This window comes from Anastrepha ludens, chromosome 3 (assembly GCF_028408465.1).
Source record: "Anastrepha ludens isolate Willacy chromosome 3, idAnaLude1.1, whole genome shotgun sequence".
In the NCBI taxonomy this organism is placed as follows: Eukaryota; Metazoa; Arthropoda; class Insecta; order Diptera; family Tephritidae; genus Anastrepha; species Anastrepha ludens.
Window position 1 is genome coordinate 114,798,175 of NC_071499.1, and position 72,089 is coordinate 114,870,263.

The window sequence follows — 72,089 nt, forward strand, 5'->3', positions numbered from 1 at the left end:
GAAAGTTAACGATGGGCGGTAAATACCAACAGTAAACACGCACAAATTCAAACGCATATATCTATGTATGTAAGTATCTTTGCTATTAGCAAGTAACTGAAGTATCTATAAAGACAAAACTGTCTCTGATGCTACTATTCCCCTCCTTCGCTTTGGCAGTCACGCATTTGACAGTTTGTCAAAGTAAGCTTTCAAAGAAAGGGTTAAAAGAAGTAGCGCACATGCATACCAACAGCTTCACATATACATATATAGATGTGTACACCCACACAACTTAACAAAAAGTAAAAAGGCTGTATGTGTAAATAAAAAGCGAAAAATCGTAAACATTGAACATAAAATACGCAAACGAGAAGTTCGAGATGTGCCTTGGAATTTCTGAAAAGGCTTTAATTAATTGAATAAAAATCGCATATAGACACAGGAGTCACACACATCCATATGTATACGACGTATACAGCATAAAACATATTTGTTATTGTATATGTTTATGTACAAAGATAATGTGCGTCAATGTCGTAGAAATCCTTTCAAGGCACAAACACACGCGGGCATAGAGACAAATAAATAAACGAGAGCATAAAAATGAAGGCGGCGCATTGAGAAGATTTAAGCCTTTCAATTTTTCCAAAGCATCAAAAATTGGATGGAGCAACATGCGTGTACAATTAAAAATAAAAACAAAAAACAAGCAGAGCAAAAGCAAAAAAAAAAAAAACAAAAAAGCAGAAAGAGTTGTGACAGCTTTGGAAAATGCGGAAATTGTAGCGCCATATGTGGGCAGCACTGATGCTGTAAGTGTGTGTGTATGTCTATCGTTAAGATGATTTAAGAAGTTTGCAAACAAAATTAAATAATTTCACTAAGGGAGGCAGCAGAGCGGTTGGCGAGAGAAAATGTAGGCGGCGTAGAGCTGTAGTTCAATTGCATTCGGCATATATGGAAATTTAAGAACTTGAAAGTACGAACGCCCTCTTTTTACACTAACAAACGTGTTTACACCAACAAATGTGTAATAGTATATGCAGCAAAAACAGATTTCTATGAAAAATATAAATTCTTTCCGATTTCGTCTCATTGGTGTATCGTTTCTATTTTATTATATGATTATTTACCTTTTAAAAGGCTTAAAAATCTTATTCGCACTAATTTTGTGGCATTTCTACACATTTGGCATGGCATTGGTGAAATGTTGGTGTACCTTAAAATATCATTTTATCCTCTAACATCTTTTAAAATACAATTCCTGCCGTTTTTGTAGTACTTTTTCACGCTTTACATGGTATTGGTGAAACGTTGGTGTAATTTAAAGTAGCAATTTACCCCCTCAAATGTAATAGAATATCACTCATATTATTTTTGTAATGTTTTGGCACTCTTGGCATGTCATTGGTGAAACGTTGGTGTATTTTAAAACAGTTGATTTTTCTTAGAAATCTTTAAATTATCATGCACACTATGTGTGTGGCGTTTTTGCTCGCTTTTTAAACCATTCGTTAAACATTGGTGTTTTTTCAAATAGATTTCCATCTTTTCAAGGCCCTGAAAATATTACTCGCGCTACTTTTGTCGCATTTTAGCGCACTTTATATGCCGTTGGTGAAACGTTGGGGTATTTTAGAATAGTATTTTGCTCTCCAAAATACATTAGAATATCATTCATATTAATTTTGTGGCATTTCTGTATATTTTGTACGCCATTGGGGAAACGTTGGTGTATTTTAAGAGTTTTTCGCATATTTTTATATCTGTTGTTTGATATTTTTAGTGCGATTTTTAAATATATCGGTGAAACACTGTATCCTAAATTTGCATAATTATACAACTTTCCCCCTTTTTTACAACAATATTTAACGCATCAAGCTGCATTGGTGAAGTAATAATGTACTCCAAAGTACCTAAAATGCCAAATTTTGAAATTTAAGGTTAAACCAGTATTGTTCCATCATTCACAAGCTCTAAAAGAACTACTGGTAAATCGTTGGTGTACTCTTAAGTACACTTAAATCTTAAATTTACGTAACCAACTTATTTAAATTACACTGTATCATTAGTCAGAGTTATAGGCAATGTTGGTGAACGATTGGTGGAACGTTGGTGTACATAATGTATACTAAAATGTAAAATTTACGTAATTAAACTTATTTCTTTTACTCTGTGTCATTATTGAACGTTTTAAGCACTGCTAGTGAAACGTTGGTGTGCTCCTAAATGTTAAATTTACGTAATTAGACTTTTTTGCATTACTCTGTATTGTTATTCAACAGTTCAAATACTGTTGGTGAAGCGTGGGTGAAACTTTGGTGCAAAGTACAATAACTACTCCATTTACAAACGCTAAACATCTTATTTTTAATTTTTCTTACTAGTTTCAAAACTCGTAGTATTCTTCATAAAATTTAAAAAATATAATAATTACCGCTTTTATCGGCAATCACAATTAGTTTGCAATCAGCATAAAATACCAAACGTCAATGCCAGTGATATGGTTAATAATAACAATAAAAAAACGTCTGCAAAGATATTTATAAATTGGGTTGTATCTGCCATAAATTCATGGATACGCACACAATCATAACAGGCCAAAAAAGTTTTAATTGAAAAATATTAAATTTCGACAAACTCTCAAACACACTCCCCCAACGAAATGCAAAATGCGCGTGCTTAAAACAACAAATGCCGCAGACAACCACACGTGCTACAAATACATACATACATGTACACATATCTATTTATATAGGTATATTAGGTAAGAATACGTAACAGCAAATAAGAGAAAAATAACCGCCAGGCATAATAAATTAATTGATTAGACATCCTCACATTTCACAAAAGGCGCAAAAGAAACGTCAGTGAGTTAATGCTATATAGCGAATTTATGATTGTGTATTTTCGGCAAAATTATTGTGGGTGTAACATTGATAGTGTACACAAGCACACAAGTGGCATACTTATACACTTTCGTATGGTATGCATATAAACATAAAATGAAACAATCACGGCAGCGTGTTCACGTGTATGGATAAAGGCTGCTGCAATAGAACACAAATCATCTTCGGCTATGAAGAGATTTTTATGCGCCAAAGCGAAAGGTAGAAATTTCACCACCTATATTATATGCATAAATGATATGTGTGTATGTGAGTGTGTGATTTTCTGTTACCGCACAATTTTCTTAACATACTTACAGGGTTGGCGGCATGCATATTCATACAATTCGGCAGGCGATTGTTGCAAAATGCAAAAGGCAACAATGTTATTAATTTGCCAGCTAAAGAGGTCGGTGGGGCAGTCAGAAGTAGCAAGAAAATGTGCACAGGATCTTACGCGAATGTGTAGGAAAAATTGCTCGAACAAGCAATAACCACTTGCGGTGTAATTCAATACGAAATTTACGAGTCTATAAATACGTAGCATGGTAGAGTGTGGGGTATAATGTTACATGTGGCGATGTGGCAAGGCTATGCGTGTAAGTAAAGTGTGTGTGTTGGGGATGGATAGGGTTTCTATAGCAAGTAAGCCATTTTTTTTATAGCTTTTGTTGCTTTTAATATTGCCTTCGTATTTGTTGCTATAATTTTTGCCCTGAAATCACAATATCGACAGCAAGGCAATGCACCAACTACGCGAATATTTCTTTTTTTTTTTTATTTCTTGCATTACCTTCAAGGACCTATGCCACCAAGAGGCATTGGAAAGTATGTTTTGTTATACTTGTGAGAAGCATAAGCAACAGATTTGCGCAGAAATTTAATTTTTCATTTGCGACAGCCTTATATTTCATACATGTTGACATTAGCAATTATTTTTTTTAATAATATTTTGTCGAAATTCCAACAAAAAATGTTTTATATTAAAACAAAACAAAAATAGATTTGCTCACCGGCAGCTCATTTCTCAAGAAAAACAATAGTTGGATAAAAAAATATAAAAAAACTGGTCTGAAATGGGCTTTCTTTCTAAAAGAAAGAATTGTTTTGAAATAAAAAAAATACTCTCTGCAGTAAAATTTAGGTAACCTGAGATATGCGTTTTTGCATTATCTTAATACGTAATTGTAGTAAATACCTCCGAATAGCCTTACTTGCCGCACAAGAAAACCCTCAAAATGTAAGAATTTTCCAATTTTCGCTCCATTGGAGAACCGTTGGTATATTTTAAAACATTCATTTAGCTTTTAAAAGTCTTAAAAATATAATTTTCACTCATCTTGTGACATTTCTACACTAGTTATAGGGCCTTGGTGAAATATTGGTGTATTTTTTAATAACATTTTATCCCCTATCATCTTTTAGAATATGCTTCCCTCCATTTTTGAAGTACTTTTTCACTTTTTGCATATCATTGGTGAAACGTTGGTGTATTTTGAAGAGGTATTTTACCTCGTAAACGTAATAGAATATCACTCATATCATTTTTGTAACATGTTCGTACATTTGACATGCCATTGGTGAAACATTGGTGTATTTTATAGTAGCATTTTACCCCTCAAATGTAAACAAATATCACTCATATTATTTTTGTAGCATTTTACTCGCTTTTCATGTCATTGGTGAAACATTGGTGTATTTTAAAATAGCATTTTACTCCCTAAAATGTAATAGATTATTTTATATATTTATTTATATTATTTAATATATTATTTTTGTTACATTTTCGTGCACTTTGGCGTACCATTGGTGAAACATTGGTGTATTTAAAAACAGTTTTTTCTCATTAGGTATTTTTGCTCACTTTTCATACCATTGGTGAAACATTGGTGTATTTTAAAGTAGACTTTTAATGTAAAAAAATATTCAATGAATAAAATCACCTCAAATATTTAGCTAATTTTGCGTCCAATTTCGCTACCACTTTAGTTAAATGTGAGCTAAAAAACTAAAAATCTCAGTCTTAGTGCACGTAGTTCTCAATAAAACAAAACTTTTTCACATAGAACTATTTTTATCAGATAAAAAATGTTTAAACTTTATATGGAATTCACAAAAATTTTACGAATTCCAAAAAATTTTCATCAAAATTTTCAATATTTTATCAGAATCTTTACACAACTTCTGGGTATGCAGATTTATAGCCCATTCAATTCTAGTATATTAAAATGTAAATTAAAGTCACTCGAAAATCGCATTGATTTTTGAAAAAAAATTTTTTGTATACTATGTTGCGCGTTTTCTTCCATATAAAAGGCTTTGAAGATTCGCTTAGCTTGAAAAGTATTGGAAGCATTGTAAAACATTGTGAAAAGATAAAGTCACTTAATTATGTGAGCACAAGTGTATGTGAATATGTGTTAAATATGTATTCAACTATCTTTACCAACCGTGATTGTTGCCAATAACAAATACTGCAAAGGTGCACTCACCTCAACACCGCAAGTAAGCCAACTCGCACCTCTGCCTCTGCCGCTACCTCAGCAACTCACCATGAAAATCTTTGCTCGATGCCTTTTTGTGCAATTTTCAAAAGTTTTCCACAGCAATACAAACACAAACACATACACACACACACCTCTATATATATACGCATATATTGTACTTTGGCATTAAATGAGATTGCCGGTGTTTTGTGTTGACGCAAATATGATAATTGGCAAATTTGACAAGGGAATTTTTCTTAAACTTGTAATAGCAACAACAACAGCAACTCAACCACTGTCAAATGAAGCAACCCCAAAGGCGCTCAAATATGTACTCGTGCATATGCGTTTGTATTATATGATCCACACATACATCGGCACATTTTCAAGCGGTGTAAGATTTTCATATGTGAAATTGTAAATATGTACATACATATATGCGCGCACTTTTCGAAAAAGATATTCACAAATATGTGTGCATAAATAATATAACATAAAAATATTCATCTACACATACATACATACATATGCGCTTACTGTCATATTGAAAATTTTCAAATAACGTCAAAGACAAGACAAAGTTTTCAACTGTTTCCACAAGAAATATTTATGCAAGTACATATACACACACACATGTACATATGCATGTGTTCTTCTTGTATATCCATATGTATGCATGTATGTGCTCACGATTTTATGACTTGCGGGAATGTGGCTACAAATGGTTGTTATTGCTTTTATTATGAGACTGCTTGCTCTTGATTTTTTGTTATTGTTGCTTTGTTGTTTTGGGCGTGCATGATTTTTTAATGACAGGCGCAGTCACACACACACATTCGCACGCAGCCATATGTACCTCTATATACATACCTTTATAAACAAATACAAGGGTATGTAATTGTTTCATGTGTGTTCGAAATTAATTTTATTTTACTTTGGGGCGGTTTTTAATTGATGAGCAAAAATTGGCGGTTACGGTGCTGTTGTTACTCCTGCTTGCTTATCAAGTCTGTGGCAGTAAGAATAATAGTGTATATTTTAATATTAAATTTTGCGTCTATTCATTTTCAAAGATGGAAAAATTATCCTTCCGTGGGTTAAAAGAAACAAATCACTTGCAAGTCCCTTTTGATATTTTATTTATATAGCAATAAAAAATTTGGTATTTAAAGTAGTTAAGCAAAGTTGTAATGATTACATGTAATGATTAGATGTAATGATTGGATGTATGGATTACACGTAATGAGTGCATGTAATGATTGGATGTAATGATTAGATGCACTGATTAAGTATAATGATTAAATGTAGTTATTAAGTGTAATGATTCCATGTAGTGATTAAATGTAATGATTACAAGTAATAAGTACATGTAATGAGTATATGTAGTGGTTACATGCACTGATTTCGTGTAATGATTACATATAATGATACATATAAATATACGTGCATTACTATAAGTAAATAAATGATTGCAATGGTGTGCGAAAAATTAGTGTCATTACATGTAATGATTACTTCATGAATGCACATTACATGTAATCATCTAATGATTCCTTTTCATAAAATAAAAGTCCAGCATTTACGTACACAGTTCAAGATATAATCACATATTATTATCGCTAATTTTGGAAGAAAAAAACTTCCCATCATTCACACTATTTGAAATTCCTAAAAATTTCACTCCAGCCCCCCATTGACCGCCTACTTCTAATATTTATGTACTTTCTTCGCCCGTCTTCTCCAGATTAAAGCACTCATCGAAGAGGTACAACGCCTGCGCACACTCGAACAAACACAATTCACACAAATACAACGACTTGAAGATCATTTGGAAGTGAAACGTCAGCACATTATGCGTCTGGAAGCGCGTCTTGACAAGCAACAAATCAATGCAGCGCACGCCGAAGCGGCCACAGCAACAGCCAACAGCGCAATAGCAATCACAACAACAGCCTCCTCAACTGTGCCAGTGACACATGTTGTCAACGATGACGATGATGATGATGATGATAATTGTGAGGATGACGAGGAAGATGCAGTAGCTGCCAGTGCTGATGTACCAGTTGCCAAAATTGATTTAACCACAACAACAGCAGCCACAGATCGCATCGAAGATGCTGCTACAGAGATTGTAGCTGATGTTGAACTAACGACCGATCGTGAATGTGAGAAGCTAACAACAGCGACGGAAAAGACAACGGCGGCGACCACGACGACAAATAATAGCAGCAGCATAACTACAGCAGCAATTGAAACAACAACACCAGTTGGCGAGATTAAAATCAAAAAGGAAAACCAGTGAGTCTTAAAGTTTGATATGCATACATTTTTCAATGGTTAAATAGTTTTGGGAAAAATAATAATAATTGAAAAACAAGTGGCAGCACAAAACACTTGAAAAATGCTGTTAATGTTAAATCGAATTTGATTTTTTTCTGTTTTAATATTTTTATCAAACAATAAGCAACAAATCGAACACTTGTCTAGAAATAGAGAAAATTTTAATTTTTTTTTAACATTAAATCTTATCTATAAACTTATATCTTATTTTTGTTTTTGTTATTTTTCTTGCGCTTCTTCACACATACACAGCGGCCCACTCGATTTGGATGTGATTAGTCAGCAATCAGCTATCGCTGCTGCTGCAGCAGCCGCTGCAGCCGCCGCATGCGCCAATGATCCGAACAAATTCCAGGAATTGCTGCTTGAAGGCACCAAAGCGTTGGCGGCTGCCGAGGCGCTCAAGAGTGCTGTCGCTGCAACCGGTGCAGAGGGTAAGTATGCATGTAATGAAGGTTTTTTTTTATCGCTTCCTCCAACGCGCTTCTTCTTCTTTCTCTACTTCAACTTATTGTTCTCCTTGGTTCACTTCACTTCACTTGTTTATCTGCTGTGATATCTGTTGCACATTTTATGTTTTTTTTTAAGAAACAACAATGATTTTACACAAATATTTATGGTGTTGTTAATAAATTTGATTGTTCCATTTTTTCTTATTTTACTATTGTCACCTTTGTTCTTTTATCTGTTGAGCACTACGCTTCACACTCACACATACAAATATGTAGAGACTTTTTCTACTGCTGCCGGTGCCTGTTTAACTTACTTTGACTCTTTCAATATTCAAAATTGATAACAGTGATGCAGATAATGATTGTAAATATAAATTTGAATGAGTAATAATTATAATTCTTATGTTGCAATGGAAGCCTTGAAGTTGATTAAATTTTTTGGTTTATAAAAATGTTAAGCTTAAATGAAAAAAATTTAATAATTGGAGTAGTGCAGCACAAAAATTTAGCACAACTAAGAAAGTATTTGTCTAATAATACGTACCTTAAGTAAAAAACAAAATATATTATATTTTTAATTTTTTACGCGATATAATATTTTTATATTTAATTTTTTATATAATATAATTTTTTATTTTCTTTTTAATTATATTTCTTACTCCCAGGTTTGTCTTAAGGGGGAAGTCTACTGTGACAAGGGAAAAAACAGGCTTATTTTCCGGATTTTATTTCTAACAAAATATTGCTCGTACATAAAATCTATTTAAACTCTTATCTTTATTATTTATTTAAGTTTTTGAAAAAAAAATTTTAGGTCAAAATATTCAAAATGGCCGCTGTGGCACTTCTGCAAGCGCAGGTCCGCTTTTCTTAGGTGCCTAAACGGTGTAAATGAAATCTTACGTTTCGGTGATCTAAAACAAAAAAACAAAATATTGTTATCATATACATAGTATTGACTCTCGTCTGACGTAGGATTATGTCGATAAAAAATTTTGGCGTTGAAAAAAAAATTCTTGAAATTTTTTTCTTTTTTTTTGCCTAAAATTGATGTTACTATTGTTTATAACAATTTAACAAATAACGATATCAAAAAAATCCTATGTCAGACGAGAGACACTATTACAGAGAATATATAATTAAATTTTTAAGCTGATTCATTTATCAGAACTCGAGATATCGTGTACACCGTATACAAAAACTTAGTTTCGAGAAAAATGCGTTTAAAGTTTCAGTATAGCAGGTACGCGCTTTGGAGCGCTTCGGGAAAAGGTCGAAATTTCAACGAAGAAAAATTTAGCCAGCTGTAACACATATTGTACCTTATTTAAGAGGGTTCAAAGTATTTTTTAAGCTAAAAAAAAAAAATCGATTTTTTGAAAAATTCACAGTAGACTTCCCCCTTAAACATTTTGTTATAGCAGAAAACACCCAATACAGATAGCAAAAATAATTGTCAAAAATCAACACCATTTTTTAACAACTTCGTACCGCCAGTTTATTATCCCAAATTCAATAGGCTATAAAAATACTTTTACTTTACGAAATTTTCGCGAAAAGTCCAATTAAAAAGTTTAAAATTTTGATAAAAATTTGCTGAGTTATTTTTTTTAATACGCACAAAGTTCGAAACTAGTACTTACAGTGTACTCTCTCTTAAGCGGACACCTAAGGGACTAAAAAATTTGAGAGCACAGTGTAAAAAAAGTTAATAATAAGTTATGGGAGGGTCAGCGGACAGCTCAAACGAAAAAAATGTTTAAAAATTCTTATGAATTTGTGGTACATACTGAAAACAGTGTCCGCTTATGTGTATGTATAAAAATTAAAAACAGGTAATAATAAGTAAGGGGGATCCCCCACCCCCTCTGGGATGTACAGAAAAATTTGTCCCAATATGATAAAAGTGTCAAAAAGTTATTAACAAGTTATGGGAAGGTTGTCCGCTCAAAAGAAAAATATTAAAAAAAAAATGATTAAGGATTAGTGGTAAAAAAGTGTCCGCTTCTGGAAGAAGTCCGTTAGGAGTGAGAACACTGTATATGGTTTTTGTAGGAAAACATATGGGAGAATATTTTTTTTAGCAAAAAATTAGTAATATTAAATAAATAGTCAAAACTTATCAATAAGTAACTAAGCTATTTTTTTAAGCAGTATATTTAATCATTTTCGTATAGACTAAACTTATGCATATAATTTTTTTTAGTTTTTTTTTGGTTTTTTTAATGGTTGCCATTGATGTTATATAATATTAATAATAATATTGTATAATATATGATTTCTTTTTTTTTTGCAATGTTTGATTTTTTTCGCGCAAAAAAAAAATTCGCTCTACATAAATTTTTGTTTTCCAAGAAATATAAAGTTCCTAAATTTCGTTCTTAAATTTATTATTTATATGTTATTTATTATTTAAATATTTCATGAGACACATTTTTTTATTCAATATATTGAATATAAAACAATTTGTAAACTTTTAATTTTTTTAACTTAAGAGTTTATTTCCTAGAAATTTGGTACAGAATTTTGTTTCACTATATTTATTAAATATTCGTTTAAATATTAAATAATGTTTACCACTGATCTTTAAATATTCGCTTCAATATTAAAAAAAAAATTTCACTGATCCTTAAATATGCGGTTAAATATTAAATCATTTTTTCCACTAATCCTTAAATATTCGTTTAAATATTAGTTAATAATGAAATAATTCTTTTCACTGATCCATTTTTTTACTTAAAACTTAATCATTTTTTCCCCTTTAAAAATTTTTGCGCTGCATTACTCCCATCAACTAACCGGCATACTTTTTTCACTTTCTTGCCTGCAACCGTAAAAATATCGCACTAATACCAAAATTAACAACTTATATATAAATGCATACATACAGCAAAGGCACACAGCTATTACATTAATACACACCGTAACTCGCTTCAACTAAATCGCTTAACTGTTCAAATTACCACACTTATCTGTCCTCACCTCAATCTACTTACAATTTTCATTCGCGCCAAATATGTACTTATGTGTGTGTAACAGAATAAATCACTGAAATAAAAACCAAATAAGACTTGCACATTTATGATTTTTCAATATTAATAAATCAACAATGTAATTGAGTGCCCACAAGCAACAAACACAAGAAGAAGAAGAAAAAAGTCAACAAACACAAATTTCAGACAACAAATAATAATAAAATCATTATTGCTATTTGCATGGAGGAAAACATTTTTTTTTTAATTTATGAAAATAAAAAAATTATTAAAGGTGTTGCGTGCGTGCACATGTGTTGTAGAAGTGTATGCGTGCTGGTGGCATGCGTTTGCAAAAACAAAATATATTGAACAAGACGAATTGGCGACCGCTGCCAATTGCTGCTGCCTTCGATTCGATGCAAACTGTTGTGGGGGCTGCAATGACAGTGGCGTGGACGACGACGACGACGCTTGCGACGACGGCGCGCTAGCGAGCGGCACAACTCATAAGAACTAAAAAGTGGCGCCAAGTATTTTATGACCCGGCGATGTGTGCTGTGTCAACACCAGCGTATTCACGGTTTCCCCACTGTGGCGCTGGCAACGACCGCAATAGCAGCAATAAAGCGCGACAGTTATTGGCAAATAAGAACAGCAAAAACAACAAAAACAGTTACTGACACATATACGTTTATCTACTCCTACTTTGCTCTTCTTTTCTCACTTCTTACAAGCATAAAAACTTACTTTTTCATTGAAAACAAAAACCAACAAAAAAGCAAAAAAAATTAAAAAAAAAATACAACAAAAGCAACAAAAGTTATTTTCTTACTTACATACTACATACATAAAAATAATATAATAAATACATTTATGGATGTTGGTGCATGCATGTTGCAAATACACATTTTTCTTAGCATAATTTTAAAAAAGGCGCAAGCGAAAAAATACAGTAAAAAAGTTTAAAAAAATACAAATATAAAAGCAAAAACTTAACAAACAAAAAACAACAAGGAACTGCAAGAAAAAATCTAAATCGATTGCATATTGCGTAGTCAATGAAAATGTTGCTGAAACATGTTGCTGCAACAAGGCAAAAAGAAAATTCATAAATTATCGATTTCTACTAATTGGCAAAATCTGGCGAAATTAAGTCTGAAACTGCAGAAATTGCTTGCAAATTTTGGAATTTGGCGTTCATTGTTGGCAAAAATGAAGAAAATGGATTCAGCTGAGCTTATCTGCTGGCGGCTATATTTCTTTGAAAGGAAACGAGAAAACAAAAAAAATTATATAGGTCAATTACTATTTTTTTAGAATATTGGTTACTAAAAACACTGCTATTTAAAACTTTTTCGCTGTAATGGCGCGCAATGGTTTGAAATATAAATAAATTGAACAGTTATATTTAAAAATTTAGCACATGAACTAAAAAAAAAATTATTAACAAGTTAAGAAATTTCTACAATATAATTTTAAAAGCTCATAACTTGAAATTCCCAAAATGTTTCCCTTAAAGCCACTGTTTCCTAAGAAGCGGTGGCGTCGTGTGAAAGCCGTCTTTTAGCGGTGCACAGAAATGTTAATTTATACGACTGTATTTTTGCAGTGATAGGTTCAAACAGTGGGTACTTACATAGTATTAAACTTCGCTTCTTTAATTAAATAAATAATAATAATAAATGATTTATGCTGCGGTGTGATGAGGAATGATCTAGACTAAGTATATTTAGAATTTACACAGGCCATGTTTCAGTGACGTCAGCCACTGCCATACTATGGCACTGCTTACTTTTAAAGCGTAGCTTAACTGTGTAAAAATGTAAGGCTTCAACTTTCAGAAATTTAAAGTTTTTGATTCATTTTAAAGCAATTTTCATATTCATTCAATTCCTTAAATGCATTTGTTGTTGGGTTGCCATGGTGATTTGCCACTGCCATTAAGCCATGTTGTTTGCACTTAATTGTGAACGGACCCATTATAAAATACAAAAACAAAAAAACAATTTAGAAATTACACAAAATTTACGTTCATTAAATTGTTAAAGTGTAGTTTTAAAAAATTTAAAAGTGAAAAAACCATTTTAAATCTTAAAAATATTTATAAAATTAAACTATTTTAAATTTCGAGAAATCTTATAAATTTCTACGAAAATAGTATCATTTCAATGCTTCAATTTCAGATACAAAAAAAATAACTTGCATTCAAAAATGTTCTCGAAAATAATTTGATCGAATTTTTTAATTTCGTAAATAAAAAATAAATTGCATTTGAAAATTTTAAATTCAGCAAATGAAAAAATTCAAATTCGAAATAAATTTTATATTTTAAAATAAATTTTTATACATTTTACAATAAGATCCATACAAATTTTCTCGTTCCACCTAAAACATATTTAGTGATATTTGGAAGTGCAATATTTGCTTGTATATGTCAAATAATCCAAAATAAAATATTTTAAAACTTTCAAAGCTTCTGTGCGCAACTCAGTATTAAATCTTAAAAATAATCTATTCATACTCCTCAATTTAGTAACCAATATTCAGAACAGCCCCATTAACCTCCAGTTTCTCCCACTGATCAAACCAACTTTCGATCAATCAAAATATGATTTTTATAAATATTTTCGAAAAGATAAAAGATGCCAAAAAATTCGCTTTCTTTTAACCACTACATTAACCATTTGTGATATGAATTTTGAAATTTGTTGTTGACAACAACATTTTTGTGTGCTGTGTCTGTTTGCTCTGTGTTCCACAGGAACAACAGTTGCTGCCAGCCAACAAATGGACAACGCTGACGACGGCGATGTCGCAGCCAGCAGCAACAATTGCAACAATAGCAACGTTAGTAAAGAGGACGACGATGGCAAACTGTCGTCTCCGACAAGAATGACACAATTGCCTATTATGCCAAAAATACCCAAAATCGAAATTGTCGACGACGACGACGACGACGATGATGATGCTGGCGAGCATAGCAACATACATGAGTCCGCCAACAATGAATTGCCTGAAAATGAAAATCTAGTTGCGGCTTGTGAAAGTGCAGCTGAGAATGTAGAAGAAACCGCACAGCTGCCCACAATCGATGTGGACGCCTTAGAGACTGCGGGTAGCGATGGCGCATCTGACAACGGCGCCTCGGAGAAGTCCGAATTGCAAGCTTTGCAGCAACATGTTGCCGACTCCACCGCAGCCGCCGCCGCTGCTGCTACAGTATTCGATGAGAATATGGATGCTTTTGGCTCATTACTCGGCGAAGAGCTTGTAAGTTCATATTGGCGTGGTTTTAAGATGCCCACGTCAACGAGTAACAATAGTGGCAGCGGCTCCTCGCTTGCCACGAAAACTCCAAACGCCAATAGCATATTTGCCAATCAATTGCAGCATCGTTTGCCGCCACCGCAGCCGCCACATCAGCAACAGCATCATCATCATCATCTTCAGCAGCAGCAGCAGCAGCATCACCATCCGATGCACCACCACCAACACTCTACACTAATGCCACACCACTTGCACCATCACCATCACCAGCAACAGCAGCAGCAGCAACAGCAAACTGCAGCCGCTGCGCAGCAACATGGACCTTCGTCCACAGCGCTGCTCAGCCAATTAGTTAATTCCACTTTCTCAACAGCACCACCTACTTCTTCTTCTTCTCTACGTACAGATGCGCTGCTGCCGTCCCACCATCATCACCACAGCCACCATGGGCAAGGGCCGTCAGCACCGCCGCCTCCACCACCTCCAATGCCGTCACATCATCACCTGCATCAGCCACATCTTAGCGCTGACGCGCACCAGAAATCAAGCATGGACGCGCAGCATAGCAACAACAATAGCAGCAACCATGAGTTATCAGCCAACGCAAGTACGCCGCACGCACTCGACCAGCGCGATGAGCATCACGCCGCGCTTAACGGCAGCGGCAAGTCAATGTTGGAAGACAACAATAACACTTTGTGCGGCACACCAAATGCGAATGCGCCCAGCGCCGCTGCCATGGCGGCAGCAATGGCTGCACAACCACATCCACACCTGCCGCCAGGCTATTTGCATGCGCTACCATTCCAATTCCAGGAGCGCGGTCATTTCCGCTTTGCCGACGATTTGCAGCTGCCACCAGGCGCTTCCATGGCTGGTCGCCTCGGCGAATCACTCATACCCAAGAGTGATCCGATGGAGGCGAAACTGCAAGAAATGCTGCGCTACAACATGGACAAGTATGCCAATCAACCGCTGGACACGTTGCATATCTCGCGACGCATACGTGAGCTGCTATCGGTGCACAACATCGGACAGCGACTGTTCGCCAAATACATACTGGGACTATCGCAGGGCACCGTGTCGGAGCTGCTGTCCAAGCCAAAGCCGTGGGATAAGCTGACCGAGAAGGGACGTGACAGCTACCGCAAAATGCATGCCTGGGGCTGTGATGATAACGCGGTAATGCTGCTCAAGTCGCTCATACCGAAGAAAGGTGAGTCCATTGAAACAAATTTCAAAATTTCAAAATTTAAAATTATGCTTACGGTGAAAAGTTTTGACAGCGCAACACACAGGTGACAGGTAGCAAAGCATAGAGTTGTTGGAAATTGTGAGGCGGCAATAGGGGATATATGTAACGCTTGGCATTTTCACGTGGTATTAGTAGTTGTTATGTGTTCTTTCCCGTGTCCTTGACAGCTGTCAACCACTGGTATTTTTTAAAGTATCTTGCAGTGTAAAATTTTTGATGAAACTTTTTTGGCTGAAACAAACGTATGAAAAATCACTGAAAAGCAGCAAAACTGGTCATTTTCTAAGGTTGCGAAAAATTGTATAGGAAAGTTCTGATTATGTACCGAAAAATTAATTTTTACAATAACAAAAATAAAAGTTCCACAAAGTATTGGTAGAACCTTTAGAATATTTTTTTTTTTTTTATATATATTATTTAATTTTTAGTTAGGAATTAAAAAATGCTAAGTATGTTTCTGGGTCAAAATACCACTATTTTTAATTTTTTTAAGAATTACTTATTTTTTTTTTTTGTAATAACAAAAGGAAAAATTCCACAAAGAGGTGACTAAACCTTCAGCATACATTTTTTTTAAATTTCCTGTTTAGTTAATTAAAAATACTAAGTATGTTTCTGGACTAAAATTACACAGTTTACAATTTTTTTTTAGAACAACAATTTATTTAGATAGTTTTTTTAGAACAACAAAAGTCAAGATTCCACAATGTGACTACTAAAGCTTTAGCATAAAAATTACTCTGTTACATTTTTTTAATTTCATTTCAAATTAGGAATCAAATAATTTTTACAGTTACAAAAATTAACCTTCCCTCATTTTTTTTTTTAATTTCAAATTTAATTTTTAGTTATTATATAATTTTAGTTAGCATAAAATTACAAATTTTTTACTTTAGTTTTCATTAATGAATTTAAAATTTACAAACAAAATATTCACATTTGGTTTAAACTTTTTGAACCAAAATCGATAGAAAAGAATTCACTTTCGATTGAAAATGTTAAAAAAAAATTATTTAACTTCTTTTTTTATAACTTTTTTTTTATTTTGTATTATTATTTATTTATATTTTTTTTAATTTATTTTTTTTATTTTATTATCAATAGAAAACGTTATTTTGAAGGTAAACACTAGCTACAAAGGCTTTCGTTTTTTTTTAAGTTCTATGTTGATTTATTCATTACAAATTTTTTTCCAAAAGTTCAAGCTCCACAATCGAAATTTTTTTAATTAAAGCCAAATTTCATTTCATTTTCTCTCGTACAAAATTGAAGGAGCACCTTTCTCTAAGCCCTGTAATCTTTCAAACGCCGCACCATATTTATTACTTTCTGCTATCTCACTCGCTCCAACGCACTGCTTACCTCGATCTGCGCTATTCATTTTCAAGCGAACTGACAATTTTTCTACTACCAACCTCCTTGTCACCTCACTAATCCAATCAAATCGTCGCATAAAAAGAAATAAAATTTCTCTAAAATATCTCAACCAAAACCTTATTTATTATACAACCGAAATTCAACTTAATTCATTTACCTACCAATGCAATCAAACGGAAAATAAAATAATATACACACCGAAGGCCGACAGCATGCAAATTTTAGCCAGCACAAAAACAAATACATACGAAAAGCGACATACGAATCAAACACGAAATTAGTAATGCATAATAAAATCAAATTAGAAAATTGAAAATAATAAAATTGCCAAACGAAAAATTTCACAAAAAATATTGTGCAATAAATTTTATTAAATTCGGCACATCGTAGCAATACTTTTAGATATTTATTTGCATACACACACACACACACACACACTTTCCAACCAATACACGGCCGCCACCAACAAAGCAAAGCGACGTGACGCCTTCAATTTGGTATTTGTGACCGCTGCGCTGCATTGAGTGCTGTTCGAAAATTTTCGACATAAATAATTACCCAAAATTTATGCAGTATTTAAAGTGGTTTTTCTAATGATCACGAAAATTCAAAACCTTAAAACAATAAAAAAAACATAAAAAAGGGCAAAACTCAAAACAAGTAAGAAATAAATTGGCAACAAAGGCCAGCGCACATTTCCACTTGGGAACCACCTCCAAATGATGCCTGACATCAATCAGAAGCAACAACAAAAGCATTAGTGACATAAATACTTGCAATATATTAACGTCAGTTTTATGTATGCACTTTTTTGTTTTTTGTTTTTTTTTCTGCAATTCCTCACGCTCACATCAACAAATTTGTTGTTAAACATTATTCGCTTGTTGTTATTAATTTTTTTTTTTGTTTTTTTGAGTTTTTTGCTAATTTTCGCTCATTCGCCGCTGTCGCTTTGATTAGCTTCTGCTGTATATTTGCATAGATTTTTACAGCAGCAACCTGCATACGCTTATTCGCTCACTCACTGCCTCGTCTTGCCTCTTTTAGCCTACTTGTGTGCTCGGCACTTTTGTTTTTGTGTTGCACCGATTGGCTGCTCTTTGGCGCATTGCCAGACCGCAAACATTCAATTGCAAAATTTTTAATTATCTTTGATTTTACATATAATTATTTAAATATACGAATGTATTAAATATTTCATTGACCAAATAACCTGTCATACAATAGCGAGTAGGGAAAAGTGCGAAAAAACTCAAGCAATGCATTAGTGATTTTTTGCGATATTCTCCTATTTATTTCAACACATACGCTTTTATTTCCATTTGTACATGCATATTTTGGACGTTCAAATTTTGTATATAGCCCGAACATTTCGCGACCCAAGCCATTACTCAGGCCAAAAATTAATTATTTAGTACTTGCTATTATAAGTTAAATATATAAAACTTCATGTTTTTCACTACTACTTTTAAACAAAAAAGCTCGCTACAGTAATGAAAGTTTCCAAAAAAAAAACAACTGCACACCTCCTATCGGCCCTCTGTGCCATTTGTGATCCCTCAAAAAATTCATATTATCTCCATTTAACATACGAAATTCTTAACTCTACGCCATTTTAATTACCTGAAAGATATGCAGTGCCAAACTAAAAAACGAATTGACTCAAAAAGGAGTAATTAAACTGGAAAATCTCTTTTATTTTTTGTTTACTCAAAATTTGCTTTACTTTGCCGATGCACGCAAAATGATAACAAATATTGCAGGTAGTCCGCTCCAACATGGGCTGTTATGTACTTACCAGCAATGCTGTTGCCTGCCTGAAGGCGCCAATGTTAACTCGCTATTACTGAAACAAAAACTACTGCGAAGGGCAAGTTGATTGCATAGTTTTTTGTTTTCTTTTGTGCGTAATTTTGACACAAGCAACAAGCGTTTTTGCGGTAGCTGCGTGGGATAGCTATTACAATTTAACATAATTTATTTTATACTCTGCTAAATGATTTTGAATTATTAAATCGTACGCTGTTGTTAAGGCTGGATTATGTAATTGTAGGCTCGTTCTGGCTATTATTGATATGTTTTTTTAATTTTCTCAAATGAAGCTTGTAGATGATCTGCTTTACAGAAAAAAGCATACAGCTCTGTAAGACATCTGTTGTCACCAAACCTCAAATGTAGGAAAATAGCAGCTGTTTGAGTTAACTCTATTGCGTTGAAAGCGCTTGAAATTTTTGAAATTTAACAAATTGGCGGAAATTGGTTATTAGTAAACATATTTTTGGTTTCATGTCACGCACCTACAGTAGGTCCTGAATTTTATTCCAACTGCGCATGTGAAAAACTAAAAAGTGCTTCCGCAGAAACTGGCAAACTCGCTAGTAAGTTTCTGCCATGAAAAAGCTGTGCATAGAAATCCTGTTTCTTTCGGAAGCTGTATAAAACCGAAAATCTTCATTTGTGTGAAGATATCAAAATGCACATTGCGAATTGGAGGAGAAATTACAAAGGAGATGTTCACAAAAAGCTGTCTGGCGCCTCTCTATTATTTACTAATTTCTGTTTTTTTTTTTTTTAAACTCAAGCAAAATTCCATAGATTTCTTGGTATATCTTGCATTTTTATCGGAAACCAAGCGCTTTTTTTTTTCTCTCTTCGAATAGCTTAAAAAATTATTTTCATATATTTTTGAAGAATAGAAATATATATATATACTTGAAATTTTTGAAATTTAACAAATTGGCGGAAATTGGTTATTAGTAAACATATTTTTGGTTTCATGTCACGCACCTACAGTAGGTCCTGAATTTTATTCCAACTGCGCATGTGAAAAACTAAAAAGTGCTTCCGCAGAAACTGGCAAACTCGCTAGTAAGTTTCTGCCATGAAAAAGCTGTGCATAGAAATCCTGTTTCTTTCGGAAGCTGTATAAAACCGAAAATCTTCATTTGTGTGAAGATATCAAAATGCACATTGCGAATTGGAGGAGAAATTACAAAGGAGATGTTCACAAAAAGCTGTCTGGCGCCTCTCTATTATTTACTAATTTCTGTTTTTTTTTTTTAAACTCAAGCAAAATTCCATAGATTTCTTGGTATATCTTGCATTTTTATCGGAAACCAAGCGCTTTTTTTTTTCTCTCTTCGAATAGCTTAAAAAATTATTTTCATATATTTTTGAAGAATAGAAATATATATATATACTCATAGCGAGCGGTTCATTCTTTCGTTTTGTGTGTTTTCTGACTTTTTCGCTATCTGCATAGCCCACGTGGCTTTCGATTTTGACATTCTTTTTCTATCAATTGATTTCGTTCATTTACATACAGTGCCAATATCTAATTAAACTACACCTTTGGTTAAGTGCTAAAACCATTGCCCCCGGGCCACCGCTAATTGGTGCTAATCGGTTCGCATTGCTAGCCGATAGCACAACAATAAAAAAGAAAAAAAGAGTGAAAAGCAATAACAAAAAAACATCTCTGAATACCCCTTTCATTAATTTCCCCGAGCTTCCATCTACCAATAAAGCAAATCCTAAATTTATAGTCTTGGAATCTGTTGACAAAAATAAGCCTTTATCTCACTACTCTTGCTTTGCGGTTCATAAATCTATTCGTGCAGTGAGTAAAGAATTCCAAACAGTCTCAGAACTCCGCGATGGTAACATTTTATTATTAGTGAACAACAAAAGCATTGCTGAAAGATTTATCTCCTTAAAAGAACTCCCCGGCATATGTCGTGTAAAAGTGAAATATCACGAAAATCTTAACTACAGTAAAGGAACAGTATATGCACCATTCCTAATCAATGTACCAGATAAAGAAATAGTGAGTGAACTTAGCCCCCAAGGAGTGGTCGCTGTTTATAAATTCCAAAGAAAAGGTAGCAATGAAAAAATATTTCCTACTGGCGTAATATTACTTACATTCGACCTCTTCCATACCCCCGAAAAGATGGACATTGCTTGGCGCAATGTTCGTGTTAGGCAATACATTCCTAACCCCATGCGCTGCAAGAGCTGTCAATTGCTCGGACATACAGCCAAATTCTGCAAACGTTCACCAGCATGTGAAAATTGTAACTTGCCCCCTCACTCGCCCGAAGCATGTAAGCGCACGCAATGTGCAAACTGCTCCTCTGATCACCCTGCTTCCTCCAACAAGTGCGAAAAGTTCATCCAAGCAAAAGAAATTTTAAAAATAAAGGTGACTCAAAAGTGCACTATGCGAGAAGCCATAAAAACACACAAAACAATCACTCCAAATCTCTCTGAAAATTCTCCTTCATTTGCTTCCATTGTTTCTAATCCAAATAATAATATTGAACTAAACAACACTCAACCACAAAATAAGACTATTGTCAGCGAACAATTTGACACTCCAACGCCACAAATGCAGGAGATCTGCATTCCACAATCCAATTCACAGCTTATTAAAAACACTCAATCTTTTATCCAATCTCTCACTTCACATTCGATACCCACCCAATCGCAAGTTCAAAACAACAACCAAGCTATTGACATTAATTTACAACATTCCTTTTTGAACACTAACACCAATATAGAAAATTATCTACATTTACCTTCAAACTACTCTCTTGACTTCTCTCATATCAGCAACCCAGATGAAATGAACGCTTACTCTCATATCAACTCTTTACCTCCTGCTGATGACTCCACAATGTTATCAGACAAAGAATAAAAATGCAAAGCATAAGATGTAAATTAACAATTATTGATCAACTAATTCACAAAGCAAAAACAAGACACTACCTACATATATGTATACCCTACAGATTAACTTTTTGTTTTTTTCGTTCATACACTCTTTCTATCCATTCTCTCTTTGCCACATTTTGTTTATTTAATTATGACTAAAGTACTACAATGGAATATCAAAGGCTATTGGAATAATTACCATGAATTGCAACTCTTGTTAAACGAATATAATCCGGCAATTATTGCATTACAAGAAACCCATTTACATTATGGGAACTCTCCTACACCACCCAAATCATTTTGTGGATATTATCACAATTTACCCATTAACACTAGTAATAAACAAGGAATATGCTTGTTAATTAAAGAGGATATCCCGCAGACAAAATTAGATGTCACATCGAACATTTCAACAATTCAATAGAAATAAACATTGGGTTTAAACTTACCATAATTTCAATGTATATACCACCCGATCAAAATTTTAATTCAAGCGAACTCCTTTCTGTCCTTACGAGCATATCAACACCAATTTTGTTATTAGGGGATTTTAACAGTTGGAGCCCTCTCTGGGGCTCTGATACTGTTAACCAAAGAGGAAAAAGTATTGAAGACGTAATTCTTGCCTCAAACCTAATCGTTCTAAATGACGGGTCTTCCACCCACTTCTCAACGCACAAAACTTTCACCAATATAGACATTTCTCTTTGTAGCCCTAATTTAGCTGCGAAATGCTCATGGAAAATTTTAAATAATCCCTATGGAAGTGATCACTTTCCAATTATTATAACAATAGAATCTAACCACAACAACGACAGAATAAGGAAACCACCTAGGTTCATTACCGACAAGGCCAACTGGCCAAAGTTCCAAAAGTCCTGCGATGATCAATGTTTAAAAATTCCTACTTCCGACAACATCAATAAAGAAGCAGCAAATATTAAAAAGATCCTACGTGGTGCATCCCACCTCCATATACCTCAAACCAAAAATAGACTACTCAAACCATCGGTTATGTGGTGGAATAACGAGTTAGCAAACTTAAGGCAAAATAAACAAAACGCCTGGGCTAAATATAAAAAGCAACAAAACGAATATAATTTAATAGTCTATAAAAAGGCAAATGCTACCTTCAGATACAACTCCAAATTGGCTAAAAGAAAGTGCTTTGCAAACCTAACTGATACAATCAATCCCAGCACTAGCCCAAAAGATGTCTGGCACAGTATTAGGCTGATTTCCGGCTCCCACAAACAAAACAAAGTTTCAGTTATAAATACAGAAAGGGGTACCATTACTGAAAGTAACGAAATTGCCAATCACTTCTCCTCAGTTTGGTCTGCATTTTCTAGCGACACCAACTTTGATCAAGAATTTATAACCGAAAAAAACATGGCTCTTAGTGGATCTGATTATCTCCCCCATTCTATTTCCAAAGAAGCTGTTCTCTTAGAAAAACCGATCACTTTTGTAGAACTTAAGGAAGCCCTACGGTCTGCTAAAGGAAAAACACCTGGACATGATAGAATATGTTACACTATATTGAAAAACGCTTCATTTGATCTAATAAGCAGACTGCTCAGGCTCTATAATAATATTTTCGTCCATGGGATATTTCCACAAAACTGGAAAAACGCCGACATTATGCCAGTTTTAAAGCCTAATAAAGCAAAAGCTGACGTCAATAGCTACCGACCAATTTCTCTTCTCTCTTGCCTCAGTAAAACGTTAGAAAAAATTGTTGCAAAACGCATTATGTGGTTTGCGCTAAGGAAAAAACTTTTATCGCCTAATCAAGTAGCATTTAAATCTGGGCAAAGTACCTCAGATGTACTATTATATTTTGATAATTTCTTGTCAACCGCTATTTCCAGCCGAAACCATGTCACTGTACTGGGTCTCGACTTTAAAAAAGCGTTTGATAGAATCGGCATACATGTTGTATTGAAACAACTTAAAAAATGGAACATTGGCCAAAAGATATTCAACTTCGTAAAAAGCTTTTTAACAAACCGCACTTTTCGAACTAAAGTTAACTATAAATACTCTGATAGAGTACCTCTGTACAATGGAATTCCACAGGGTTCTCCCCTATCAGTGATATTTTTTATTATTGCTTTTGATGAAATAAGTAACATTATTGAAAAATACGACGTCAAACACTCTATTTATGCTGATGATGTGTTAATATTTTCAAAGAGAAACAACTTAAACGAAATACATAACATATTCCATAATTTACTAGATGATATATCTCTCTGGGCACTTACTTCTGGAGCTAGCCTATCATATAATAAGTGCAAAACTCTGCATATATGTAAGAAAAAACCCTATTGTAATTTTAGCTTGACCTATAATAATCAGACAATAAAAAATGTTACTAACCTGAAAATATTAGGCATAATTTTTGATAAAAATCTTAGCTTTAAGGAACATTGTAAATACCTTAAATTTAAACTTAATAAGAGATTAAATCTCATTAAATACTTCGCTTCAAAATATAGTAATGTTACCCAAAATTCTTTAATAGATCTAACAAAATCATTAATAATATCTTGCATCGATTACGGTCTACCAATATATGGACAGTGTTCAAAAGGTACCCTCGCGAACATATCAGCAATTTACCATTCAGCCGTTCGTAAAAGTCTTCGAGCTTTTCCAACCTCCCCGACAAAAAATATTTTAGCCGAAGCTGGACTCCCCGAAATGAGTGATAGAGTAAGGTATAATACACTTCGTTTAATTCCAAGGATATATTGTTCCAGTAACCCAATTATAAACAATGACCTGAAAAATGTCATCAGAAGAACCACAAAATTGAAGCGTGAATCAGCTATATACAGAGCGGTGGATGAAACCGCGAAATTCGACTTTTCCCTAAAGCCCATGTTAACTTTTCAATCGAGATTCCCACCCTGGGAACTTCCTCCATCCATTTTCATCACTAGCCTACTGATGTATCCAAAACAAAACACCTCTAAACATGTTTATCAAATGCTATTCTTTCAAATCAAGAACTATTGGGATGCCAAAGGCTGGAAATTTATATACACTGACGGCTCTAAAGAAACCGACTCAACTGCATTTGCTGTGGTATCTGATAAGGGAAGCATACTTAGGACTGGTATTCTATTCCCACACAATTCGATATTTACTACCGAGGCGATTGCTATAAACTTCGCCATTGACTACGCCTCCTCAACTAAAGGAAAATATATAATCTGTACAGACAGTAAATCTGCCATTGTAGCTCTGTCGAGCGCAAACAGCAGAGAACCTTTAATTGACAATATTCGAAATAAATTGTCCCAGCAAAAGGCAAAAATAAAAGTTATGTGGATCCCTGGACATAGCGGAATTCTTGGCAACGAAAACGCTGATAAAGCAGCGAAAAATGTCAGCAATATCCCTACATTCTGTATCGAAACCTTCGTTAAATCCGACATTCTCAGGATAATCGATAGTATCTATCACTCAACCGTAAGGGAGCAATGGCTTACATACCAACACAGCTACAAATCCATAAATCCAGAACGACAAAAAGCAATTATTCCAACTGGAGCGACACTGCAGCAGACAAAAATCTTTACTCGACTCCGACTAGGACACACAAATATTACTCACCAACACCTTCTAAAAGGAATGCCTGCCCCGATTTGCTCAGCATGTAACTGTCCACTGTCCATTATTCATATAATAGACTACTGCACCAAGTATAACAATGGCAGAAACAATATCTTTAACGGCAGCAAACCTTCCGAGTTACTGAAAGAGATTTCTCTAGAAAATATGTCGAAAATTTATAATTTTATATATCAAATTGGACTAGTTTATCTTTTATAATTTTGTTTATTAATTCCCTACACATAATAATTTTTATTCTAATATTTTTTTTTATAAATAAGTAAAAAATCTATTAGTATTATTTCAGGCCGATAGTCCTAGTTACTAGTGCCTTTCGTAATGTAATATAGTTATTTATAATTATATTTCTAAGAAATAAATAAATAAATAAATAAAATAGAAATATATCACACATACGAGTTCATGGTTGATTTTTAACCATATTTACTTCACTAATTACTACTTATTTACTTCAATAATATTTTTTTTAATTCACTGATGCTGTTACATTTTTGAAGAATTGAGAAGCACAAAAATAGAACAAAAATATTAAAAAGACTTTTTAACGAAATTTTTACTATTTAATATTTATTTACTTCGAAATATTGTAATTTTTTTTTTTGTTTTAATTTACTGACGGTGATGCACTTTTGAAGAATTATGAAGCATAAAAATCTAGCAAAAGACTATTGAACACATTTTGAAAATAGTTTTTAACCATAATTTTATTATTTATTTATATTAAAAAACTTTTTAATTTATTAAAAAAAGCGCTTTAGCGTTTAGAAATTTGTATCGTTTTTTTTAATTGATTTCAATAAAAAACATTCGAAAATATCAAAAAAATAATATTTTTAAATTAAAATAAATTTGATTAATTGATATTTTTATATTATAAATACAAAATTTTTATAAATGTTTTATTTAATGTACCTCTTTTCCAATTTCTAATAAAGTGAATCTTCTCATCCCGAGAAAAAATATAGCATCTCAACATTATGAAAAGTTTCGACTATTTTTTTTCATGAAATATTTTTTTTTTTTTTAAATAATAGGACTATGAATAAGTTCGTGCGGTTTTTTTTTCGAAATTTGAAACTTTATTGACGTAAAATGGTTACAAATTTAATATTCAAAATATTGTCCATCGCTTACTACTACTTTTTCCCATCTTTCTGGCAATTCACGGATTCCCTTTGTGAAAAATTCGGTCGGTTTTGCCGCAATCCACGAATCGATCCATTTTTTGACTTCATCGTAATTACGGAAGTGCTGGTCAGCCAGGCCATGTTGCATCGATCGGAAGAGATAGTAATCGGATGGCGCAAGGTCTGGACTATACGGCGGGTGGGGTAGGACATCCCATTTGAGCGTTTCTAAGTATGTTTTGACCACTTGTGCAACATGTGGCCGAGCATTGTCATGTTGCAAAATAACTTTGTCGTGTCTATCGGCGTATTGCGGCCGTTTTTCTCGCAGTGCTCGGCTCAAACGCATCAATTGTCGTCGGTAGACATCCCCCGTAATCGTTTCATTCGGTTTCAGTAGCTCATAATACACAACACCCAGCTGGTCCCACCAGATACACAGCATAACCTTCAGGCCATGAATATTCTGCGCCGACGTCGATGTTGAAGCATGGCCAGGGTATCCATACGTTGCCCGACGTTTTGGATTGTCGTAATGGACCCACTTTTCATCGCCAGTCACAATTCGATGCAAAAACCCCTTTCTTTTGTGCCGTTGAAGCAGTTGTTCGCATGCCATAAAACGGCGTTCAACGTCTCTTGGCTTCAATTCATACGGCACCCAATGGCCTACCTTTCGGATCATTCCCATGGCTTTTAAACGTTTGGAAATGGTTGATTGATCAACTCCCAAAGTTTTTGCAACCTCTTCTTGCGTTTGAGCCGGATCTTGATCGAGCAATTCCTCCAATTCGGTATCCATGAACTTTGGCGGCGCACCCTCGCGTTCTTCGTCTTCCAAGCCAAAATCACCACTTTTAAAGCGTGCAAACCACTTCTGGCACGTTCGCTCAGATAGAGCATGCTCACCATAAACTTCCACCAAGATACGATGACTTTCGGCTGCTTTTTTCTTCATATTAAAATAATGAAGAAGAATTCCCCGCAAAAACACATTATTTGGCACTAAATTCGACATTTTCAAGTGTGGTAAAAATATTGTTGTTTACGCTTCAAATAAAAAACTTATACTGACGTTTGTGCCTTACGACAGTAGCTCTCCAATGAATGTTCGGAAATGTGGATCGATGGAATAATAATCAAGTTACGCCATCTGTTGTAAAACCGCACAAACTTATTCATAGTCCTATTATAAAAACCATATTAAACGAAGTTTCCTTTTTCTACAAGATTTATAAAAATTCGAAAATTTTTATTATAATTTAAAATTTTTTAAATATAATTAAAAAAAATGTGGGTACGCAGCTCTAAAGCCCATTCAATTCTAGTATAGCTTTTATATATATTAGTATAAGTATAGTTCATTGTCTAACAGAAACCACATAAATCCGAATTTAAAATTTTATACAAAAACTGGACAAATTTTTATCAAAATTTCAATCAGATGTTGAAAAAATTGGATACACAGTTTTATGGTCTATTAAATTTTAGTATAAAAAACCTGCATTTTAAGTGGCTAAAAATTCTCGTTGATTTTTGAACATTTGTTTCTTTGACGGTGTTGCGTAGTTTCTCCATATAAAATATGTTAAATCGTGAATTTTATGTGAAGTAACGGCGGCACGCCGTCAAGGAAAGAAAAAACAAAAAAACCACGGGATTTTCTAACAACTTCAAATTATCACTTTATTAGACTAAAATTTAATGGGCTATAAATATTCGTACCATTTTTTTAATTCTGATAAAAAGTTTGAAGATGAAAATTGTGAAATTTTTTTTTTTATATAAAATTTTAAATTTGGATTTTTATGGTTTTTGTTAGACAAAGAGGTATACTTTTATGAAAAAATTTGCTTTAAAAAATAAATCAAAATAGTCAAGCATTTTCTGAGCAGGCTGCCATATTTTAATAACACATACATATATTACATACATACATATATACCTCCATGTAAACACTAGTGTACATACATCCAAGTACGTAAATCTACACTCATTTATTTACTTTATTCTCGCCTTGATATTTAGACCCTTTCTGTCACATGCTTCATCAGCAAATTAAATTAATTACCAACACTTAACACCTTGTCGCTGATCTTTTGTGTCAAAGCGTACCAAAAACAACCACACAAACATACACACAATGCTATAAGTGCATATACACATACCCGTCCTATATTTATTTCCACCTAAAAGTATTGTACGCATAGCTGTAAAGGAATATAAGCTGTCATGTGAGTAAAAGGAGGAATTTTTTTCGCACGCTGACCCCAATAATTGGCGTTGAGCCAACGTTGACACGCTTGTAGGCACTCAGATGTACGCAGACGTATTTATTTTTTGTGTATATGAACAGATAAACAGGGAAGCGCACTCACAAACCTTACACTAGGCCATATACTACAAGAAGTGTTTTAAAAAATTATAAGAAGTAGGCAATTGTAAGGAAAAAACTTTAATAGTCAAACAGCGAGCAGGGAAGTTGAAGTGTACCTACATATTTTTTAATCGAATATTTGGCGGCCAGAATTAATCGTTATATGAAACAATAAAAGTAGCAAGCACTTATGCAAGTAAAAATGCAACTTATGTAGTACAAAGTGTATGCGAGTATTTCTACATCGCCTGCTCACTTGATTAGTTTGCCCTTCAAGCGTGCCGATACTTGGCGTGCCCATTATGTGTGCCAGCACCAAGGCGTAGTGCTGAAAATAAATAAGATTATGCTTGTCATTTTCCTAGAGTTGCCTTTTTCTTTCTTTCATTACTTTTTCCACTCGCGAAAATATGCTTTATTGCACAAATATTTTGGCGCCTAAAAGTAGATTTTTCGGAAGGGCTAATTTAATATTTTCACACTAATGACGTTGTCGTCAGTCGACTCAGCCAAAGAGTTATTGTGTGGACAAAAGTAAGAGTAGCCGGCGCTGCAAAAGAATTTTTTGCATTCTTCGGCATTTGCTCGCATAATCTTTTTGTAAAGCCACCTTTGCATTAATTTGCTGGTACGCTTGTTTTTGCCGCCTATGCCGCCAATTTTTTATTTGTTTTTTTTATTATTTGCCGTTATTTTCGTTCTGCTGTTAAACACATTCCTGTATACTTAGGCAAAAATAGTTTATGAGTAAGCGTCACCTATAAATTAGTTGTCAACATGACGTCGCACACAAAACTTGCCAATGATGAAAGAGGCGGCATGTGTGTACGTTTGTATGCTTGTGTGTGTGTGTGTACGTATGGGAGAAGAGTGAGAAAGAAAACTTTTTTGAAGTTAGAAATCAGAGCACGAATAGTTAAAAAAAAGGGATGAGCGGGTGAGAAAGAACAGTATTGAAAAAATGTTTTCAAAAAAGTGGCACAAATTAGAAAAAGAGATTAGTGAAAAGGTAGTAGAAAAGTTGGAAAGAACTGAAAACAAGCACGGGAGGTAAATTTTAAAATCTAGTGGAAATAGTAGCAGAAAAAATAGTAGGTGGAAATGCTAGTAGAAAATTTGACACAAATGATAGCAAAAAAGCAGCGTAATTCAGCAGTTCCAATACAAGTCAAAGGAAGTATAAAACTAATATTTAAATATGAGAAAAAATAAAATTTTCGAAACCTTTATTGAGGTAAATATTTTCTGTTTGCAAAAAAATATCGATAGATAGTGGAAAAATTAGTATAACAAATTCTTAGAAAAGCGTAAAAAGGTAGTAGAAAAGTATTGGAAAAATAACAGAAAATTAAGAGAATTAAAAAGGTAATACAAATATTATTAAAAAATATGATAGAAGAGTTAGGTCAAAAAGTAATATAAAAGTAGTATAAAGGGAGCAGAAAATTTTCAGGAATAGTAACACAAAATTTCAATATCATTACTTTGATAAAATTTAACGAAAAATTACTAAACCAAAGGAAGTTAGTAAAAAGGTATTAGGAGAGTATTGGACGAAGGTCAGAAAACAAAAAAAAGGTAAAATAAAAAAATAATAGAAGTGCTCTTAGACAAGGCAGTAAAACTAGTACAAAGTATCAGAAATTTTTCAAAAATAGTAACAAGAATCATTCTGATAAGTATCGCCTTGACTAAACCAGAAAAATAATACTAAAAAACGGAGTTAATACAAAAGTAGTAGAAAAGTATGTGAGAATTTCAGTAAATTAAAAACGAAATAGAAAAAGTATTAGTAAAGGTAGTACAAAAGCTTATCAAAGAATTGGCAGAAAAGGTTATATAAAATATAGTGGAAAACGTAGCAGACAATTTTCAGAAACAGTAACAGAAAATTTCAGCATCATTCTTTTAAGTATTAGTTTGATAAAACTACAAAAAAAATTACTAAAAAAGGAAGTTAGTAAAAAAGTAGTGGAAAAGTATTGAAAAAATGTCATAAAATTAAAAAAGTACAACAAATAGTAGTGTAAAAGGTAGTAGAAGAATTAGTACAAAAGTAATATAAAGTGTAGTAGAAAAAGTAGCAGAAATTTTCAGCATCATTTTGATATCAATTTGATAAAATTAGACAAAAATTTACTAAAAAAGCCGAACTTAGTAGAAAGGTAGTAGAAAAGTATTAAAGAAATTTTAGAAAATTAAAAGAGTAATAAAATTAGTATTAGAAGAGGGCGTAGAAAAGGTAGTAGAAAAATTAGTAGAAAAGGTTATATGAAATGTAGTAGAAAAAGTAGGAGAAAAATGTCAGCCAAAGAAAGTTTCAGTGTTACTCTGATTAGCAATACTTTAACTAAGCTTTGTTGCAATTTGACCGTCAAAGCAACATTATCAGTGATTTGCACATCTTTTCCTTCACATGCTTCATAAAATCAGTATTTAATTATGGGCTCCAAACCTTTCATGTGGTGACTATTGGCTTTTACTTATAACAACCCGCTTTCCCTTTGGTAAGTAAATACAAATAGGAATGCCTGTTTTTCTCTATCAAAGTAACACTGACGTTGAACTCTACGTATTTCAGTACTTTCCGCATACTCATACGCACCTATTCCCCTAAGCAAATTAAGTACTTTCTTACATTCCCACACTCTTGTTTGCCTCGCTTCTCTGTAACATTCCCATCAAATGTTGACATTTTCAAAGTGTTTCGTTTTGCGGTTTGCCATGTTACTCTATCACCTTTGCCCATATATGATTCGCGAAGTCTCAAGGCAGCTCCTGTTCCGTTAGAGCCGTTTGTTTGCCTTAACCTCTTGCATAGCTCTGCAAATTCACATTTCAAACGGAAATGTGCAATTTTTCAGAAGCTACCAAACGCCGCGCCAACTGCCAACCATCTTTAACTACCTTTTGTAGGCTTTGGCAAAGTCACAGCGTAATAATGCCCTGGCAAGCTCTTCGAAACGTCGTCAATTGTTACGACTATTTATTGTTATATTGCCTGTATTGCCTGTATTACAGTGGTGGTGCACGCATTTATAGAAAAATAATTTAAATTTGTTAATAGTTTGACAGTTGACAGTTGGCGGATTTATAGGTGCTTGGCAGTGAACGCACGAAAGGCAAGCCCGCTTATTGAGTGGGTAAAAGGTAATGTGAAGGCAGACAATACGACTGCTACGTGGAGTCACAAATCAAGACGAAGACATTCTGTGAGTTTTAAAAAGCGAGGCAAAATGAATCAGCGACTTTAATTAATTTCATTTTCGATCGTTATTTGTATATCGTTATCACATCACCAGGAGTTATTAGCACTTTAAAATCAAAACTTCCAATTAGCTGGAGTAATTATTTAAAATTTCAAAATCATTAACCATTTAAGAAGTGCATCTCACAAAACATGTTAATTATTGTGCAGAAAAAAACCTGCTCAACATTTGCCACACTCCAATCAATTAGAATAATTTTCGCACCTAAATATATGCAATGCATTTACTTTGAACTCAGCCAGCAGACGGCTACTTTGATCTATTGAAAAAAATTGAAAAAGTCATTACTTATGCGCACTTAAGCAAGAAAATGCAATCGAAATTGGAAATAAAATTGAAAAAAAAGCAACGAATGCTACTAAAAACCCTTTAGGTATGCCTTACATTAAGGCAATGCGCCTAAATGGCAGCAAATACTGGCTCGCAAGTAAATGCAGTGGGAGGAATAAAGAGAAAGAGAGGCATAATTGATGAAACAAGTGGAAGCAACATCGAAGCGAATGGCAAACTTCGGCGTTGGAAAATATGTTGCTGAAAGATTGAAGGCAGTTCAGCTGACGGCAATTATACATGCATCAGGGCATACGTCAACGTAAGCCACGCGCCTCTTCCCCCAACTCTTCCAGTTCTTTCTCAACTAAGCATAAAATTACTCCGCTTACCTGCCTAAAAACGGCAGCGCGAAACTCCAACCCTTCATCCCTTTTTCCTGCTTTAATTTCTAACAATTACAATTAAAAAATCATTGACGCCGAAAACATTCGGCACCGAGATGCTGACGACTTTTAGCTTTGCAATAATAAGTACGGCAAAAAAAATCACGCTTTCCTCACAATAACAACAATAACTTCAAAGGCTGCAATTGTTGATGTGCTGTTGTGCAAGGGTACAAAAATTCATAAAAAACAACAACAAAATAAAACGAAAGAGTTGAACAATTTGAAGTGGTACCATGCAGTCAGGCGGAAAGACTGAACGGTGTTGATAGGCTGAGAGAAGCAGTGGAGAAAGTATGTTACAAGTAGAGCTAGGCAAACATGCTGGAGCAAGTAAAGGCAATTGACTTTTTCCTTTGGTTTTAGTGAAATTAATTTTATACTTTTTGTTAATTTAAATATTTTAATTTATATATTCATGTTTAGCATTTTAAAACTGTGGTTAATAATTTTTTTACCTTTCTATATTACGACAAATGCAAGCATTTAAATTTACGCACTCGTTCACTTATTGAATTTACCCCAAGAAAATTGTTAGCAAAATAAAAAACGACATAAATAATTATAAAAATAACAATTTAAAAACGAATAGCGTGCATTTTTCGAGATATTGTGAATTCGCCGCAAATATTTTTTGAGCTGCCGAACACAAAAAGATTGAAGGACGTACTGGAAAATTAATGATTTACAGTAAAAGCTTTCCTAAGCCAAAATATGAATTCGCCGCGTAGGAATACTTTGCAAACTAATTTGTTTTTTAACATTTAATAATGCAATTGCAGCTATTTTGCCGAAATTTGTTATTGACATTTATATATGAATGCACCGTGTTGTAATATTATTTTAAAAACCTCTGTTTAAACAATTAGACGATTCACAAGTTATATAAATATTTCGTAAAGAAGAATTTTAATTAATATTTATATATGATTTTTTTTTTGTTGTTGTTTAGCAAAGTAGTATTTAATAAAAAAAATTTACAGCAACACCGCATAGATATTAAACTGAAGACTTATTGGTCAATTGCGCTTCTTAAAAATTTAATTTGAGAATTTAAATAATCTGCTCAAACCAAAAAGCTTGGCCTTGCATACTTTTGGGGCGCATGTGCTAACTTAATTAACAGTTTCGTCTGAAGGTCCCATGCATGTATAAATAAATACCCACTGCTTTTGCTGTAACCCTCCCCAGCCTCTGCTGCCTTTTAAGTAATTAAACCCTTTTGTGTCGCAAATCATTTTTCACATTTTTCTTACTTAATGCACAAAATGCCTAAACGTATGAGATCACCAATGCCCACATGTGCTGCTTAATGCCTATATCGGACAGTAATGTCGAAATTTTCAACATCCCGTACTCCACTGCTGGTGACAAAACATTAACAAATTATTAGAGTTTTCGCTTTCATCTTTGCGCTCTCAACAGAGAACGGGCAGTAGTAGGTTTGTGCTTCACAGCTGTTGGCTCTGTTAATCTACACCAAATTATAAGCTTCAACTTGACCGGGGCAGAAGCAAGAGTCTCGCTAGTTGGTCACTTAACTTCCGAACGCACACACGCCTGTCATTATTATCCCTGCATTCCCTCTCACACAGTTTGACTTGCATTTTTGTCAAAGTTCAAGTCCAATGGCCCACAGCATTCCATAGCCAAACAAAAGCAAAATGAGGGTAACTGCGCCCACAACGAAAAAGGTCAGAAAAATTACTAGCTGCTAAGCACACACTCGCCTGCTCAAACGTCTGCCACAATAGTCTGTCCTTTGTCTGCATACACATACAGACGCTTTCATTTAAGCTGTCACACTGCAGCGCCTGCATACATGCAATGATTTCTGCTGCCCCGGTGAGTCAACCGATCAACGGCTCACATGCATGCTGGCATGGGATACGCAATGCCTGGGGAAGAGAAAAAAACGGCAAAAAGGAAAAACTTTTACTCGTCTATACTCCTTCCCACGCTAACTGACCGCTTTCGGTCAACCGAGCTATTTTCGTTGTCCTTTCACTTACTTACTTCCGTTTGCTTGCCCAGCATTCTATTTTTTTTCTATTCTATAAATGCGTACTTTTACTTTCCCTTGCTCAAGTGCTTGTAATGAACCCTTTTTGCACCTTTTTATTTTCACTTCATTCTACTACTGCCACTTGTCGCATGCCGTATGCCACATGCTTTGCGCCCAACACAGTCACCGCCTACATAATTGCGTAAGTGTTGCCAACCATTGTTTGTCGTGGATTGATTCTCGCAGGCTGTGATATTTAGGGGTGACCAACTTTGTCCGAAAACTCCTTCAACTTCTACTAGCAAAATATTTCTTCGCCTTCATTGATTGAGTTTTTTTTCTTTTTGCAGAGCAAGGACCTTATTCGCATTGTTGTTTTATGTAAACTGAAAAATGTTTTTGTTGTCATGCTATTCTCCTTTTGTTTGCATTCCCGTTGCATTTTACTTTTTTTATACCCTGTTTTTTGTTTTTTTCTGTTATATTAAAACCAACATTTGCTAATAATATTGACACTTGCCTTAAGTTGTATGTAAAAATGTAATTTTCGACGTTCGAGATAAACCAAAATAAAAAGAAAAGGTTAGCCAATCATCTTTGCCACACACTTGCTCACCATCCTATGTGAAAATCAATCCTTTTGTCTTATTGCCCATTTGTGTCTATAAAGGATAATTGCAACATGTGTTTACTTTTGTATTTTCGCTTCACTTCGCTTACTTGGCAATTAAATACAAGTGTTTGCTTACAATTAGTAGCATCAATTCGGTAGACTGTACTTAGCAGTTTTTGGATTTCTCCCCCTTTTAATACATTAGAATCGCAAACTTAAAAAATGGTAGCTAAATGGGGAAGTGTACATTTAGTAAAGTGAAAAATAAATTCTACAAAGTTTTTTCTAATATACATTTTGGAGTTGAATGCAATTCGCTGCACAGAAAAAGTGGTTAAAAAAGTTAAAGAAACAAAAAATGCATTATATTTCAGTTTGAGGTGGATTGTTAAGATCCTCTACACCAGTTTTTGTAAAAAACTTAAATTCGCCGCAAAAATTTTGTCATAGAATTTAAAGATATATAATAAATTATGAATACACTGCTAGCTTAGTAAAAGGATTCAATGCAAATAACATAACGCGTCTCGTTTTTGCCCACGAGCTCTATTCGCCGTGCAGAAAAAGTTGAAAGTGACTTAGAGCAGAAAATAAATTTTTTAAACTGAGCTAGGAACGTTTTACGAAATTTTTTTTAAACACAAATAGCTGATTTAGAGTAGAAACAAAATGTCCAGTGACTTCCATATATACGTTACAGTCTTTTTGTATTTGTGGGTGCTTTTGCGCATTTGCCTTGCTTATATGTATCTCTCTTTGACAAACCTCGCTTTCTCTCCTTCAGTCTCAGGTTATAATACATTTTAGCGACGAATTTATTGGTGTGTGGCTACAATTGCGAAATACACTGGTTCAAAATCAACTGTGGCCAAAAGACGCCAAATACTAGAAAGAGTTTTTTCTAATAGCGCTCGCTTCAAACAGGCGGCATAAAAATATGAAGGCGGCATAGAAGAAGGAGCTCGGCCAAACCCATAATTATATATTTAACATATTTTTCATTCACGAATATGCTTGGTTGTGTGGTTAATGTTTCGATATCTAATTTTTTTTTTTACCACTGCTACTTTTTACAATTAATTTGGATTATGTAGTTGTTACGCCCCTAAAATTTAATGCAAACATGAAATATTTTAAGAACTGCAAAAACTTATATTGTGCAACGTAAATTGTATAAATTATGATTATTGCACCAGCACTAAATAGCCGCACATAAATTCTGTATTAAAGGCTGCTAATCGTGCAGTAACTCGCCATAATTCATGCAATAAAGGTGAGGTAAGCCTATAAAAGAGGCCAGATTAATTCGCCGTGAAGTTATATTAAAGCATTTGAAAAAGTAAATATTTTTTTGTCAAACCAACACAACTGCAAAATAATCCAAACTAATTCTAAAAAGTAGCGCTAGTAAAAACACAAATCCACACACTAACAACAGTGGTGTGAAAACAAAATAATAGCAACACAATAAAGGAGACTGAAAGACGACAAATAAATTAACAAACGCATTAGTGGCATGCACTATGCTGAGGGAATATGTCTACCAAAGCAAGCTAAAGCATAGCTAAGGCAGAACCGCGCGCGCACTTATACAAATAAAAAGAATATACGAATTCATAGACTGGCGGGTAGTGAAAGATAGAGGGCAGGTGTAAGCCATTGGACAGTGTGCTTCTTAATCAGGCTTTTTAATATGCTACTTTGGCTGCCTTTCATCTATAACGACGAGCAATAACAACAAAAAACCTAGCAATGATGGCTAATATAGAAATTAGCAATTTAACATGTGTCAGTGTGCGCCTAAAATATACAGCTACTCAAAGCAACTAAAGTGCACACACACTATAAGATACACACATACATTTTGTTGGCCCGATTTTCACTTAACACTGCATTAAAATGAAAAATCGAATATTGTTGGCGGCGTTGGCATGCACACACGCACGGACGTATGACACATTCAAAGCAACAACAGCAAGAACAAGAAAAGCGAACTCAAGAATGCGTATTACAACAAGAACCACAATTAGAATATGCGTGCATGACAACAATGGGTACAACATAGGCGGCGAATACTTATTTGAGGTGCTGTTGCTGATGCATTTATACAGATTTCTTGTCGTATATTTCTATTATTTGATTTTGCTGCGTATTATATTTCAAAATAGCGTAAAAAATTTAAATATGTGCATGCAGCTCAACGCAGAATTTTAAGAATAATAAATAAAACACAGTAATGCTTAAATTGTTTGTACCATTTACATATTTAAATGTTTAAAATTTCTGAGTAAATTAGTGTTGAAATTTTAACTTAGCAAAATTAAGTCATAAAACACATTTGCAAAGATTTTTTTTAGTAAAACCAATTCGTCGCAACTAATCTGATAAAATCTAAATTTTATGTGGCTTTCAAGGTAAAATATAAATGAAATTAACATTAGTGATTGTTCAAGCAAAAAAATGAATTCGCCGCAATTTATTATTTTATGGAAAATTGCCTGCAAATCAATAGAAATATTTATATGTGCATGAAATGTCTTTAAAACAAAAAAACGAATTCGCCGCAAATTACAAATAATGAGTCATTACCACAAATTCCACTTACTATCCGCTAAAAATCTATTAACACACTTTGCATAGCGCAATGACGTAATTCCATTACTTTACCGATTACTTTTTTTAGTTTTTTCCCCCAATATCTTGCTTGTGTAATTTGCTGTGCATTATACTTTTTATGCACCAATTATATAGTTATTATCTCTTATTTATTTTTCCAAATCATTTCTTTTCTGTTTTTTAATTTTAATCGCCCGTACCCGTGCCACTTCAACCACAATTTCTCTCCTCCGCCGTCAATTTTGCTTTAATATTTTCCAAACTGTAGCCATTAAAATTCCACATTGAGTCCCGACCAATGCGTCGTGTGGGCGTCAGCAGTAAAATCTTACGCTTGTCAATTTTACTTTTTTCGCCTCTTAAATTTCTGTGTGATACTATTTTCATGTTTTCTAGCTGCCTGCTGCTGTCCACCTCTGTGTGCACACAAACACACCCACTGACAGAGGCACATGTGAAATTCATTGAGTCCACATAAAAATTAATTTTGCGTTTTAATAACAAAACGATGGCAAGGTGATGGAAAATCTCAATAAAATGTTGAATGGCTTCTATATACTTGCATATGTACGAGTATATATTGTAAATGTTATTGTTTTTGGATTTAATATTATTTTGGCTTTTATTTGTTGTGCTTTTGATGATTTCGTGGCCAAGTCACTAATACTATAAAAATAAATAAATTGATTTTCCTCGAATTTGTTTTAAATGTATGTAGGTATGTATGTTTGTATGTATTTATATTTTTTGCGGTTGACTTTTGAAGTTTTCGGAAAATTTGCGGCCAAGTTGTCTCATTTGCCGCTGTGATTTATTAGAGATTTTTAAAAGATTTATAATTTATTTAATATAATTTTAGATTTTATTTGAAAGCTAATTTATACACACAATAAAAATGCTGTTCTTAGTCATTATTTCTAATTTTGAATTTGATATTACGTTGCTCTAAGCGATTGGGAAATTTCCAAAATTTTTTATTAATATATCAGTTTTTAATTTTTTTGTTGTTTTTTTTTTTTGTTTAAGAGAAACAAAAAGAACCTCCGGACTGTACGAAGAAAAAATCCGCTTTTCTGTGCCTTGCTTTTTGAAACCTTTATTGTGTCAAATTAAAAATTAAACCACATTTATTTAATGTAATACAAAATTTTTTGTTTTTTCCATTTTTTATATTACTTTTGTCTATTTACGATACATTTTTGGTTTTTATTTAATTTTTTTTTATTTAAGCTTATCTTATTTCAGTAAATTTTTTTAAATTTTGTATCTTAATTTATTTTACATATTTAATTTAATTTAATTTCTATTTGCATTTGCATTTTTTTAATTACTTAGTTAATTTTTATTTTTTTTGTCAACTATGTTTAATTTATTTTATTTTATAAAATTTTCTAATTGTATTTAATTTAATAAAATAATTTATTTTATTTTTAGTTTTCTATTTTATTTAATTTCTACTGACATTTTCTTAATCAATAATATATTTATTTTTTCAAATTTTGTTTATGTTTTATTTTTATTTTTTTTGTTTTAGATTCTGTTCTTTTGTGTTTTTTACCTCACATATTAGCGGTTTTTCCAAGTTGCTTCATTTATCTCTGAGTTTTGTTTCAATTCAAGTAACAACAACAAACAACTTTCGCCAAAACTTTATCGCACTTTGACATTTGCATACCGCAATTTGCCGCATGCAACACGCTTAATGGCTTTCCAATTAAAATTTGCACAAATTTTCGCCCCTAAAAGGCCACTATATTTCTTCATTAAAAGAGTTTCGTTTTGTTTTCTCACATTTTTTTTTCTTGCATATTGCAAGCACTCGCACACATGCAAATCACTTTGGCAAACCTCATTACAGCGCAAATAAAAACTTATTGGTGCAAACTTTTTGCTCCGCAAAACGAAAGAAAATCCATAGGAAAATTCATTTACCAAACCGACTGTTGAGCCGCTTAGCGGAGTTATCCTTGAAATGCTCATGCAACACATGTACATATGGATGCACGTCTTTTGGAGTAGCGGTATCTTTGGATATGTAAGAAGGAGAACGCTCGTAACTTGTTCTGCTGCACTCCTTCCCATTTCGCTCGGGTGTTTTACATATGTTGCACACATATCGAACAAATTTCGCTCGAAGTTAATTTCTTCCAACAACATCATCATTGCAGCGCACACAACAAGAACTTTTTTGCTGCAGTACAGCAAGAAACAAAAAATAGATGCTTACATATGCATACACACATACATACATATGTAACTATGTAAGAGTATGCAACGACTAGGCGACACATTCAAACATTTTCGTATTGCCTGCATGCGGGAGACAAACAAACAGCCAAACAGTCATTGAGACAATCGTATAAACCAAATCAGCCGCCAGCAGCGAAAACTTTGTCTTCGACATTTTCAATGATTTGCCCAGCTCATCCCTTCCTCACCCGTTCACCCGCCTCATGCAACCCAATTCTCCCTTGCACTTATCATGTCTTTACTTTTGTTTGTTGCTAATTTTTTGCGCATTCCTTCATTTCCGCCGTGTGTTGCCACCGAAAAAGTCGAAAAACAAAAGCACTAACTAAAACGAAAAAATGGACAAAAATATTTTATTTGAGCTAATTAGTTTGTAATTAAGTTCGTGGTGGAGGGGCAAGGGGAGTTAGTACAATTTGCAAACAAAAAGGGGAAGGTAGCGAAAACAACAAGAGTCACAGCGACAATGGCAATTAAAATATGTTGCAATACCAACAAGAGGAGAGGAGAAAAAGGGCACAACGTAAAGGACACATGCAAGTGTGTGCACACAATCGCATACGAACTCGATGAGTGGATAGTTTGTAGGAGAGTTGGTAGAAATTAACCAAGTATGCCGACAAAAATTACTCACTCCCGCGGTATATCGAACTGCAGACAGGCTAATGAGTGAGAAAAAGAAAGTAGTGTGAATGAAAATAAATATCAACGTGGATATAAGTATATGGAAATTTATTTGTGCTGCATTGTCTTGGTTTTAGTTATTACAGCAAGCTGGTGCCGTTTCAGCATGAAAAGTGGTAATAAGGAAGGAGTTTAAAGTTTTTCAGGAATTTTTTTTGTTTTTAATTTTTACCTACAATTAAAGAGGTGGTTGTACAGCAGCGCGCTAAGACTCGATTTAGAAAATACTAAAATAGAAAATCAATAATTTACATATCACTATCATTCAGTTGGTTCCGGGCAAGGACATGAAAAATCTAATAATAGAAACTTTCTTTCTTTTTTCTAGTAGTCACCCCCAGGCAGGTAAATAGCACGCTTCCGAGTGTGTTTCTGCTGTGAAAAAACTGTTAATAGGAAATATTATATTTTATGTCCACCTCAAATAAACTTAGTTTATGTATTATAATTAAAATTTTTCCATATCTGTTTGTGTCTATGGTTTGATTTCTGATATAAAAACTTACTTATATTTCCTTGAATGCATGGGTTTTTTGGGATTTTGTATAGCATAGAGCATCCAAAGGTTAATCAAGTCAAGCCGTTTGTTCCAAATAGGAAAACTGTTTGAGTGGTGTGGCCTAGATCAGGCCGTTAACCGCACTCAGCGAATTCGAAAGAATCAGCTGATTGGTTGAGCAAACCTGGACAGTCGATTGTTTATGAAAATACTGAGACTTGCGCTGTTGATGATATACGAAAAATATCAACACAGTTTTCGTTCATATTACTTCCTTGTTTTCTGAGCAACTACCGATTGCATGAGTATGTGACATGAGAAATGATGGGGGAGAATTTTGCTGCCGAGTGGCCGGTGACGTGGCAGCCGAAGTTACTCTTACAAGTTTGCATCGGGTAATCTGATATTTAAATATAAATATGGGAAATTCAATTTTAATTTTCAAACAATCAAAAATTAACAAAGAATAAATAAATAAAAAGTATAAATAAAATACAAGAACTATTTAATAAAAATTCAAATAAAAAATAAATTAAAAAATTAAATTAAAAAAATGTTAATATTTTAATTAAATAAAAAAAGTATATAAAAAAAATATATCTTTTTATTTTAAATTAAAAAAATAAAATAACAAAAATTGAAAGAATGAAAAATAAAAAGATTTGTCCCTAATATTTCTAACCATAGAACAGATTTAGGGCGTAACATCAAAAGACAATTTCAAGGATATAAATAAAAATAAACTTTTTATTAATTAAAAAAATTAATTAATTAATTTTTTTTTTAATTTAAAATAAAAATTCAAAAGATTGGTGTCTAGTATTTCTGATAATAGAACAAATTTAGGGAGTAACATCAAAAGAGAATTTAAAAGAGTTGCTTAAATAGCATCGATATTTAAACATTTTATACAAATTTACGGAAACGTAATGGAAGACTCAATGATAAACAAGCAAACATTGACAAAAAAATAAATTAAATTAGAAATAAAAATAAAAAAAAAAATTTAAAAAAAAATGTTTAAATGAAAATAAAATTTAAAAAAAAAGTTTAAATAAAAATAAAAGGAAAAATTAAAAAAAAATGTTTAATAAAAATAAAAATAAAAAATAAATGTTTAAATAAAAAAAAAATAAAAAATTAATTAAAAAAAATAAGAAGTAAAACTAAAATTAAAAAAATTTAAATAAATATAAAATTAAAAAAAATGAATGTCTGAGTTCACATTTGATTTTACTTATGAAAATTTTAAACGGAAGCAAATTTAACATTTGGCAATTTATCGTTTGCATCACAATCACATACTAACCACTCACTGCTATACTGTTTGGAAAACATATTTCTTTTACATACTTACTTTTCATTGATTTACTTTAGATTGCATCGAAATGTACCCTTTTATCTAGCAAACCACACATTTCATCATCATATGTCAAATCAAACTTCAAAGCAGTGTTACATTTGCTGCACACCATAGGCACGAGGCTAACGCCGAATGCAAGTCTATCAAGTTGCGCACATGCGCTCAGCTGTCATACATTCATGTCATTGGAAAACCACAAGCCAATGTTGCAGCTGAAGTGTCTATCACTGCGCGAAACGAGAAAGTATAGCAAAAATGTTCGAAGGGCCTTTCAAATAACTCAAATATTTTTGCATTCACATACCTCACTTTGATTTGAGCACAAAGCGCCTTTAAGAAACGTATACAATTTGCTAGAACTTTCACACCTTCGCACCAAGGAGCAGCCTGTGGTCTGGCTTGCTACTGACAGCTTGACACATTTGCGCTTCGTTGCACTGCAATTCAGCGGGAAAATGTGAACGCTTAACAAATTGACACTTTTGCTAATAATAATACGAAAAAGCAATGCAATAACAACAAATTACACACACATTTGCAAAAGCGGGATCAAAGTAAAAGACAGCTTAGGTTATGCATATGGAAAGTAGCACTTGGGCGCGAATTGCAGGTGCACCTTGAGGGTGTTGATATCAAGTGCGCTGTTGAATATATGTATGCATGTACTTATGTATGTATGCACATGTGAGGGCATATCCATATTTAACGTATTGCATACAATTAGGGGCTTATGATAGGCATTTTAATTGGAAATTTTGCAATTAATTGCATAAATTGTGTCTAGAAGCACTTGAGATTGACTGAATTTAAATGTATGACTGCATTTGCATATACGAGGATATATTTAGACTGAGCAAGTGCTGCCACTTGCCACACTTGGATGTGCGTCCCCCATACACGTGTTTACATTTCTTTGTGTATTTACAGCGTTGGACAATTAGCATTTGTGCTTAATTTTTTTTTTTTTTTTGTTTTATTTTTAATTTTTTTTTTTACTATTTCATTTTTATATTTAATTTTTTTTTTTTGTTTTTTTTTATTTATTTATAATTTTTTTTACTCAGCAACATAATCAACAACATATATGCTCTTCTAAATATGATACTTCAAAAAATCATCAAAGCTATATTACTAAAATATTGTGCGCAGTAATCAATGCAATAAATACAAAGACAAAAACGGCATTTCAATAACCATTTTTGGCAAATCAAAAAAACAGCATACATTTTTTTCTCATTTTTCTTTATTTTTATTTTTTTGTTTTGTATTTTTTTTACTTTTTTTTATTTTTTTTCTATTTTTTTACAATTTTTTTAATCAACAAAATATGTATATGCTCTGTGAGTGCTTCAAAAAATCATTAAAGCTATTAAAAAATTGCGCACATTGATTACTGAACGGAAAGTCGGAAATAAAAAAACCAGCATTTCAATATCCATATTTTGGCAAGTGAAAGAAAAAAGTATACAATTTTTAAAAGTTTTCTGTATATTCATATCATTTTTCTTTCAAAGAAATTAAAATTTGGCAACATTCATTTTTTTTTTATTCTTTTTCCTTTTTTTTATTTTTTTTTTTTTGTGAAAGAAAAAAGTATGAATTTTTTCAATTTTTTTCTTTTGCAAACAAGTAAACTTTGGCTACGTACATTTTTTTTTTTTTTTTTTTTTTTTTTTTTTTTTTTTTTTTTTTTTTTTGTGTACCAAAGGAAGCCACACTCATCAGCAAAGTGAAAAGCGCAACTCACAAGGACATTCGCGCTTCCACTTTGAAAATAATCAAATCAAATATTTTATGTTGTAATAGCATACAAACAGCAAATACTCGTACATAGCTTTCAGACATTGAGTATTTGCACGCCAGACGTTTAATCCTTGCTAGTCGCAGACAAAAGACAATTGAAATATGATTTTTTTGCGGAAACGTATATTGTTGCTGTGGAGGTCGTTTCACTTGCCAGTATATGTATATATATATATATTTTTTTTTTTCACATCCATATCTAAAACTTTTTCATTTGTAAGTATCCACTCCAGCATGGCTGATCATTGAAGCACGTTTATCTCGTTTACGACTGTCCATTGATGAGAACAATATGAATTTGTTTGAATATTAATTTATGTGTTTTTGTTTTTTTTGGTCAAGGAAACATCAAAAGTGATTAATGCTGCCTCTTAGGTTTAAATTGAAAATACAATTCGAAGTGGTAACGTTTGATTGAAAGACAAAATCCAAAAAAATTCAACAAAACCAAATTAAAGTCTGGTTATACATATAGAGTATTGATTTACAAAAGTTTCTTATTGAGTTTTATTCATCAAATCTTCTCGTAACCAAAAAAAAAAAAACATTTCAATAATTCCACAAACATTTCTCTTACACATTCTTCAAATAGCAGCTTACTAAACCACTTTTTTTTTAACCTCTAATCTATTTTTACTCTCTTCCAGTAAGGCGCAAAAACAATGCTCCCCACTCACTTATTTCACTTTTTTTGCAACACAGTAAGTCCTGCAAAATAGCGCAGTCAACCAACTTCAAGTTCATCAACTTAATCTACTTGTCAATTTTCTAGTCTTTTGCTTCCTGGTTTTCCTAAACACTTACTTAGTTTGTTGGGCATCACCTGCCGCTGCACACGAACAATCAACCAACTCCAGCTAATACAAACCAAAGCAGCAACTATTGTAACTAGTCAATACTAGCAAAAAAACACTGAAGCAGCAAATCAGTTTTACAAATACTCGAAAAAAGTGCTGTAGCTAATCAAACACTACTGTCAACACACAGTTTAACACTTGGCTTTGCTCGAAAGCACACAAAAAACGTGCAACACTAACGCCTGCGGTCTGGCCAAACAAACTCCTACTGCCAACTTTAGCAAACCAACGTCACTTCCGTGCTGTTGTGGTCGATGCTATCAATGCCCACCTATCACATACATACATTCATACATACATACTCGTATATGTGAGCGCATCATATCGTCATTCAATACTTTGCGCTTGAATGATGCTTTTCAATTGAATTTCGTGCCATTGCCAAATAGCGCATTTTTTCTACAATTCCGCAATCAGGCGTTGCCACAGTTATGTCGCAAAAAGAGAGCAAAATTGCTGCTGCCATTTGTCATTCATGTGTTGATTTCCGCTCCATGCTCATCTCCCAAATGGTTGCAGGCACTATTGTATTGCTAAACGCTTATCCTCTGCTTGCTCTATCCTCGACACAAGCAGGCGCACATGGCTCGATTGTTGCTTTCGTATGGCGCTACGTACAAGAGTGATCATTTATTGCTTCCTTTAGCACAATGCTAGTCGAGCCAAGTGTTTGCTCCTTTGGGCATCCATCCGTCTGGCAATTGAGCTCTAGCTCCATCTCGTTGTAAAGCGATTTTCAATTATTCAAGCGAGTGATTTCCCTTCGTCAATGCTGTAAATGTACTTTTTTCTTTTTATTTCGATTCTTTTTTTTTAACGAAGTTTTCTGTATCGTGGTCCTTGTTTTTTTGTTTTTTTCTTCTTTCTTTTTCTCTTTTCTTTTTCTTTGTGTTTTTTTTTAGCTGTAATCCTTTCCTTTGTTTCTCCTTGGCATTTGTGTCTCTAGACGCGCTCATATATGGGTTCCCATGCCACAGATGTGCGCAGAGCTTAGCAAGTGCAACATTGATGACATTTGTTGATTGACAGCTAGCATTATAATCTGCAAAGAAAACAAGCAAAAATATGCTTTAGACGAAAGCACAAGCTATCACTCACCTGTCTGCGTTTTTTTTAGTTCCACTGCTGCTGCTCTTCCTCAGCTTTTTTACTAGTTCAAATTTCTGGTAATTTCTCGTTTCGCTGGCACTATTTTTTTCCTCCAACACTAAACTGCTGCTCCTCAAAAAACTTCAGTTGCATTGAATCAATATTTCTCAACACCGCAATTCCCCATACTAACCTCCGTGCAGAAAATGCCCTGCATGTTTCCACACTGCTAGGCTACCACTCACTCCCAGTAGCCGCATTGCAATGGAATTGAATTCGTATTGAAATGAAATGATGATTTTGCCGCCAGGCTATTGAATTTGGCGCGTGCCAAATTAGTGTGGTCCATGCCATGATTTCTTCCGCTGGTATTTCATACTTTTACTATTATTTTGCAATTCAACAAGCGAATTGTGGTTGTCCAACCAACCAACCAACCAGCCAAGCAGCAAACCAACCATGATTTCGTCAACCTTTCATGCTTTTATGCTGCCGCACCAACTACGTGTGCGTTTTTGAACTGCTGCATTGACTATTGATGGCCGCATTTTGAAGTTTAAGTTGTTTTTGACTTTTTTTTTAATTTTTTTGATGAATTGTTTGCTTGCTGGCATGACGTTTGTTTGCAAATTGCACTTGGGCGACACACACACCCCAACTGCGACAAATCGCTATTTTGCTATTACCACACACTTGTCTCTCACCCTCACCCAACCAGAGAAGCTCATCAATGTGCAGTCAGTCAGTCATCAGTTCACTTTTTATGCTTTGATGTGAATTTTTTTGCAATATCCATATTTTCGTGTTTAATAAGTGTGACGTATGCTCAAACTCTCGTCAATGCGCTCAAATGTGGACCGATAACGCGGCACCCAGCGTTAGCGACATGCCACTAACATTGCACAGTTCAACATTTGTTTGTTGTTGCACTTTGTGCTCATTGCATGCCAATGCAAAGTGGTATGCAAGCAAATGAGCGGCGACACTGAGTGACTGCTGACTGGCTGGCTGGCTCGTTTGTTAAGGTTTTTGAATGGTGGCATCAAAAAATTATTATTTGGAAAAATGAAGGATTCAGGCGTGGCTGGCCGCTGGTGTGCTTACACCGATTGACCAGTTGAGTGGTTCACTTGTGGCTCATTGTTGGTCAATCGTGATAATCCGCGCGCGCGATTTATGTGCTTTAGAGTTGGAAGCATAAAATATGTGGAATTTTTTATTTCGATTTTTTGTTTGTTTTTCAATTATTCAATGTTTGCGTTTGATGCGTTAATTGGTCATTTAAAACGATTTGAGCATGCCGCTTGTGTTGCCGCATATTTATTTAATTTATTTACTTATAATACCAAAGCGCTTAAACAAAGTATTCAATACAAAGTATGGCAATTAAAAATAGCATAATACTTGGAGGGAGTTTTGACAAAAAATAACAAGAGCGCACTCACGTGGAATATAATTATTTTTAATGAATTACGAGTTTAATTAAATTATGAAGTTTTAAAGGATTTTTCTAAAAAACTTGCGTGCATAACAAAGTGATTTGAGTTGGATATTAGAGGAGAGTGAGTGTAAATTTCGCAAGAGAAGTTTTATAAAATCATCTAAAAAAATGTATAACTTTAAATTTCAATTACTAATAAAATTTTAAATTAAAATTATTTAATTTAAATTTTAATAAAATTTTCAATTAAAATTAAAATTTAATCATTTTTCAAATTATTTAACCATTTTTTTAATTAAATTTAAAATTTTTTCTTGAGCTTAATTAAAAAAAATAGCTTTTTTGATTTACCCCCTTGTGAAATTCCAATCTAAAATTTCATTTCAACTTTTTAAAAACTTCTCAGTTGTTATCAAAATAACTTCCCAGCTTTCGCTCTCCTCTTCACACCTCTCTCTCTCTCTCTCTTAGCTTCACAGTCTGTGGTGGACCATAGATTCATAAACAATCCTCCCCCAATTCAGTCTCTCTCTTGCCTAATTTCTCCAATTACGAACGTTTCTCGCCTTTAAGTCTGCTTCTATGACATCAAGCCATGTCTTTCTTGGTCGGTCTCTCTTTCTCTTCACACCTCTACGCTGAAACTTCTCTAAGCAGCTGACATTCAATAATTAGACCAGATTAGGTTAAGCGAACTGCTCTTAAAACGAGTACACCCGGTGGCCACAGTGACCTATTGAGGTGCTAAGAAAAGATTGCCCTCACTATCACCAAAACCACGCACTCGAATATGATTTAATTCAGTTACTAAAGCCATTAATAACTTCAGTTACTCTAATATAAATAAATTAATACGCAGGGGTTGCTTGAAAATATAATAAGATGCCAACACTATATATACTTGTATGTATGTATACTTGTTCTATCTACTTACTATGTATTTCATTCACAAAATCACACGCTGCTGCTTGCTTATTATCAGTAAGCTCTGGCCATGTATCCCATTTAAGCCTTTGAACCCTACCTCAGCCACCACAAAAAATATTTTAAAAAATCTCATTTAAGCCAACTGACCACTAAAAGCTAGACACAAGCAGCTGGAGTCCCCAAATCACTGAAGTCATATTTTAATTAATACTAACTGTAGTCTTTTATATCCAATCTGCAACAGAAAACTAGAAATTTTAACGATTTACAAGCCGCCGTAGCCGAATGGATTGGTGCATGACTATCATTCGTAAGTGTACGGGTTCGAACCGCCAGGTATGAAACAATAATTGATAGAAAAAGTTGTTTTCTAATAGCGGTCACCCCTCGGTAGACAATATTTCTGAATAGCATCTTTTTCCCGCCAACCAATAGTAGTCGGAGGGAGTTTAGTTTGCAGAATAGGAGGCGATATGAAATGCTTTGGAACTCTATTTTCATTAATTTTGTGGTCACAACTGCTGAGGGGGGAGATTTGCTTTAAGGGGTAACACCACTCTACACGCGTAAAATAAACACGATTTTTAAAGAATTTTTTTGTATAGAAAGAAAGTGAAAACAATCACTCTGATTTGGGAAGTTATTACTTATATACTATATTAAAATACAAAACTACAAAGTTTGATCGAAAAATTTTACAAAATGGCGACATTGGAGACATTTTTGTAATATGGTTTCTCTTGAAGGAGCTCCGCGGCACGCAGCACAGAGGGTGCAAATTTTAATCTGGAACAAGGAAATTTTTTTTTTCTTAATCTAAATAAGAATAGCTAGAGAAACACGTAGGGGATTTAAAAAATATTTATTTTTGTGGAATTAGCAAGCATTTGAAGGAAAAAACTCTATTTCGGACTAAAAAAACGGCACTTAAATAATTATAACAATCGTTTAAATTAATCTATCGAAAATCCCCTACGCTCTTCTCTTAAGAAGGTTATTATACAGACGTAGTGAAAAACCTGATTAAAAATATTTAAAATTGTTTGAGTTATGCTGCGTGCCAATTTCAGAAAACGTGTTTTGAGAAAAACGAGTTTAAAGTTTGGAAATTTGGGGAAACCGTTAGGTAGCAGTCACTAACGCTTGGTTAAAAGCTTAAAATATTTATAAAATAAACTTCGGTAACGTATAAAACTTTTTGTTATGTATTTTAAAAGGTTCAAAGAATTTTTTAAGCTTATAAAAAAAAAATCAATTTTTTGAAATTTCTACAGTGGTGTTACCCCTTAAACTCTCAAGAATATGTATGTTAATTGACTCGTCTTGTGTCGGAGACTGCAATATATAACAGCTAGCCACAATTTGCACTATTATTTGTTTAACTTTCCCTAATGTCTACACTTCTTAACAGGCTTATTAAACGAATGGATCATGTAAAAGCTTTCTTGTTGTTGTTGAAACGGCATTAACATCCATAAATATTTAAGAAATGCTGATAGAGTGACAGTCCTTGGCCGGATGTATGTATGTACAGATCTTTGCGGTAATATAGAACTGATCGACCAGGGGAATATTTTAAAAGCTTTGCATGGTATGTGGCCTTAATTTCAATCTGCGTGCTTGCCACTGTCTTTAATCAGCCTTCCATATAGTAAACCAACTGCACGCTGTCCTTCCCCTGTCCAAAAGTCCTTCCCCGCGTGATCATGCTGAAATGAGAACATTTATAGCCATAAGCATTCAGCTGGACAATGAATTTTCAACCTGCTATACTAACCCAATTTAGCAAATTTTCCTTTAAGAATTTAGCTCCTTCTCTTTCACTGCCCCATCATTTCGACCTTTTAGTTGCTTTCATATATGAAACTTTGCTGTTGCTGCCGAAATGCCCTTGGAACTCATGGCCACTTTTCACTGACTCAAGCGCACTTTCACCATCATCCTGTCACTACTTTTGTGCTTGAACATTCTTCTTTCCTTTCAAACCACACACAACAACACAAAAATGTCAGTAAGTGCAAATTTATTGCCTCAAGTCTCCGATGTTGCCAATACTATTTTATTGCTTGGTAAAGTGCTCCAAGCGCATTACGCATCAATCGCAGGAAGCACCAAATTGCATTTTTATGATGCTTAATTTACCACCAATATTTTAGCATTTCAAATGGGAGTAAAGCAAAGCAAAAACTTGCAAAGGCAATAAAGCATTTACATACAATCGTGTGCATTGATGGCACATCAATTTAGCCGCCACTGATCTTGCCAGTGGTAACATACTGCAGTGCGACCGATTGCCATTTTTATGGCTTAATTCCAACCCAAAATATTTATCCCATCCATTCTCCGACGGCTATGCATTGAATTGGTTTGAGTTATGAATGCTGGCACAACTGATGGCAAACTTGATTTGCCGCGGCATCTATCAATAAATCTAATAAATTCATTGAGTCTCAGACCGCCGCTCCACTACTAGGACAGCTCAGTTTGGCGTCTTAGTTTCAGCTCTCAGCACTCATAAAAATACATTTAACTCGTCGCTATATTTGACCGGCCGCACCTTTATGACATATACGCTCGTGCGATAAACGCGTCTATAAAGCGATCAGACGGCAGACAGCATACCCACTGTGGTCCAGTGGCGCAGTGGTGCAGGCAATCGGCCGAAAAATCCATTGACCATCAATGACAGTGCCTATCAATTCGTCATTTGACTGGCTGTTGGCTAATCCTTCTCTTTCTTCTCTTTTTTTTATTTCCTTTGATTTCGCTGTGTATTTTATGTCGACTAATGGCTTATTTATGGCCGTTGGGGCTTACGACATGTCGCCGTACTGGGTTAGTGTGTTGCACTTTCAAAATTGTAACTTAAAACAATCATGCGATGAGGACATATTAGTAAACTCCAATCTCTTTGTTTCTTGTGTTTGTGCCTTACAGATTCCGGTTTGCCGCCGTATGGTGGTCGCGAAGACTCCATGCCCGAAGATCGTCTTGCACACATACTCAACGAGGCATCGAGCATGATCAAGAACTCTACACCAGGCTCATTACAGCAGCAGTTAAAAGAAGCCGAACAGCGGCAGCTGCAGCAGGAGCAGCACCGTCGCTCGGCGCATGACGAGTCACAGCACAGCAATGAGGATTCCAAGTCTCCACACCCGCTTTGCACATCGCCGTTCTATAAGAGCAGCAGCCAATTGAAGCAGGAGCAGGAGGCGGCAGCTGCCGCACAACAGCAACAGCATCGCCTGCGTCAGGAGCAGGAGTTGACACCCGACAAAATGGCGCGCATTTATCAAGAGTTCCTGATGCGTACACCACGCGAAGCCGCTTTTCCAGGGTAAACTAGTTTCTCCTTGTCTTTTATCCACTCTTGCTATTTCATGTTTCCGCACAGCATTTTGCTAAACCACCTAATTTTGTAGTCTTCTGCTCTCGCCTTTTTTCAGCGCCGCCGGTGGCATGCCCAGCGGCTGTGGTCTACCCAATATGATGGGCGGCGATGAGAATTTACGTCTCGCCTACGAACGTGAAATGGCCAAATTGCAACAGCAACAGCAACAAAATGCCGCAGCCGCTGCTGCTGCAGGCAATTTGCCAAACTTCCCTAATTTCTCCAACTTGATGGCGCTGCAGCAACAAATGCTAAATGGCGCTCAGGACCTCACGCTGACTAAGGATCCCAAAGACGTTATTAAAGTGAATGGACAACGCTCCATCGAGCATTCGAACAACTCCATGGATTCACAGAGTGGCAATAGCAATAGCAATGCTGCACCCATGTCGGGCAGCATCGCCGGTGGTAGCAACAGCAACCATGCCAAAGACTTGCCCAACACAGATAGCTTAGATCGCCATTCTAATTCGGGCATGTCGATGCATTCGCGCAAATTGGATAGCAGTGGCAGCCACACACCGGTACCGCAATCCACCAGAGACGCTTCAGTTGCCATGCATGGTGCCAGCAACTCGACTGCGCCCAGTCCCCTAAGCAACTCGATACTGCCGCCCGCGATGACACCCAATGATGATTTCTCCGCCACCGCAAGCCCACTGCAGCGCATGGCGTCTATCACCAACTCGTTGATCACACAACCACCCGTCCCACCACATCATACACCTCCACAGCGTCCCACCAAAGCCGTCTTGCCACCAATCACACAGCAACAGTTCGACATGTTTAACAATCTCAATACCGAAGATATTGTGCGACGCGTCAAAGAAGCACTCTCTCAATACTCCATCTCGCAGCGTCTCTTTGGCGAGTCAGTACTCGGTCTCTCGCAGGGTTCCGTCTCCGATTTGTTGGCGCGTCCAAAACCTTGGCACATGCTGACACAGAAGGGACGTGAACCATTCATTCGTATGAAGATGTTCCTCGAAGACGAAAATGCTGTACACAAATTAGTGGCCAGCCAATACAAGATCGCACCCGAGAAGTTAATGCGCACCGGCAGCTATAGTGGCACACCTCAAATACCGCAAGGTTTGGCCAGCAAAATGGGTGCTTCGTTGCCCATGCAAAAGATGATGAACGAGTTAAAGCTGCAGGAGCCTACACAAGCTCAGCACATTATGCAGCAAATGCAGGCGGCAGCTATGTCCGCTGCTATGCAGCAACATCAGCAGCAAGCGCAGAGTCAACACCAACACGCCGCCGCCGTGCAAGCGGCACAGGCAGCGGCTGCTGCACAAGCGGCGCACCACCAAAGCATGTTGTTAACCTCGCCCGGACTGCCACCACAGCACGCGATCAGTTTACCACCAACTGGCGCTGCTGGCGGCAATGCAGGGCCAGGCACACCCGGCAGCGATAAAAAGCCGATGATGATGCCAATACATTCACCACACCCAGCGAACGCAATGCGCAGCATGCACCAGCATATGTCGCCCACCGTATACGAGATGGCGGCGCTTACTCAGGATCTTGATACACAAGTCATCACTACAAAAATTAAGGAAGCTCTACTTGCCAATAACATCGGTCAGAAGATCTTCGGTGAAGCTGTGCTTGGCCTATCACAAGGTTCTGTTTCGGAGCTACTCAGCAAACCAAAGCCCTGGCACATGCTTTCCATCAAGGGTCGCGAACCGTTCATCCGCATGCAATTGTGGCTATCAGATGCCAACAACGTGGAACGCCTGCAAGTCATTAAGAACGAACGACGTGAGGCGAGCAAGCGACGACGTTCTACTGGTCCCAATCAACAGGACAACAGCTCAGACACATCTAGCAACGATACTAACGACTTTTACACCAGCTCGCCTGGCCCTGGCTCTGTTGGCTCATCGGTAAGTGGCGCACCACCGAACAAGAAACAACGTGTGCTGTTCTCCGAGGAGCAAAAAGAAGCTTTGCGGCTCGCCTTCCAACTCGATCCATACCCAAATGTAGGCACCATCGAGTTCCTTGCCAACGAACTCGGTCTCGCCACACGCACCATCACCAACTGGTTCCACAATCACCGCATGCGCCTAAAACAACAGGTGCCACACAATCAGCCCGGCGCTGACAATCCAATACCCAGTCGAGAAAATACCACTTCAACGCCTTTCGATCCCGTCCAATTCCGCATCTTGCTGCAACAACGTCTACTCGAGCTGCACAAAGAGCGCATGGGACTGAGTGGCGCACCAACGCTACCCTACCCGCCTTACTTCGCCGCCGCAGCGCTGCTCGGGCGCAGCCTAGCCGGTATGCCAGGTGCTGCTGCCGCTGCTGCTGCTGCTGCTGCCGTAGGTGCCGGAGGTGAGCCTGACTTGCACGCACTCAACCAGGCATTCAAAGAGCAAATGAGTGGTCTCGACCTAACGATGAGCTCACTGAAACGTGAACGCAGTGTCGACTACGATGATGATCTCGACGAAAGTCATCTCAGCGACAATGAATCGCTGGACGGTGGTGATGGTGTTGCCGACGACAAGTCCCTCAGCGGTGATTATAAAGACGGTACAAGTACGCCACGCTCCACGCCACTCTCCGCAGCAGCCAGCTACTTAATGGGCGGTCTAAGCGCCAGTATGCGCAGCTCGCGACGCAAACCGGCAGCACCACAATGGGTGAATCCCGCTGGACCAAGCGCAAATGCAGATGCCAATGGTATAGTAGCAGCGACAGCAGCCGCCGCAGTTGGCATGCCACCGTCCGCAGCCGAACAAGAGCGCATCATCAATGGTGTTTGCGTTATGCAACCGTCCGATTTTAGTCGAAGCGAAGGTGACGAAGCCACCGATGTCGATTTGGAGGCGAATAAACGTGCCGAAGTGTGCGATACAGATGTAGAGCAGCCGCGGTTCATGGAGCCCGAAGTGCGCATCAAACAAGAAAAGGAAGATTGTGATAGCGACAATGAAACGACTGCGCCACTGGCCACAGGATTGACAAGCGAAGAGAAGCTAAAAGTAGTGAGCGAGGAAAAGTTACGCATGGTGCGCGTGCAGCGGCATAGTCACGAAGACGATACAACGGCAGCTGGCGTGCCGACAACGAACGCAACAGTGCCTACAGCTGCGGGCGCAGCAAGCGCGTGGAATTATTAAAAACTCAACGCTTGGCGTAAAAGGATTAACCCTTTCGGGGACACAAGTTGTTTTGGAAACGTTCGCAGAATGTCACTAGTGATATTTGGAGCTCTACTTGTAGACTAAATACCTAAATTCGAATTCTCAGTTTTCGATTCTGGTTTATTTAATATTACATAGATTTTTACACAGAACTGAGAATTGATGGTTGTGTCCAATTTAATGTTATAAGCGACACATCTGACGTGGTTGGCGTCGAACACTTTAAAAATTGTCTTGCTAAATTAGCTTTACGTCAACCCAAGCCGACGTGTCCGCCCAAGGGTTAAGGCACATACATATTTTGTATGCTCTTCAGATGGCGTTAGTGTTAAGCGTTCAAAGAGGGCGTATTGTTGAAAGGTAGTGCGTAATTGGTATGTGGAATGTGGCGCGTATGTGGAACATAGAATTGTGCAATTTGTGGCGTTAAGCGTTCACCTGAATTTTGTTTAAAAATCTATAGAGCTGAAAAAAATTTGATAATTAAATTTGTTTTAGGGAATTTGTGATTTGTTTACAAACATTAAAGACAATGAAAGATGAGGAGAAAATAATGAGAAAATACTGCATTTAAATGCAGTGCTTGTTGATTTGAAGCATATTTGCTAATTAAATATAATTGAAATTTTGCTTTCATTTGTGTATTTTTTACACTCTTTTGCCGATAAAGACTGTAAACAGGTTTAGTAGTAGTATTTTTTCCTAGGCTTTAATTTCAATTTTTTATGCATTTTTTCATCTCCTTTTTCCATACACAAACACATACAAACATATTTAGTTTAAAGTGTAAATATTTAATGCTTTAATTATGTACCGTTATACAATAGTTTTAATAGTAAACGCCCTGCCACCGCAAATGTAAATAGTTAATTGAAAATTCAAAAAACATTGAACTCACGCGTAAAACGTAGTAAACAAATATATATTAAATTATAAAGAGATTACAAATGTAAAAGAAGCGTTTATGAAGGCCTCTTTTTGATCTCAGTGTAAAATCAAAGTAAATTAAAATAAAATAAATGGAAGAAAACCTTGCACGTGGTAATAGCGCAAATAGTTATGAAAAGCCGCCGTTTATTATTAAATTTTTAGGCTGAGTAATAATTAGTAGCGACAACAAAACAACAAAATGTTGATAATAACAATGAGTATTCGTAGTAAGCGACAGACGGCAAATAGCAAACCAAAAATGGCATTAAAGAGTAGAAGTATGTAGACTAAGATAAATAACCGTAATATATGCAACTACATACATACACACATATAAAGTACAGGTAGAAAGTAAAGCAAATATTTAACATATGAACGCAGGTACAGGCATATTAATTAAAAATCCAAAAAATATAATTTAATTTAAAAGCAAATAATGTACGGCATTAAAAGGCATTAAAGTTAGGCAACTGAGTTAAAATATATAAAAACATACGCATACATGTATATAAATTTAAAATAAATAAAAAATAAATTAAGCGTAGCAAAGAAGATAAGGTACACACCTGCAAAGGGTACGGAGGGAGTAATGTAACAATAATGTAAGCCAATGGAAAATTTAATTAATAAAAAATATAGAATTAAGCCATGAAATACGTAATTCATTAAAATTAATTTTTAAAAAAGTTTGGAAATTTCATTAAGTTCGAAACTAAATAAAATAAAATAAATAATTTATACATTAAAACAAATGAAAACAAAGAAATATAAAATACAAAAAAAAATTTACAAAAATTTAATAAAACAACTTTAATAATAGAAAATTAAATTTAAAGAATCTAATGCAATCAAAATTAAATTAAATTAAATAAGAAGATAAAATAAAATCAAAACAAAATAAAATAAAAAATAAGATAAAAGAAAGCAAAATTAAATAATTACAATTAAATAAAACAGTATTAAATAATATAAATATGAAAATATTAATGTAATAAAAATTTAATTCGATTTAATACAATAAAATGAAAACAAAATAAAATAAAACAAAGTAAAATAAAATACTCAAAAAAAGACCTATTTTAAATAAACCAAATTTTTAATTTAATTATATTTTTAATTTAATTATATTTAATTCATTTAAAATGTTGGTTTATTTTATTAATTAATGTTTTAATTAATTATAATTAAATACAATTAAATTACACAATAACATAAGAAAACATATAAAAATTAAATTAAATAAAATTAAATCACAATAAAATACGTAAAATGAAACTTAAAAAATTTAACTAATAAATAAGTAATAATAATTTTAAAAAATCATATAAGAATAACTTAATTAAACTAAATAATAATACAAAATAAAATTAAAATGGAAAGAAACCAAAATTTCAAATTAATTAAATACAATTAAAATTAAAATTAAAAAAAGAATTACAGTGCACTCGCGATAACTCGAACTAATTAAAACAGGCGCTGTTCGATTTATCGAATTTGTTCGACTTATCAATTGAGTGTGCTATGTTAAAAAAACAGTCATCGATATCGATTTTTTTCAATTAAATTTATTTATTTATTTACATATGGATATGAACATGAATATGTTTAAAATATTTAATTCGTTTCAATATTTTTCATCAAATATTTGGCAGTCTTTGTGTCAGTTACACAAAAAAAGTCAACTTTAACAGAAAAGTTAGGCCGAAAAGAAAGTTGTAATGTGTGTTTGTCTTTTCTTGCCTGCAGCAATGTTGAATATGACTTTTTCACGCAGCAATTGAAGAGTGTTAACCTTTGCGGAGCTTACTTGTTCAGTTGTGGCCCACTGAATTACCTTATTGATAGAGCTAACTGCCTCCTCAGATGATATCCGCTCACATGTCTCAGTTGTGTTGTTAAACTCAGACTCAGAATCACTAGTTTCAATTATTACTTCTGTGTCGGTAAATTCGGCACCATCATTCCATTTGTTAACATCATAAAGCGTAAATTCGACCTGTAAATTATGTTTTTCATGTTATGTTCTTTCAAGATGAGTCCACTTATTGGGTAATTCTTTTTTCTTTCGGACAGAAACCATTTGTATAAAGCGGCTTTCATTTTAGGAAACTCAGAAGCTTTTAAAGTTCTCTTCTTCCCAGGACCCAAAAACGTGTTGTTTACTGCTTTTAAAATTGCCTTGTCTTTCTTTTTTATAAGACTTATGGTGGACTTGGCTACCCCATATTCCTTCGCTAGAGAAGTAACACTACATCCACGTTTAATTTTGTTAAGGACTTCAGCCCTCTCTTTTAATGTTAAACACTTCATCCTTTTACGATCCATTACTCACATGCACTGATACACTACAAATGACAAATTTAAAGCAATTTGGTCAATGCAAGATGTTGTTCCCAGAAAACTAACGGGATATTAACGTCGAAATATTCATATGGACAATACACTAGTATACATATAATTTATATACATATACTATTACATATGTATGTATGTACAAAATGTACATGTTTGAAAATAATGTGTGTACAAATAAATTTGTTTTTTTGTTCGAGTTATAGCGCTTTAATATTGTTCGAGTTACAAACTAGTCAATAGGGAAAAAAATGTGTTCGAGTTAGCACGTCGTTCGACTTAGCGGCTATTCGAGTTACCGCGAGTGCACTGTAATTAAAAATTTTGGTTTGTTTAATTTTAATTATATTACATTAAATTACATAATAAAATAAGAGAGCAAATAAAAATTGAATTGAGAATAAAATAAAATAACATAAATTAAAATAAATAAAACTAAATTAAAATGAAATATAAAAAATATTTAGTTGATTTTTTTTTTTTTGTTTCCTTACAATTTAGTGCTCTTCCCAGGTGGAACATAGAGCGAAGATTTCCCTGACAATAAGTTGAATACAAAAAAAACATGTATGTAACGTTACAATTTAAAGTCGTTCCCAGCCGGAAAATATAGCGGAATCTCCGTTTCTTGGGTATTTTGGTTTTACGACTGAGTTACCAACCCCGCGCAACCCCACGTACGTCAGTGGGGAAAGCACTGGTGAATACATCTTAAGGCCTTCAGTTCTGTCTGCATTCACATTTTTATAGCAAGCCGTTTGCTCCAGGTCAAGACACCCGCTTTCGACCGCATCTCACACGATGAATCAGACGTCGAGGAGAGTTAGTTTTTTTAACCACTTTAATTTGTCACACTCACTTTTTTGGTATTATTTACTGTACAAGTATATTAGCTCCCTAAGTAGAAAAAATTTGGCGCCTATCGAGGCACATTCAACAGGTAGTAGGTTAGGTTATGTTGTACTTCGCTTCCATCTTCAGTTTGACCGTGTGCGATGGAGTGAGACAGTGTTCCGTCAGTAACAAATAAAATAGAAAGCTTGTAGATCTCACATTGTGCCTGCATGGCATGTTTTCCGCAATCCTGCATGAGCTGATTCTTTCCCATCTTGAATTCGTTTTTTGAATCATTGCTGCATTTATAAATACATATAGTCGTTGCTTGTAGGCGTGTGCCTGCATTGGCTAGTATATCCACTTCATTTCCCTTCAATTCCCTTGTGTCCTGGAACTCAGTAGATGGTGGCTTGTTTCTCAGCTCCTAGCTCATTCATCCTGTTATGGCATTGACGCACGCAGTGTGAGTTTGTCATTACAGCTGCTATTGCTTTGATGGCTTCTTGGCTGTCAATGTAAAAGTTTATTTGAGAGTTCAGAGGAGTGCTTTCTATGGCTAAGTCGGCTGATTTCGTTGTTGCGTAGATCTCAGCTTGGAACACACTGCAGTAGTTCATTAATTTGTAGGACTGTTCGTTTTTAGCCTAACTCAGTTAATGGCAGTAGAGCAAAAGCAACACGAGCAATGTATTTTTTTAAATTAAATTAATATAAATTTAATAACTCCAAATTAAGTTATATAAAATAAATTCAGGTTAATATAAATTTTATAATAAAATAAAACACTAAATTGAAATAAAAAAGTATAATAGCATAAAATGTAAAACAGAATTGATAAAAACAAATAATAAAAAAATTAAATATGCAAAAAATTATTAAAAAAATTATAAAAAATCATTAAAAATTATATGTAATAATAAAAAATTAATCAAATTAAAATAAATAAAACATATATAATGCCAATTAAATTAAAGAAATAAAAATAAAATCATAACAAAATAAAATATCACTAAATAACATAAAATAAGATGAAATAAAGAAAATTAAATAGAGGAATAAAACTTGAATAAAATAAATTAAATTACATAATAAATATAGTACTAAATTAAATAAGTTTAAATAAAAAAATTAATAACATAAAATGTAAAACATTGAAGAAAAATAAAAAATAAATTAAATCAAATTAAATTAAATAAAACAAATTCAGTATAATAAAAACAGGATCATAATAAAATAGAACACTAAGTAACATAATAGCGGCCGCCGTAGCCGAAGGGGTTGGTGCGTGACTACCATTCGGAATTCACAGAGAGAACATAGGTTCGAATCTCAGTGAAACACCAAAATTAAGAAAAACATTTTTCTAATAGCGGTCGCCCCTCGGCAGGCAATGGCAAACCTCCGATTGCATTTCTGCCATGAAAAAGCTCCTCATAAAAATATCCGCCGTTCGGAGTCGGTTTGAAACTGTAGGTCCGTCCATTTGTGGAACAACATCAAAACGCACGCCACAAATAGGAGGAGGAGCTCGGCTAAACACCCAATAAGGCTATACGCGTCAATTATATATTCATATAGGGTGGTCCATATAGCGTTTGCTTTTTGAATGATGAAATGATGGTAACACAAATGGCATGTCAAATGTGTTCATAATTTACTTAAAGGTTTGACATTTACGAAATGGGACGCTATATGCTTGAGCAAAATTGAGAAATATTGAAAACCTATTTCCAAAGTGGTGAGTCTTCTTCTTCTTTTCTGATTTTCACATCGGTGGCTACGTCAATAAGCAAAATTGTTGGATTTGGGGCTCAGAAAATCCACACGTTACTGTAGAGAAGCAAATGCATCCACAATGAGTCACTGTTTGGTGCCGTTTTAGGTCTGGCGGCATCATCGCGCCATTTTTTTTCGAAAATGAGCGAGGAGCCGCGGTTACAGTAGATGGCGGGCGTTACCATGACATGCTCAACGAGTTTTGTTTCCAAAAATTGAAGAGGATGACATGGACGACATTTGGTTTCAACAGGACGGTGCAACTTGTCACACTGCCAAAGTTGCAATCGAACTTTTGGGTACCGTTTTTGAAAACCGAATAATCAGCCGTAATTCCGATATCAATTGGCCGCCTCGGAGCTGTGGTTTAAGCCCGTTGGACTATTTTTTTTGGGGAGCCGATAAGGACAAATGCTATGCGAACCATCCAGAGACGATTGATGCTTTAAAACACGAAATCGAAGTTGCCATTCATGAAATTGGAGCCCAAACAATCGAAAATGTGCTTAAAAATTGGGTTGATCGAATGGCCTACTGTAAAGCCAGTCGTGGCAGTCATTTGAACGATATTATTTTTCATTCATAAATGACAGTGTTCAATCTCCGAAATAAAAAAAAAAATTAGAAAAAATATTGATTAGTTTTTTTTTATAGCCAATTCAAAAAGCAAATTTTACATGGCCCACCCTATATATGTATATATAACATAATATAAAATTTAAAACAAATTAAATATAACATAAAAACATAAATACATACAAAAATAATTACAAAAGTTAAAATTAAAAATTAAATCAAATTAAATTAAGTAAACCAAATTTTTAATGTAATAAAACTAAAACCATAATAAAATAAAAGACTGAATAACACAAGATAAACAAACAAAATAACATAAATATATAAGAAAATAAATACAAAAATTAAAATAAAACAAAAAAATAATTACACAAATTAAAAATTAAATCAAATAAAATTAATTAATACAAATTTTCCATATAATATAAATTAAATTAAAGTAATAAAAATGAGATCATAAATTATAAAATAAAATACTAAATAACATAAAATAAAATAAAATTTAAAATAAATAAATAATAATGACATTGAAATTAACTAAATAAAAAAAATTTCCATACAAACAAAAACTAACCTCACATTTTTCACCAAATTTTCACAATTTCTTCCACAACAAATCAAAGTTATCTTTGCAAAGAAATATTTTAAAATCAAGCGAATTGCAAAACACAAATACAACATATGCGTATACTTGCCAATGCATTCATTTTCTTACAAAAACAAAAACAAAAAAAACGAAAACTTCTTATTAATTACTAATTTAGATTTTTTAAGACAACACAAACAAATTGAAACTAAAAAGCATATCGTCGTAAAAACAAAAATCTTTAAAATTTTTATTAAAAAACTAAATAAAAAAACACTGCTTTAAAACTTTTTATTCAGTAGTAAAGAACATTAAAAAATCGCTTTAATTTTGAAAATATGCAAACTTTTTTCTAAGTATTAAAAATTCAAGTAAATATTAAAAGTATAAAATTATGTTTTTATTTCAAAAATCAATAATAATAAACATTAAGGGTAAACAAATTTTAATTTTTAAATTAATAAACAAAGAATAATTAATAAATATTAAATATAGTTAAAACAAAACAATAATAAGCTAAAAAGCAACAAAGCTACGCTGTGTAAATAAATTAATAAAAAATACAGTAAACAACAAAAAGTAGTTAAAAATCATAAGTTAAATATTAGTAGTGATAAGCATTTAAAAACTATAATTTCCTATTTGTATAATTGAAAATATATAATAAAAATTATTTAAAAAGAAAATCAAATTAAACCAATATGCGTAATACAAAATATATAAATAATTGAAAATGGTATTATAAAAATTCTTGAAAATGGAAAAACCAAAAACAAAAAAATATTATAATAATAACAAACAAATGCAACCGTTAAGTTTTCCCATTCATTTTATATACCGGTTATTTCTACCTTTAATATAAATACACACAAACGCAATAGTGAAATAATTAATGCTGGCAATGCGCGGCTAATATTAATAAATAATTTAATTTAAATATAGGTTAAAATCAAATTTAATATTTAATTGTTTACTTTTAATGCAAATTATACAAATAAGAAAATAGTACACATACAAAAATGATTTCTTAAAAAAACCAAACGTGTTTTTAATTTCAATTTACCCTTTAAGTTAAATAGCTGCTACTTCTAAGTAATTACTTATTAAAATAATAAAATAATTAAATACACATAAATAGAGTGTTAAGTGATATTGCACTTTTAGTGATTAATAGTAATTATTGTATTGTAATTTGTAGTGTTTTAGTGCATAGTTTGTAAGCGAAAACAAAACAAATCGTTTTTAAATCTTCCTCCTACATTTTAAATTATTATTATTATTATTACGATTATTATTACATACATACATATAAATAAAATGCAAAATATTATATAAACCAAAATCAAAATTCGAAATTTTTATTTCTTTCCCAACTCCGCTTCACAATCATATTTGCTTTTTGATACACCGCAAGCGTACAGTGCGAGTGGCTACCAGCTGAACATTGCGGTTTCTGTTGCTGTTTTCGGTTTGTTGACCCCTCCTGAAGTGAAATGTTACCGAATTGGCAAATACGCATATTTTAGAAAATTCACCTGTAGTTTAGAAGAGGACGATTGTTTGCAGCATTTTTTTTATTTCATTTAATTAAAAACTCCAAACCGCCTTTATCAATTAATAGTACCTGCTCCCCACCACTTTATTGGTTGACTGCATATTTTCACGCCAACTCGATTTAGTAGATTTGAATCATTCACAGAGTTATATTTTTTATGCATTTAACAAAACGGCGAGTTTTTTCAAACATTTTTTGCGAAAAACTGAGTATTTATTATCTAAACAAAAACAAGAAGGCCGAAAAAAGCGAATTTTCCAGAATTTTTTCTGAGAAAACTTTTCAATTTATTGATCTAAAACTTGGACACACATTTTATTATTTTTTAACTGTATTTTAAGACTTTGTATTAGTAAAAATATTTATTTGGATAGGAGCTACAGCTGATCTCCGGATGCTCCTCTCAAAAAAGACGTTTTGGGGTGACCACTATAACTCTGAAATCGATCTTCTGAAATTAAAAATACAAACAGATTTTGTTAAAGTAATGTTAAATCTAGTAACTAATCGAAGGAAAAAGAGATCGATTTTTGACCAAAATTTCGGCCTTAAATTGTTAATAAAAAAAAAAATATTTATTGGTGAGAAAAAATCTTCGATTAATTACTAAAAAATATAAGAAGCTCGTGTTAAAATTTGAGACTAATTGAAAACATCATTTTGAGAAAAACGCGCTTAAAGTTTGCCTTGTAGTTTCAAGCACTCTGAAACGTCTTTTCAAATTTGCGCGTAAGTTCGAAAATATTCATCGGAACGATATTAAATTTTCTGCGTGTATTCTTAAATATATGTACATTAAGAAAAAAAATCGAGTTTTTGAAAATTCTAACTGTATATAACCCCTTAATTAAAAAACAAATGGCGGCGCTACAGCTGCTCAAACGTGGCTTCTTTAATATGCGCCGTAGAATGTACAGCCTCTTGTAATCAACTGAAATCAATCAGACAACAATTTTCCATTAAAATTTGTTATTCCTCTTTGCACTTGCCTATTTTTAATGAAAAAAAAGAATGAAAATTTGAAGTGAAAAAATAAAACTTTTTATAAACAAATTGATCAAAACAATATTTTTAGTGATAATTAATATGATATTTAAGGTACATGCAAAGGTCAATATGTTAAAGAATATCACTGTAAAATTTTAAGTTGATATCTTGATTACTCTTTGAGTTATATTCGATAGCGCGGAAAAAAACGTATTTCGTATATTTCATCTTTCGTTCGACGCTCATCACTTCACTGACTTTATAGGGACTTTTCAGACTTTCTATTAAGCTTAAAACATTGCAAAGATATTCTTTAGATTGAATTTATATTTTTTTAATATTTTATTTTATTTTATTTTATTTTTTATTTTTTTTTATGTATTTTTAAAGCAAAAAACAGAAAATGGATTATTTGAAAGTGTTATTTGTTGAAACAAAGCAGTATTAAGAACTATGCACCTGTTTCGGCTGATTCTTCGGTTTTCGATATTCGATATTCGATTTTAACTTTACCCAACTTAAGCTATCAAAGTCAAAAAAATCGATGGTTGATATGCCAAACGCTGGTTACAAAACAAAAAGTGTGAATATCATTTTTCGGTATCTCGAGATATTGAATCGAAAAAACTAATTCACAGAATCTTTTCATACCTTATGAATTTCGAATAGAAAATGAGACCAACTTTTTCTCTATTTAATAACGCAAATGTCAATGAAAAAAATTAAGCACAAGTAGGCGCTACGTTATTTGCTTGGTGTATGTTATTTACAGTAATTTTAATTCAAAATACATTTTTTTGTAAAAATGTGCTTCAAATGTAGTGAAAATGTTTTTTTTTTATTTTAAGCAGCCCCCTGAAAGTCACAAAGTAAGTTTAATATTTATTGATAATAATTTAATTATTCATTTGGTACTAAACGAAAGGATCTTAAAAGGTGGGGTCCAGCAACAAACTGCGAGAAATTACAATAATTATTATTTACTAAAATTTGTTCAAAAGAAACTTTTAAGTAAGTTTTTTTAGTACGGTTTCTACTTTTTTTTTACTATTTGCATTTTGGGGAGTGCGCAAAAAGCAAAAACTGTGGCTGTAACTTTTGTTATGCCATTAAATGAGGACACGCGCGGTTTCACTTTCATTTTACAAGTGATGGAATAATTCCTTTAAAATTTCTAAAAATAAAAGTGGCCTTAATCTTCTAAAAAGATAGTACTTGACTACAGCTCATTTAATGGCCAATACGCAACAAGGCGAACTTGTTTCTTCGTTGATTTTGCATTAATTAATCAATTCTTGAAATAATAGACGATTCTCTAAGAAAGCAGCGACCACAAAAGAGTTTATTTTAATTACATTTAATCTTAATTTCAATGTGACAAAAATATATATTGTAAAATATATTGACAATATGCGACTATTTATTTCTTAAGTTCTTACTTTTAATTAATTTTATTCAAAAATATAGTTCATGCTACTACAAAAACCATTTAACGCAAAGTTTCAAACTTTGTATAAAATTTGTGAAAATTCGGCAATTTTTTATCTACATTGCAAACTTTTTACTCAGAATTTTTACAAAATTTTCGCGTATGCAATTTTATAAATCATTAGTTTTGGTATAACAAAGTGCGAGTTTCAACTGCTGACGCTATTGCGTGTTTTCTTCCATATAAAAAAAATGTGGAGTAGGCGAAAAATGGAGAAAATGCGCAAGAGCGTGACCGAAAAAAATTCTCAAAAATTAGTATGACTTTTGACCTACTTGAAACTTGCACTTTAGTATACCAAAATTTCATGAACTATAAAATTTAAATCTGTACGACTTGAAGACGGCACTTACCGCACTTACGACGAGTTAGACACACTAATCAGGACTGCACATGTGATCAGGACCATCAAAGCACAAAGGATTTGATGGTACGGTCACATTCTACGAATGAGCAATGATAGAGCTGTAAAAAAGTTTTTCGTAACAAATCCACACTGCGACAGAAGAAGAGGTCGACCGAGAAAACGATAAGGGAATAACATTGAAGGCGACTTTGGAGCTATTGGCATATCTGATAACAAACGAAAGGGTGATGACCGAGTGACGTGGAGGCGAGTTATAACGGAAGGAATGGTTCACCCAGAACTGTGATGCTATGATGATGAAAATTGAAATCAGAAAATCCGATTAAAAAGTTTGAAATTTCGTTGAAAATTGGGTGAATTTTCATAAATTTTATACCAAAATTTGAAAGTTTGCGTTAAATGGTTTTTGTATGAACTATATTACATTTTTGTATAAAATTATATAATTAATTAAAATTTAAAACAAAAGAAATAAATAGTCGCAACTTGTCAATATATTTTATTTTATTTTTTTCACATTGACTGTATGTGGTTAAGATTAAATGTCATTAAAAGAAACCCCTTGCCCTCGCTGCTTTCTTAGAGAATCGCCTATTATTTCAAAATATATTCATTGACAATTAATGCTAAAGCAACGAAGTGTCAAGTTCGCCTTGGTGCGCATTGGCCATTAAAAAGAGATGTCATGCCCAGTTCTATCTTTTTAAAAGAACTGCAGCTGCGTTGCTCTGATTAAGGTCGCATTTATATATAGAAAATTTGGGCCGCGCATGCGCGTGCTCATTTAACGAAATAACAAAAGTTATAGGCACAGTTATTGCTTTGCGCGCCCCCAAAATGCAAATTGTAAAACAATAAAAGTAAAAAACGTTCTAAAAAATTAAGAATTTTATTTTGAACGTTTATATTGAGCAAGTAAATAAATATGACTGTCGCTTCCAGGAGTTTCATGTTGGGCCCCGCCTTTTAAATTCCTTTCGTTTAATACGAATAATAAATAAATAAATAATTATCAATGAGAATTAAACCAACTTTTTGAGTTGTGTCAGCGAATTCTATAGAAATTCGCCAAGAAATATGTATGTATTTACGCATACTTAAAAAAAAGTTTACTAAATAGATATGGCGGCACAATGGCAATTTGATCACGGAAACTTAGTGTTGCAAAATACTTATTTAAAAATAAGACAAGAAAAAATGCATTATTTTATAGCTTAATCCAACTTATCCAAACAAGTTTTCCGGTTTCTTAAAAACTTTTCAAAATTTTCAAAATTTATATTTTAATACTTACATGCCTGCATATCGTTCCCCTTATGCCAGAAGCATAAATATGCTAATTTGCCAAGTTTGAGTTAATGACTCGACTCGATTAACCTTTGGATGTGTGCACTATGTGACTATATGTCACAAGGAAACCACAAATAATTTTTTATATCAGTAACTAAGCGAGAATGTGGCAACAAAATGGTGCGGAATTCTGGAAGAATCACCACTTTAACCAACCTATCAACCAATTAAATCCCCTAATTTTCATAGAACAATAAAAATTCAAACTTAATTTTCCAACATTTTCAGTTTTGCGTATTCATTACTCTGGTAGAAGCGGGATGATATATAGATTTTCGAGTGATATTAGAGAAATAAATCTAATGCAAGAATTCAAAACGAGCTTTCACTTAGCTCAAACAAAAAATCGTTTTTCTAAAATGAATTCCTATATAGAATTTTTGTCATATAAAATATTGAAAGGCAGGTTGTTCACATAAAATGTATTTTTGTTCACCTTTGATACTGAATCTTCAATTAGTAACAGACATGACAGCCGTTTTTGCATCAGACGAGCAGAAAGAAATTCATATACAGGCAGAGAATGTTAATTAACATTTTTATGTTATTGTAATAATAATCATTATTATTATGAAGTATTTTATTTTATTTTTTATTATTAATAACAATAATAAGTATTATTATTAACATAACAAAATTATTATTAATAATAACATAACATAATTAACATAATATGTTAATTAACATTCTCTAATACTAGAGTAGCAAAAGTTGCTAGACGGCAGAGTCAAATGCTGTGCAACATTGCATTCTTACAAACATTTGGGGTACAACAATGTTGCTGTTCATGAGTCTGAAAATATTGTGCAACATTGTTATTGTTGTGTTTGTTGTTGCTTTTATTGCCTGACAATTTTAGTGATTACGAATCTTTGTGCTGCGTTATTTAATATAAATAAATTTCCTACTTAGCCAAAGGCCATAGTAGTCGGTGCTTTAGTTTTTCAAGTGGAATAATTATTATTCTTCTAATAAATAAAATATATAAAAAAAAATACCAGTCTAACGGTTAGACGCGATAGAAGTGAAACCTTCCGTAAAACAAACTGAGAGAGAATGAGACGAAAGCAGCATTAGGAGCGGGATAATTATAGGTTCATTATAATATTGCTATAAAGTTCATATTTTATTTTCTTCATCTTATTATTATTCATCCTCAATGTTTTCAATTTCAACAAATGATACGAGTGGCTTATGATAGCTAAAATATGATACAAATGCTTTGGTTTCGATGTTGTCAACATATCTTTGAAATACCGCGTCAATTGTTGTTTTTGATCGTGTTGTCGATTCAGTGCGATTGTTACACATTTTTAAATTGAATGTTGTATTGAGAAAGTCAATTAAAGGAACCGCTGTGTCCAATGCAAAATTTACGTTAAAATCGCTACTTAAAATCATTGGAACTTTATCGTAATCTTTTCTAAGTATCCGCGATACTTCTGGTGTGTACTTTATTAAATTTTCGTGACGTACACAGACGTACTAACATACACACAAACATTCGTAGGACGCTTGGTCTAAGCAAGTATTAGGTAGTGTAGTATAGGTATACATAATGCCTTCTCGCTCACCGTGGCTCCGTAATACGCAGGCGCGCACACATACGTACTAGCATACATACAAACATACATACGTATGACGCTTGAACTAAACACCAAAGCAAGTAATAGGCAGTGTAGTACACATACTACAATACTCACTATACTAGCATGGCTCAGCAGTACGCAGCCACACACATATACGTATATCAACATATAACGCTTCGTAGCCAAGAGTGTCGCTTTTTCGTTTCATCGAGTCTCAAATCACTCCCAACGATTCTAAAGAAGTTTTCACTTCAAAAATATTTCCTACAAATACGAACATGTATGCCTCAAACTATTGTTGATTGGACAAGTTAATATCCCAAACTCTCGATACAAAACAAAAAGTATGAGTAAAATTTTTCGGTATCTCGAAACAATGAATAGAAAAAACTAATTTACACAACTCTTTCTGCTGAGGACGAGACACATTTTCTATTTATTTATTACATATGTAAATGTCAAGATTAAAAATATTGCAATATTGATGCATTTGAAGTATTTGCTGTGCAGCCCAAATGCTACCAGCTTGCGTCTAGCATCATTACTGCTTTTCCAAATTTTTTACAACATTGTTGGCACCAGTAAGCAGCTAAAAACATAATATTATCGCAATAATGTTGCCAGCAACATGCATGCTGGATAAAAGGCATACTGCGGGCACTAAGCAATAATAAATTGTTTTTCATAGAACGCTCGGTAATGCCTTTCGGGTTTCAAGGTACACCATCTTTCTCTGATTCAAAGGAGAATATTGTTGCTTAAACAAATTGGATTGCACGCATTCGCCCTATACTATACCAAATTGTGTCTGGCAGCATTACCAGTTAGCGGATATAAATATATCGCTATAATGTTGCTAGCAACATGCATGTTCGGTTCAATCGGACTACTTCGGACACATTCAAGGTTTCAAGGTATATTTCTATAATTCAAACGTATTTTCAAGCGTGAGTTCGGATAAAATGGCAAACAATGAAGAATAAAACGAGACATCTAACTTTAACAGCCTCACTTTACTATTTTACATTTTACCACAAAGAACACCGAAACAATAAAAGTATAAATTTATTAAAGAAAAAACTGCAAGCACTGGATATCTTTGCGTGTTATTTATCAATAATATTTTATTTGAATTTATTAGCTTATATTAACATTTTTAACAAGGAATTTCTCATAGACACAAAACACTTCAATTCATATGCAACATACAAATGTATTAGTTTGTAAAGTAAAATGTTATGAAGAGCGTAACAGTAGAGGAACTTAATTCTCGCAGTATAAATAAATTATTATATTATAGTTATTACTTTATACTATAATTAAGAATTTGATTTACACTTAAGTAGAAATATGATATTATAAATATATGTAATATATAAAATTAATAAAATTGTATTAATACAAATTTTCTATTGTAAAACTAAAAATATGCAAAAGGCGGTTTATTTACAATATTTTGTAAATATAGAGTTTTTTAGCGGAATATTTACATTAATGTTAGTGTGGCGCTCGCATCTCCGACAGATTTAGTTGGAGGAAAACAGCAGTCTTCTATATCAAATTTGAAATTTATGGGTAAAACTCACATTTGATAAGAAATGCGATTGTAATATGGGTAATCCCGAAATATAAAGCGAAACTAAATACGTAATTTCAATTAAGGTGCTTAACTGAATACAATAGAATCCAAATTTTATTTACCAGAAACAAATAAATTTAACGTTAATATAAGATATTTTAAAATACAGCTTAGAGAGATAATGAAATAATATAACTTATCAAATGAAAAAATTTTATGATTAAAAAATTATATTTATAATAAAACACAAAATGAATAAAAAAATGTATGTATATAAAAAATTATAATATGTAAAGGACAACAGTGTACGAGAAATTTCCAGCCACAAAGAAATACAGAATAATAAAAACAATAAACAGAACTGGTGCGTTGAACAAATCATTAATTTTTCGTTAACATAAAAAAAAACAAATTAACATAAACATAAAAATAATATAACATAAAAAAAGGAGAATTGAATAAAAAGAATAAAAAATTAACTCAAGTGGAAAAAATAAAGTTAAATTAATTCAAAAATTGCAAATAAAATA

At 33.6% G+C, this 72,089-nt stretch overlaps 1 protein-coding gene across 1 annotated transcript; it reads left to right on the forward strand.

The window, feature by feature from the left end:
- Positions 1 to 7,073: 7,073 nt before the first annotated feature.
- LOC128857682 (homeobox protein cut) lies at positions 7,074 to 57,168 on the forward strand (the record flags this gene model as incomplete). The annotated part of the gene is made up of 5 exons (XM_054093428.1): positions 7,074 to 7,654; positions 7,949 to 8,130; positions 13,885 to 15,606; positions 51,960 to 52,362; positions 52,448 to 57,168. Coding segments are annotated over 5 exons (6,003 nt in total), but the record flags the coding sequence as incomplete, so codon positions are not given.
- Positions 57,169 to 72,089: the final 14,921 nt, after the last annotated feature.